Genomic DNA, 72,089 nt, shown 5'->3' with positions numbered 1-72,089 from the left:
TACATACATCCATACCACCAACCAAGAGGGGATACATCAGAAATTTACATATAACAACCAATTACATTACATCATTCATCCCAGGCATAGTGGGGAAATCAACATAGGCCGTTACATGACCTTAAAACCATAGAAGATACATGACATAGAGACGAAAGAACTAGACCAAGACTTATGAAAGTCACCAGCAGCATCTGATAATCATCTTTTTAGATCAGCAACCAAGATTTCCTTCTGTGCTCCTTCTTCAACAATAGTTGTGAACTAGGACCAAAAGCATCTAAATGCCAACAATGCTTTATTAGACTTTAAGCTGCTCCCCCTGAAACTGTGCCTGCTGCTCCCCCTGAAACTATGCCTGAAGGACTCTGTCATACCCATCTCAGACCTTCTCCAATCAGAATCTGCCCTTGCTGTTCAGAACTCCATATACGCGACTTCACCTGCATAAATCAGCGTATGTACGCGGATATCCCTTATACAACACACGTATACCAACTTTTCTTTAGAACAGACAAGCTTCAACAGCAGGATGAAGCATCAACTACTCCCAGCTTCTGTCTGAGGTATTCAAAAGTCTCCCTGGGCAGTGGTTTTGTGAGAATATCAGCAACTTGTTCTTTAGAAGGAACATACTCCAACTTGACCTTTTGTTCAAGCACTTGTTCCCGGAGGAAGTGATACTTGATTGGTATGTGCTTGGTCTTTGAATGCATGACTGGATTCTTTGAAATGCTGATTGCACTTGTATTATCACATAAGATAGAGACAGGTGGAGTGCAAGTGATTTGAAAATCCTGCAAGGTCTGCATCATCCAAAGAAGTTGTGTGCAACAAGATGCCGCAGCCACATATTCTACTTCAGCTGTAGATAAAGCAATCGAACTTTGTTTCTTGCTGAACCAAGATACTAATCTGGAACCCATGAAGAATGCACCACCACTTGTGCTTTTCCTGTCATCCACACTTCCGACCCAATCTGCATCTGTGTAAGCATGAAGAGTGAGATCTGTATCTCTAGGATACCATAGGCCATAGTTTTGAGTCCCTTGAAGATACTTGAAGATTCTTTTGACTGCCTGAAGATGAGTTTCCTTTGGGTTGGCTTGAAATCTTCCAACAATTCCTACTGCATGCATAATGTCTGGTCGGGTACCTGTCAAATAAAGCAAACTCCCAATCATGGATCTATAAGTTGGTTGATGAACTGTTGCTGATTCATCATTTGTACTGAGGCTACATCCTGTAACCATGGGAGTACATACTGGCTTTGAATCTTCCATGCCATACTTCTTCAAGATCTGCTTGAGGTACTTGGTTTGAGACAAGAAAATACCTCCTTCATTTTGTTGGATTTGCAATCCAAGAAAGTATGTCAATTCTCCAAGTAATGACATTTCAAATTCTTTCTGCATAACCAAGGCAAAGTTTTGACTCATAGCCTCTTCATTGCTGCCAAAGATAATATCATCTACATACACAACAAGTATTAGCAATTTGTTATTTTCAACTTTCATATAGAGATTGCTATCTGCTGATCCTTTTGAAAAGCATTGTTGGTGAAGATATTTGTCCAACCGATAGTACCAAGCCCTTCGAGCTTGTTTGAGACCATAGAGAGCCTTTTTCAATCTGCATACAAGGTTTGGATCATTCCAAGAATGAAACCATCTGGCTACTCAATGTATACTTCTTCTTCTAAGTCTCCATTCAGAAAGGCTGATTTCACGTCCATTTGAAATACCTTGAAGTTTTGAAAACTTGAGAGAGCAAGGAACATTCGGATGGCCTCAAGTCTTGCAACAGGAGCAAAGGTCTCTTCAAAATCTATTCCTTCTTGCTGTGCATACCCTTTACAAACAAGTCTGGCCTTGTTTCTAATTACTTCTCCATTTTCATTCAATTTATTTTTGAAGACCCATTTTGTCCCTATGACATTCTTATCTTTTGGTCTAGGAACCAATTCCCAAGTGTTGTTCTTTTCGATTTGCTCAAGTTCTTCATCCATTGCTTTGACCCAACATTCATCTTTACATGCCTCTTTCACATTTTTTGGTTCAGTGGAAGAGAGTAATTCCAAATAGCTTGAAGCTTCTGCAATTGTTCTTCTTGTTTGTACTCCTGCTTCTTTCTGTCCCACAATCTGAGATTCTGGATGATTCTTCTGGACATATCTGGATGGAGTCTTCTCTTCTATTCTTGTCTACTACTCTGGTTCTTGTTGAGGTTCTTCTTCTTCTTAGGTTCTTCTTCATCATTCTGTCTTTGAGGATAGCCTTCATCTTCTTCGATGTCTTCATGATGAACTTGCCTAGGAATGTATCCCTTCTCATCAACCACAACATCAATGCTGTCAACAATTCTGCCAAGTCTTTTATTGTAGCACTTGTATGCTTTGCTATGTGGAGAATAACCAAGAAGAATGCCTTCGTCTGCTCTTGGTTCAAGTTTGCCAAGTTGCTCATCAGTATTCTTAATATAACATTTGCTCCCAAAGATTTTGAAGTGCTTCACAGAAGGAGTCTTACACACCAGAGCTCATGAGGAGTTTGAGTGCTGTTTACTCGGACATTTGTTTTGTTGAGAATAATAACCGCAGCATGTGCAGCTTCACCCCAGAAAGTTGCGGGAGTACTGATTCATCAAGCATAGCACGAGCCATTTGTTGGATTGTTCTGTTCATTCTTTCCACAACTCCATTTTGCTGAGGAGTTCTAGCTGTAGAGAATTCTCTTCTTATCCCATGTTCTTCACAGAAATCGAAAAATTCATTTGAGGTAAACTCCCCACCTCTGTCAGATCTGAGGCACTTAATCTTGTGTCCTGATTCATTTTCAGCCAAGGCTTTGAAGGATTTGAATTTTTCGAATGCTTCATCTTTGTGCTTCATAAGTCCTAACCAGACAAACCTGGAGAAATCTTCAATGAATAATATCAAATATTCTTCTCCTAGAGGTGTTCTTTTTCTGAATGGACCACATGTATCTGTATGTACTAGCTCAAGAGGCATGCTAGCTGATCCTTCCTTCTCAGGAAAATTAGTTCTAGTTTGCTTTCCAAACTGACATGATTTGCATATGGTGTTGTCTGGAATTTTGATATCTGGAAGATCACGAACTGCCTGATATTTGCATGCTTTCCTTATTTGTGGAAAGCTTAGATACCCCAACCTCCGATGCCATAGCCAGTGTTCATCATTCTTGCTCAAATAACATTGTTGTTGTCTTTCTTCAAATATGTATAGATTATTTGGAGTCCTTCTTCCTTTGATCACTGTTTCACTGTATCAAGATCACGAACACAACATCCATTTGATCTAAATATTACCTCTGTTCCTTGATCGCACATCTGACTGAGACTCAGAAGATTATGCTTCAATCCATCAACATACAGAACATTTCCAGCTTTGACCTTCTCTTTCAACGGAGCAACGCCTTTTCCTTTTATGGCTGCAGAGATATCGTTTCTGAAAGAAACTTTCTTTCCCTTTTCTGATGCGGTATATGATTCAAGTTTTTCTTTGTCCCCTGTCATATGCTTCGAACATCCGCTGTCAATGTACCATAGACTTTCTTGACCTTCTGCATAAAAGGCTATCCCACATCTTTCTGGTTGCGGTTCCTTTATTCTCCATGTTCTGACATTTGAGGTTTGTTCCTTCTGAGTTGTCTTCCAGAACCTGCTCCTGCATTCAGAGTCTTCATGACCAAAGTTATTACAAATAGAGCATTCAACTTCATTTTCAAGAACCGAAAAGTTGTTATAAGTCCTTTTCATGGTTCCAGTCATACTTCTTTGCTTTTGAGCTTCTCTAGTCATGATTGTCTTGTAGGCAACACATTGAGCTGCTTTGTGACTGAAGTTATGGCAAGAAAAGCATTGGCCATTAAAGAAATTTCTCTGATAATCAGATCTATCATCCAACCAATTGTAGCTTCTATTGACATCCATTCTTGGGGCATACTGGGAAGATTTTACCTGTGGCTGATTGTAGCTTCTGTTTGTCCTTGAGGCCGCTTGTCCCTGAACTTCTTGATAGTCTTTATTTGTTCTTGAGGTAAACTGTCCCTGATTCACCTGATGACTTTTATTTGGTCTTTGTTCGCTCCTCCTTTCTGCATCAAGATAACTTTTAGAGGTAGAAGCTTGAGATGTTTCTCCATTATATCCCAGACCTGTCTTGATCAGAGGAGAACGCTGCACATTGATAATCTCATCCAAGGTTTCAGATCCTTTAGCAAATTTAAGATTAATTGCTTTTTTTTTCTCAATCTCCTTTCTAAGACAAACAATCTCACATTCCAATTTTTCAAGATGTTTTTCCTTTTCTGCCAGTTGACATTGTAGAGAATCAATAATAGCACTTTTCTCTTCTAAGCAAACTTTGAGATTATTCATTTCTTCATAAAATCCTTCTACATCTATAGCATCCATGTAGTCATCATCTTCAAAAGCCATTAAAAGTTTATATCTATAACCCTGTTCATCTTCGTCACTATTTGAAAGACCATCACTATCTTCATGAGTGTAATAGCTTTTCTTCTTTTCATTCTGTTTCTTGTTCCATTTAACAGGTTCCTTTCCCTTGTCATTCTTATCTTTGTGAGGACATTTGGCAGCATAATGACCTACTCTTCCACAAGCAAAGCATTTAAAAGGTAACTTACCTCTGAACCTTCCAGAACCCCTTTGAAGATTTCTGACAAAATTTGATTCTTCTTCTTCATCTTCTGGCACGTGACTTGCTTCATAATAATATTCTTTGCCTGAAGCCTTGAAAGCAGCTTCTCTTCTGTCTGATGGACCTCCTTTTCTCATTTCATAAGCAGTTAGAATTCCGTGAATCTGAGACATAGTAAGAATTCGTAGATTTTCTTTTTCTTCTATTGCAGACACTTTAGATTCAAATTTGGGGGACAATGATCTTAGAACCTTTTCAACCACAATAGCCTCTTTTATTTCTTCACCCAATTTTTTCATGCAATTAACAATCTCATCTACCCTAAGGAAATAGTTAGCCACACTTTCATCATTATACATTCTGAGAGTCTCATACTTAATCCTGAGAGTTTGAAGTTTAGCACGCTTTACCTGTTCGTCTCCTTCATAGCTCGTGACAATTTTGTCCCATATTTCTTTTGCGGATTTATAGTGCATTACCCTCATGAATTTCGATTGGGATATACATCCTAATAGGGTACTGACTGCTTTTGCATTTGTTTCATACTTCTTTTTCTCGGCTGCATCTGTAGGAGTAGCTGAAGGAAAAGCGTAGCCTGTCTCTACGATGTCCCAAACTTATGTACCAAGAGATTGAAGATAGGCAGTAACTCTTACCTTCCAATAATTGAAGTTTGTCCCATCAAAAACTGGTGGCCTGATTGATGCTTCTCTCTCGTAGTTGCTCATGATGAACGATCTACCTTCAAGCGATCAAGCTTCTCTGAAGGACCTGCTCTGATACCAATTGTTGGAAATAATACTGAGAGGGGGGGGGGGGGGTGAATCAGTATTATCAGATCAATAAACTTTTTCAATACTCAGAAACATATACGCTACTTCAGTTAAGTGAACCAGCGTGTACACGCTACTGTGTCTAAAGCAACCAGAGCATAACCAGAAATCTTATGATTCAGTTAGTTTATCTTCAGTAAATGCATCATGACATTATTAACCATATTAAAGTAAACAGGTGCAGAACAGATCATCACACAAAAGCCACACACATGAACACCATGATATAAGGTGGAAACCCAATGTGGGTGAAAACCACCTGCTGCAAGTCGTCTCTATCTTTCTTTAATAAGAAACTTCATTTTACAGTCTTTTGTACTGGTGCAGCCTTATACCAGTATGCAAGCTACAACCTGCAGAAGGCTACAACCTTCTCTCGTTTTCCAAACTCTCTTGGAAGGGAGCTCCAACCCCCTTTGCTCTTGTACTAGCTAAGATACTAGTACGTAGGTGCTGGCCTACAATCTTCTTTCCTTCAGGTACCACTTTTCATCAATTTTCAGACTGGATACTCCTGAAGCACAACATTTCAATCTGAAGACCACGATTCATTCACTTTTCATAGCAAATCATAGAAGCACAAAACAACCAATACTAGCATCATCAAACTTTGAATCACTGAACCACTGAAACCCTGTCAACACCCAGTCACCAGAACACAGAGCAGAGTACAAAACCCTGCAATAACAGACAGACCCAACTGCAACCCAAAAATTAAGCTTCAAAATATATACGCTACTTCAATGAAACAAACCCGCGTATACACGCGCTTTTACCGAAGCCAACCTGCGTACAGATCTAAAAATAATTTCTCATAACTTGCAGCTGTACCAGTCATCAGTCATACTCAAAACATAACATTGCGTCAGTATGCAGATCTAAAAATATGCGTAATCAACCATATACCGATAGTTCATTTCAACCAATTTGATCCCGATCTATCCTTCCATCAACCGATGTGATCTCTCCTTAGCTCAGATCAAGCAATGTATCATCAACCCAGAACCTGCATACTAGATCTCTTTCTTCATTAGATATTCAAGACTTTTTCAATACACAAGCCTAATGATATTCTTCTCCTTATATAGCATTAGGCCCTCCTCAATACCACGGGCCAAAACCATAGAAATACAATACCATCAACTTCAAAACTCGGGATCAACACGACTGTCGAGATACCTTAGTCCAAAAACATAGGCTCAAGTACCGAGGACTAACTACCACGGACCAAAAGGGAAGCTTCTCAACATGTACGCTCTTTTCTGTTCATGAAACTGCGTGTATACGCGACTTCGTATATAGCAAGCCTGCGTATCCGCGACTTAGTATATAGTTTACCAGCGTGTATACGCATCTTGGGCTTAATGAACCTGCGTATATGAAATTTCTCTTCATTCTTGTAGTCTGGACTGAGATCTGTCATCAAAGAGAGTTTCCATCAAGGACAACACCTGTACCGTAGCGCCACACCTGTGCCAAAATGCCAACATGATTCTCAAGGAAGAGATTTTGTGAAAATATTAACTATCTGCTCCTTAGTGTTGATATATTCCAAGATGATGTTTTGTTCAACTACTTGTTCATGAAGTAAATGACACTTGATTGGTATATGTTTGGCCTTTGAGTGCATCACTGGATTTTTGTTGAGACTGATAGCACTTTTTTAATCACAATAGATGGTAATTGGTTGATCTGTACCTATGTTGACATCTTTTAGAGCTTCCTTCATCCATAGTATTTGAGTACAACAGCCTACTGCATCTATATACTCGGCTTCAGCTGTGGATAATGATATGGATGTATGTTTTTTACTGAGCCAAGATACTAAACAACCTCCCAGGAAGAATGAATTTCCACTAGTAATTCTTTGATCCTCTACACTTTAAGCCCAATCAACATCGGTGTATGCAGTTACAGTCAGAGTTGAGCTCTTAGGGTAATAAAGACCGAAATCGAGTTCCTTTCAAGTATCTGAGAATTCTTTTTACAGCTAACAAATGGGATTTTTTAGGAGCTGATTGAAATCTTCCCACCATTCCTAGTAGTAGTTAAGTAAAGAAGGGCTCCAATTATTGACCTGTAATGAGTTGCATCTACTGGAGGGGAGTCATCATTTTTGCTCAATTTGCAATTTGTGGTCATAGATGTGCTCATGGGTGCATAGTCTTCCATTCCATATCTTTTAAGCATGTCTTTAAGATATTTGTCTTGAGATATAAACAATCTGCTCTGATTTGAGATACTTGTAGTCCGAGGAAGTGAGATAACTCTCTTATCATCGACATCTCGAACTATTTTGACATGTTTTGAGAAAATTCATGGCTCATCTCATCATTATTGCTAACAAAAATCAGATCATCAACATAAACAAGTGTGACTAGTAACTTACCTTCATCCGTCTTTATGTAGAGATTACTTCCTGCCACTCCCTTCTTGAAGCCTTGTTGTTGTAGATAGTGATCTAATCTTGCAAACCAAGCTCTAGGAGCTTGTTGCAACCCATATAATGCATTTTTCAACTTATAGACCAAGTCTTTTCCTTTTGTTAGGTCAAACCCTTCTGGTTGCTCCATGTAGACTTCTTCCTTGAGTTTCCCATTTAGAAATGCTAATTTTACACCCATTTGATAGATTTTGAATCCTTTTTAGCAAGAAAATGCCAAGAAAATCCTGATAGCTTCCACAAGAGCTACTAGTGCAAATGTTTCTTCAAAGTCAATTCCTTCAATTTGTGAATAGCCTTTACAAACAAACCTTGCCTTGTTTATGATGATTTGTCCATCTTCATTCATTTTGTTTTTGAATACCCACTTGGTTCGTATTATGTTTTTGTTCTTTGGACGAGGTACCAGCTCCCATGTCTCATTCTTCTCAATTTGGGACATTTCTTCTTCCATGGCTTTTACCTAATGAGAATCCTTACTTGCTTGAGTATATGTTTCTGGTTCTATCATGGATAGAAGAGAACTATTGTTTTTCTTGGGTGTACTTATCATCCTTCTTCGGGTTTGCATCCCTTCATCTCCATTGCCAATAATCTTCTCTTCTGGATGATATTTTTGGAGAGAAACTTCATATTTGAAGGGGTTTGAGGTGGTTCCTTTTCCTTGGCTTCTTCTTGATCTATTTATTCTTTTTTGGGTTCTTCTTCTTCAATGAGAGGATTAGCTTCGTGTTCTTCAATTTATTTTTCTGGAAGGTCTTCATCAATATTTACATCAATGCTTTCAACTATTTTCCTTAGTCGATTATTGTAGCACTTGTAGGCTTTGCTCCGTGTAGAGTATCCAAGGAAGATCCCTTCATCGACCCGGGAATCAAACTTTCTTGGTGAGCCATCATTGATTTTGATGAAGCACTTGCTTCCAAAAATCTTGAATTACTTTACTGAAGCAAGTCTTCCTTTCCATAATTCATAAGGAGGTTTTTCATAATTTGGTCTTAATTGAGTTCGATTCAAGGTATAGACAATTTTCCTGATTGCTTCTCCCCTGAATTTTGGCAACAAATCTACTGCCAATAACATTGTTCTTACCATTTCTTGAACTATTCGTTTTCTTCTTTCAACTACCCCATTTTTCTGGGATGTTATGGCAGCAGAGAATTCTCTTTTAATTCCATGTATTTTACAGAATTCATTAAATTCTTTTGATGTGAATTCTCCCCCTCTATCTATTCTGAGGTAGTTAATATTTGAGTCCTTTTCATTTTCTACAAGAGATTTAAGATTCTTAAGGCACTCAAATGCTTCAGATTTATATTTTATAAAATATATCCACATCATTCTTATATAGTCATCAACAAATAAAACAAAATACCTTTCTCCTTGGACTGCCAGATTTCTATTTGGTCCACATAAATCAACACGGATGATGTCCAAAGGCTTTGATGTAGAGAACTCCTTGGTCTTGTGGCTGGTTCTGGTTTGCTTTCCATGTTGACATGGACACATATTCCTTGATTTGATTTGAATAGCTTTCGGATGTCTCGTACAACTTTAGTCTTGCTGATATTGATCAAGTTCTCAAAGCTTGTATGTCCAAGTCACTTGTACCACAACCAACTTTAATTTGTTTGACTTAAGTAGCATTTATCTTCTTGAATCTTGTTCAAAATGTAAATGTTTTCTGGTGTTCTAACCCCTTTCGCCACAAGTTCCCCTGAGGAAGAGTTCCTTATTTCACAGTCTTTGGTGCTAAAGACAACATTATGTCCTTGATCACAAATTTGGCTAACCTTCAGGAGGTTGTGTTTGAGCCCGTTTACTAGTATAGCATTTTGAGCTTCTCCTTTTCCATTGATAAGATTAACAATTCCCTTTCCAACAATTATGGCAGATCCACTTCCAAAAGATACATTTCATTCCTTTTTACTCAATGAGACAAACTTCCTTTTGTCCCCTGTCATGTGTCTGGAGCACCCACTATCCACAAACCAATGATTTTCATTATTTTGAGCATATAGAGCCAGGCCACATTTATCCGTGTTGGGATTCTCACTTCTTGCTTTTCCTCTTTTGAGTGGGCAATTTTGTTCATAGTGTCCATTATTGTAGCATAATGAGCAAATCAGATCAAATTTGGTCAAGGGATCAAACGAATTGTAGGTCTTGATTTGTCCCTGCCTTTTGGGGCCATATGGTTTGTTTATTTGATCCTTTAGTTTTGGTGTTTCATTCTTGCGAGCCATGCAATGTCTGGCTTGATGACCAAAATTTTTACAATAGAAACAATGTCCAAGAAAGATAGTTTTGTACCTGTTGTAATAGCCATGATTTGAATCAACATTCTCCCTTGGAATTACTCCCACTTCATTCTTTGGATTTGAGATGGGCCTTTGATGGAATACTGATTTGTATTTGTTGTAATATCCATGATTCGAATCCACATTCTTGTTTGTAGTTATTCTCTCTTCATTCTTTGGATCTGGGATGCGCCTTTGATGAAATACTCTTTCTTCTTTTGGGTTGCTGGAAAGTGCATCAGCATAGCTTTTCACACTATTCTTAGTGCTCAATGATTCTCCTTTAAAACCTATTCCAGATTTGTCATGTTGAGGTTTTTTACTTTTTAGGATAGTCTCAAGTATTTGAGAGCTTTTCCAACCCTTTTTAACTTGCTCCAATTCCTTCCTCAGAGATACCATTTCGGCTTCACGTTCTTCGCAAATTTCTTCTTTTTCTTTTAGTTTTGTTTCCATGTGATCTTCCCTTCTTTTTGTTTCCTTGTTTTATACCTTGAGAGAAATGATTTTATTCCGTAATTTCTCATTTTCTTCAATGGCACTTATTAACAATTCATCTACATTTCCTTCTAGCCCTGAGTCATCATTATTTGTGAATGCCATGAATAATGTTTCTTGGCTTTTAGCATGGTCACTTTCTTCATCTGATTTCTTTTTGATGACTACAAATTCATCTTCATCAGACTCATCTTGCTTAGAGAAGAGGTTCTTACTGATCCCTTTCTTTTTGTATACCATTCTTTTAGAATTTTCTTCATCATCACTATCATGCTTATGAGGACATTTTGTAGCATAATGACCTATTTTTCCACATTTGAAATAGATAAGAGGGTACTTACCTTTTAGCTTAGATCCTTTCTTCAAATTTCGTACAAATCGTGCCAATTCGGATTCCACATCGAAGTCATCACTATTGTCATTCCTTTCTTTCCCCTTCTTTGATTTTGAATCCTTGACTGCTACATCTTTGGAGCTTGGGCCACCTTTTCTCATATCATATGTAGTGAGAACTCCATGGATTTCATCCATCTTGAGAGTATCTAGATCCTTTATTTCTTCTATGGCACTTACTTTGGAGTCAAATCTGTCTAGAAGAGATCTTAAGACCTTTTGAACAATGGTACTTTATTCAATGTTTTCGTCGAGTCCTTTAAGAGAGTTGACCACTTCAGCTACTCGGAGAAAGTATGATGCAAGATCTTCTTCATCATCCATTTTCATACTTTCAAATTGCCTTCTATGAGTTTGAAGCTTTGCCTTCTTCACTTTTGAGTCCCCATCGTATAAGCCAATTAGCTTATCCCACATTTCTTTGGTAGAGTTACAATTCATGACTTTTGTAAACTCGGAATCAGTGATTCCACTAGTGATGGAGTTCAAGGCTTTTGAATTTGCAATGTAGGCTTTCCTCTCATCTTGATCTATTGGAAGAGTGGAAGGAATTGGGTACTCATTTAGAATCGAATGCCAGACTTCAGGTCCAAGGGACATTAAGTAGTAGGTCATTCTCTTTTTCCAGAAACCAAAATTGGTGCCATCGAATAGAGGAGGTCTTCTTGACGCTTCGTGATTTCATGACTACGAATCCTTATTCAAGTTGCTAGGCTAATATGAAGAAGCCCACTCTGATACAAATTGTTGGAAATACTAGGGGGGTGTGAATTAGTATTTCGTTTCAATTGTTCTTTTTATCACCAAAAACATTTATATATGGAACATATAAATAGATAGCTGGAATAAATGCTTTTATTAATATAATATGTGCAATGAAATAGATACAATATATAAATTGTTGCTATCAATTACCAAGCACCAACTTGGATGTTTGTGAGGCTCCAACCTCTAGAGCACCAACTCTGTTTTGCCAAGGCAATAGTCTTGGACTTAGAAGCACCAACACCGAAGGACTCCAATCCTTTCATTTCTAAGGCTCCAACCCTTTATTATGAATTGTTAGAATTTGTATTGCTATAGTTCTCTGTTCTCAAGCCTGCTGAGCTTATGCTTCACTTCTGTTCTCCTACTTCTCCAACCTCTACCTGAACTTCGGCTTCCTCTTACTCTGATTATTCACACGCACACCACACTTTCCTTGTTTTTCCTATTTTATGTATTCTTGATACCTCTGACTGTTGGTTTCTGCTTTCCGCTGGCTCTTCGGCTTCCTCAATGCTCGCTTCAGCTTCCTTTGCGCTTGCTTACCTCTTCATCTTCCTGATTCTTCATGTCACTTTGGCTTCCTCTGCGCTAGCTTGTCCTTCGACTTCTTGGCTTCCGGCTTCCTCTGTCTCTTCAAGTTCACCAACACTCTAGGGACACGTAAATTCATAAGAGAGGACCGAAATACACAGAGAAAACATGTTGCATATTAAAAACTGTAACAGAGCTCCTTGTTCAATAATAATAGGCATACACATGACTTTATTGTTTTACGGAGAGACTATACCAATCAGGAGGCCCCACCTGCCACGTCACCATTGTAATTGCAATCGCTATCGTTCAGGTCCAGTGAACTATCGGAACCGTTATTATAAACTTTTGGCCTAAGAAACCCCTGGCAATACAAATATTGAAATACACAGGAATATATGAAAAAACATGACCGAAATGCTTAAGCATGGACTTCAAAATCATTACACCTGCATCGGATCTGCTGTGTAATTGCAATTGGCAGTCGCAGCTTCTGGAAGTCATGTATAAGTCTGATGGTCGATGGCCCATTCTCCTGCAAATGCGATATAACATTAATTCAAACTGTAATGTTGCATCGGGTCCGCAACATATATCACAATCGACACTTTCAGGAGTGACAACCCTTTGTATATTGCGATATGCGAGCACTAATAGGCTCATAGTAGAACCCGCCGATTATATATATACTCTGCCTCTCTCTCTCTCTCTATATATATCTCTATATTCTCTATATATATATATATATTATATATATATTTTTATATATATATATATATATATTTCCGCCTCCGATAGTGTATTCCGATATATACACTATTTTCCGCCTCCGATAGTGTATATTGCATATATATATATATATATTATATTGTCACTCTGCCTCTGCACTTGTAGACTTTAGGGCAAGCCACCGTTTTAAAGTTTAATTTAGAATCCCTCTTTTAGGCTTGAAAACTCTGACTAATGTCATATCAAGGTTTAATAAGGGTAAATCTTCTTGAAAAATGGTTTGGGCACTTGAAAAGTAGTTTGGAAACTCATATTTTTAAACTTGCTATGGGTCTTAAGAAATATTTTTGTAGTGTCACTTGTAGACTTTCGGTAAGTTTATTTTGTTGAAAAAAATCAAGTAACAATTAGGATTAGGTGAAATAATTTTTTATAAATGTTCCTAAGATTATGTTACATTTCCACACAAAAAAATCATAGGCCATTACATAATCCCTTGCACAATGAATTGATAATCATAACCTTTGGACTTTTAGGAAAGGTACAAACTTTGGTGCTAACACATCCCCCCTATCCCCCTCTTGGATCCTATGCACACCCCCATCGAGGAATATACAGATTCAATTAATAATATTAGTGAATTAAGATTCTTATATGCATACCTTCTACAATCTCAACCATAATATTACTATATTTCTCTTCACTAGGTACATTTGGTGATTTTTCTTGAGGAGAGACCAAGTGTCCATTTCCCTCCATTTTCGTGCATAGAAACTTCTATTTATTATCAACCTTGGCTTCCATTAAGCTAACCAATTCTTCTCTTTCCATGTACTTCACTTCCTAAGACCACATATGAATTTTCATCCCCTTACGTATTTTTCTCAAATACCAAATTTGGACCACCATCTCTACCTTATGTCTTGTCTATTCTTGTTCTTCCAATTGTAGGTTGTTTTCCCGCATTTAGTGCTAGTTACCCAATGTAGGTTCACTATGGTCACCTCTCATTAGCGTTCTACAAGACTCTTCCCATACTATAACCTACATATGTTATATAATCTCTACCATCTTGTAAACTACACAATGTTGATTTCTACATCTATCCATGGAAAACTCATAATACAAGTTCACCCTTGCATTCTTGATCGTATTCAAGCCACTATTTGATGTCTAGGTTCACCCAAACTGGAACCAATGTGAAGGTGTGAAAACTTGAATGAGAAAGGAAAGGGACAATAAATACCAAAGAATATCATGATAAATTTGGATTTCTCATATCCAATTCCTAAATAAGTCTTCCATCATCATCTTGACATATGAAAATTAGAATGAATAGCCAAAACAGTTTAAGGGTGTATTCTAATAGATGTTTTGGCCCTTTTATAGGAAACTTTCATGGTTTATTTTTTCGTTAATGGAGTAGGTATTTTTTAGAATTGTAATTTTGAGTTGTGTAATCTATAGAATTTGAGTGCCCCATCGATTATTTAGGGGTATTAAATTCATTTATGCATTTAAAATTGCATTTTAAACAAAAAGAAATCACAATCATGCCCAAAAGTTCAATATCAAATTCTGGTGAAATAGGCCAAAATGCTTATGCTCTAGTAGGTTTAAGTCCTCATCCTTTCTCCCATGGGCGTAAATCCACTTGTCAATTATTATAAGGGTACACTAATTACTAATTAATTTGAAGGGAGGGGCATTGGGATAGGTGCCTCCCCCATTTTATATTTATCAAATTTTCCTTGATATGTCCTCCTAGGTTGGCCAAACAATCCACCAACAACTTATGTGTCCTTAAGACATGAAGCAAGGGAGGTGCATTCAATTTGGGTTACCAAATCCATGAATTTTTGAAATAGTATTTTTGGATTTCAATTTGGGTGGAGTGTAAAAAGAGATATCAAATAATGATGAACATTCTCTTACAACTAGTTTTTTTATGTACTAGTACAAAAGCTCTAGAGATATTACCTTTTTTGGCTATTCGAAATAATAGAAAGGGAAAAGAAATTTTTGTTTGAAATGTAGGAAGAATCATTTGCAATTCATGGAGTTGCATACATTCAACGTTGCAATAGAAAAATTGGTTGTAGTAGGAGTGTTCTTAGAAGCTAGATTTATTTTTACAATAAGCTTCACCAAGTCAAATTTAGATTCTTAGTGGAAATCATTTGGCCAATGAAAACTAAAAATAGTCAATTCCTTATAATGTTTAACCATGTTTTTATATGTTTGATCTTTATTTCTACTTGATCTTTATATGTTTTTATCGTATAACTACAATTATAAATTTTACATAACGTAAATTATTTTCAAAATATTAGCTAATCTAAACTATAATTATTTTAATAATATAATTAAATATTATAACCATATAAAATTATTTTAAAAATAATTATTATAAGATCATAAGTGAATCATTTTTTAGTTTTGTTGGAGCTTTTTGGACTTTTTGGAGAAAAGAACTACCTTTAAAGATGAGACTATTAGGTTCCTTTGCTAAATCTGACCGTTACAGCTCTTTTGTTATTTCTTTACGGAGGATGGGTTTGTTTACTCGATATTTCATGAGAGTCAGGGGTGAATTATGTGAGAAACCCAACTGTGCTGATGTTTTATTGAAAAACAAAAAACAATTATTGCTTTCTTAATTTCTTGGAGCTTTTTCAACCAAAGCACTGCTTTTCAAGATCTGACCGTTAAGCTACTTTTCTAAATCGGACTGTTCCGTTATTTTAGTAAAATTTAGTTGTCAAGGGTGGATGGGTTTGCTTGCGAAGAATTCGATATCTGATAAGGCTTCAAAACACTGTCAGCCCTCGGTGAATTATGTGAGAAACCCGCAGATGTTTTGGTTTTGATTTTATTTTTTCTTCGAGGTTTCCCAAAGTTCGAAACCAGAATCAGCTGATTCCGTTAAGGGTTGATGAAATTTAGATAAGGATTGATGATTGTTCAGGATTTGCTTGCACAGGGAGGACTTGATCCAAGTCTCAGTTAGGGCGCTTTGATGGATCTTCTGATTAAAGGTATGAAAACTCTTTCTAATTTAGAATTATTGCTCTGCAACTGTGCTCTTTTGAGATTTTTCTGTTAAGATATCTTGTTAGCTCGCAGCACATCGCTTACCGTATTTAATTTTAAAGAATTACATGTAATTCAGATAGATGCTGCTAGAGTAACACAAAGCTTTTGACTCTTTACATCAAGGTTCAGTTGGGGAATTATTTTGGCAAGTCATTTGAGAAATTAGCATTTGGGGAAACATTTTGGTTTAATTAGTTTAAGATTCTTTGCTACCATACAAATGTAAGCATGTTGGGAGAAACGCAGCCACATTGAAGAAATATTTTGATTTAATTAGTTTAGGATTTTTTACTTTCATGCAAATTAAGCCAAGTTGTTGAATGATATCCCGTTGGTGATTTTTTTTGGTTGCTTTTCAATCTGCATTTGAACCCATATCACACATATCTATTCAGTGCCAAAATATTACAAAACTTCTATTTTGTCTTTTAATCTACACAAGGCCCACTGTTTTTAAAAACTGAGGGTTCTTTTAGACTTACTTTGATTACCGCAATACCGCGTGTTCCATGACGCTTATATTGTTTGTTGCGGTTCGAAAAAGAAAAAACCCTCTTTATCAATGACAATCCTTATTACTTGAAATCCTTTTACCTTCACTTCAATCAAGATTTTTATTAGAATTTATATATAAACTATATTTAAATTTATATGCGAAAATTAAATTCTAATGTAAATGTTTTTTATATTGATTTTGCATATGTGTTTTATCAAATCTTTCAACTACAACATGTATATATGTAAATTCTTATAAATCTACATTGTGTTAGAGTAGGGTAGGCTAAGGTAAAGTGGGTTAGGATAGACTAAAATAGACTAAGCTACTCAAGGATATAATCGAAAAAGCTTGACTAGGCTATTCTAGGGTAAGCTAGAGTAGCCGAGGGTACTCTAGAGTAGGGTAAAGTAAGCTAGAGTAGGCTAGGCTAGGCTAGGTTAAGCTAGAGCGGGTTAGAGTAGGCTAGGCTAGGGTAGGCTAGAGTAGGCTGGAGTAGGCTAAATATGCTAGACTATAGTAGCCCACGCTAGGCTAGGATATCTAGAGTAAGATAGGGTATGTTAGGCTAGAGTAGGGTAGGGTAGGCTAGGTTAGGTTATAGAAGGTTAGGCAAGGCAAGAGTAGAATATGCTAGGTTAGAGTAACTTGGAGTTGGATAGGATAGGCTAGAGTAAGCTAGGCTAGGGTAAATTAGGCTAGAGTAGGATAGGCTAGGCTAGAGTAGGATAGACTAAGCTAGGCTAGGCTAGAGTATGCTATGGTAGGCAAGAATAGGATAGGCTAGGATAGCGTAGGCTAGGCTAGGCTAGATTAGGATATAGATGGCTACGCTAGGATTAGCTTGTCTAGAGTAAGCTAGGCTAGGCTATGCTAGGATATAGTAGGCTAGGCTAGACTAGGATAGGCTAGGCTAGGCTAGGCTAGGTAAGGTGAGAGTAGACTAGTCTAGACTAGAGTAGGCTAGGGAAGAGTAGGGTAGTGCAAGGCTAGGTTAGGCTAGACATTAATAAGTGAGGCTACGTTAGAGTACGCTAGGAAACAATAGTGTAGGGCTAGGTTAGGGTAGGGTAGACTAGGGTGGGCTAGGGAATGCTCACATAGAATAGACTAGACTAGAGTAGTCTAGGTTAGGATAGGTTAGGCTAAGGGAGTCTAAGCTATGCTATAGTAGGCTAGGATAGGCTAGGCTACATTAGGCTAGAGTAGTCTAGGCTAAAGTAGGCTAGTATATAATAAGATAGGTTAGAGTAGGCTAGGCTAGGCTAGGATAGGTTAGATTAGCCTCTTTTAGAGTATCTTTAAGATAAGCTAGTGTAGGTTAAGCTAGGATTGGTAAGGCTCTAGGAGGCTATGCTAGAGTAGTCTATGTTAGGCTAAAGTAGGGTAGGCTAGGCCAGAGTAAGCTAGGATAAAGTATGATATGCTAGAGTATTCTAGGCTAGAATAAGCTAGGATAGAGTAGTTTAGGCTAGGCTAGAGTAGGTTAGGATAGGCTAGAGTAGAGTAGGCTACGCTAAAGTAGGATAGGCTAGGCTAGAGTAGGTTAGAATAGGCTAGAGTAGAGTAGGCTAGGCTAAAGTAGGATAGGCTAGGCTAGAGTAGTCTATGCTAGGCTAAAGTAGGATAGGCTAGGCTAGAGTATGATACACTAGATTATTCTAGGCTAGAATAAGCTAGCATAGAGTAGGCTAGGCTAAGGCTAGAGTAGGTTACGCTATGCTAAGATAAAGAAGGTTAGGATAGGCTAGGTTAGAGTAGGTTAGGCTAGAGTAGTCTATGTTGGGCTAAATTAGGCTAGGCTAGGCTACAATATGATACACTAGATTATTCTAGGCTAGAATAAGCTAAGATAGAGTAGGCTAGGCTAAGGCTAGAGTAGGTTAGGCTATGCTAGGATAAAGTCCGTTATGATAGGCTAGGGTAGGCTAAAGTAAGATAGGCTAGGCTAGAGTAGGTTAGGCAAGGGTACACTAGAGTAGGCTAGGATATGCTAGGGTAGGCTAGATTAACCTAGGCTATAGTATGCTAGGCTAGGCTAGAATAGGCTAAGCTAGGGTAGGTTAGAGTAGGCTAAACTAGATTAGGCTAGGCTATGCTAGACTATGGTAGAGTAGGCTAGGCTATTGTAAGCTGCATTAAGCTATCGTAGGCTACAATAGATTAGGCTAGGGAAGAGTAGGCTACACTAGGCTAGGTTAGCCTATGCTATATTAGGTAGGTTATGCTAAAATAGGCTAGGTTTTCCTTAAGTAGGCTATGATAGGCTAGAGCAGAGTAGGCTAGGTTAGTATAGACTAGAGAGTAAGGTAGAGTGGGATAGGCTAGGTTAGGGTGGGCTCGAACTGAGTAGGCTAGGCTAGGCTAGAGTAGGCTCAAATTGAGTAGGCTAGGCAAGGCTAGAGTAGCATAAAGTAGGCTAGAGTAGTTTAAACCAGGATAGGCTATGACATAGTAGGTTTTCCTCACATAGGCTAACCTAGAGTAGGGTTGACTATGTTAGAGTATCCTAGGCTAGACTGGGTTCCAGGCTAGAATATCTTAAGCTAGGCTAGGTTAGGATATGTTAGTATAGGCTAGCTTTGTGTAGGCTATGCAAAAATAGGCTAGGCTAGGATAGGATAAGCTAAGTTATTGTATGTTAAGCTAAGGTAGAGTAGCCTTGCTAGGCTAGAGTGGGCTAAGCTAAGCCAAAGTAGGCTAGTCTTGGCTATAGTATGTTAGGCTAGGGTTGGCCAGGTAAGATTGAAGTAATATGGGCTAGAGTAGGCTTGGTTATGATAAGTAATGTAAGGCTATGCTATGCCAAGCTAAGCTAAAGTATGCTAGTCTAGAGTAGTCTAGGATAGGGTATGCTAGGCTAGAAGTGGTTAGAGTAGGCTAGGCTAGGTTAGGCTAGATTTGGCCAGGGTAGAGCAAGCTAGGTTACATTAGGCTAGGGGGTTCTTCAAGCATCTTTAATTTATAGAGGTACATGTAAATAGCTGGTTTGTATGGTATTCTATAGTAGGTTGGGATAGGTTAGAGTAGGTTAGGCTAGGCTACAATATGCTAGGCTAGGCTAGGCTACAATAGGTAGGCTAGAGTCGGCTAGTCAAGGGTAGGTTAAGCTAGAGTAGGTTAAGCAAAACAATGTTAGGATAGAATGGGTTATGTTTGAGTAGGCTAGGCTAGAGTGGGTTGTGCTTGAGTAGACTAGGCTAGAATAGAGTAGGCTATTCTAAACTAGTTTAGGCTAGCCTAGAGTGGGCTAGGCTCTACTAAAGTAGTCTAGGCTAGAGTAGGCTAGGCTAGGGAGGGATTAATGCTCTGCTTGGTGCTCTTGCAAGGTTGCATTGATACAAGGAATATTCTTTGCCACATCGTTGACAGTGGAGGATTCTTGAATGTTCTATAAGTGTTCTATCGATCTCGTATTTTAGGGATAATTTCATAGCAATTGGGGTTCTTTTCATCCCCGACACTTTAAAGGTTCTTTGCCTTTTCCATTAAATCCTTTATTATTAAATTTTACTTATTTAGACCTGGTATGATTATACATTTGATTCCTTTAGGTTTTATTCTTATTTTTATTAAAACTTCGATTTTGACTCCCCTTACTAGATTTCTTAAATTACCCAAGTTTTCCTCCTTTTACACCTTCGAAAAATATTTCTTTCTTCTTATTAGGCCACAATTTCAAATTCTCATCTCTTTTCTTGGCATGCTGGTAACAAAGTTTTTCTTTTATAATAACCTCATCCATGTTGTTGGGATTATCATACTCGATTTGTTCCTTAAAAGAGAGTGGGAGGCAATTTATAAAGCATTGTACTTTATCTCTTTCTTCCCTTATGTGTGGTATATATCACAAAAAATGTGTGAATTTTGTTATTAACTCATCCACTAACATCTAGCCAAGCTTTAAATCATGAGATTATTTGGCTTTATCATTAAAATAATGTTTTGTTAAATATTTTTTTCAATGATTCACTGAAATTATTTCTAATTAGCATCTTTATTTTCTAAATTATGCATTGCTCTCACTTCTTCCCACCAGAGGGAAGCTTTTCCCTCTAGTTGGTAGGTAGCAAATTTACCTTTCAGTTTAGTAGATAGTCATAAACTTGATAATATCTTTTGATATTAAGTATACATGCTTCTGTTGCTTCTTCGAATTCCCCATCATATGTTGGGAGCTTGATCTTTCTATATTCTCCTTGTAACTCCATTTTGGACTTCTTTCCGAGCTTATAATTAATTTTTAATGAAATGCACTCTTCCCCTTTAGATTTTCCTTTCTTACTTTCAACCATATCTTCAAAGGTATTCTTCTTTGATTTCTCTCCTCAATTTTCTTCCTCCCTCATTATTTCTATGATCTTGGGATTAGACTTGTATGCCAGATTTTTAATCAGTTTTTCTTGTTCTACACTAGATTTTAGTAGGTTTTCATGTCTAGCATGAACATTCACTTACTCTATTTACAAATCCTTCATCATATTCAATAATTCTATAGCGGGTACTTGCGCCTATTGACCCAAATGCAAATAGGTTTTTTCTTCACCTATCTGGGTATCTCCTTGTGCTTCTACCAATATTTTTCCTTCTATTTACACTTCCTTATATTATATGAAAAATACAACATTCATTTTGTTACACAGAGTCATGGTCAGCACAAAGGCTACAAAATTAAAATTCTTTTTCTCTCATACCACATGTAACACCCCTATAAAATTACTTAGAAGTAGCTACAAATTATCATTCATTTTTGTTTTAGATATAAATACCCTTATATAACATATGCATAAATTGATATATTTACTAAAATGCTCTTGGAACTCTTCTTCCAAAGGAGGCATTTAATTCCCAAATTCCTCCTTACTTTTTCCAACCACGAGTTCTCTATATAATATCTTTCTAGATTGCTATATGACATGGAACTCCACTTGAGTAATTTTTTATAGCTCAATGTTTCTAGTGTATTACTTTGGGTATTAGTATTTGGGATGTTGGTCTATCCAACTCTTTCTAATAGTTAAGTATTAATATCATACTATTTAGGATGTTGGCACGAGCTAGCCAACACTAGAAAGTTTCATCTTTCTACATAGGAAATACCACATTGCATCTCATATTCCTCACCTCGTATCAAATTGTGATTAAACCCTTCTAAATACAATACTCTATAAGTTGCAAGACTAATCCTTAATGCCCATTGTCCTCCATGCCACCCCTATGTTGATTACTTGGCATGGTGGGACATGGTGGTGGTCTACACTTCCTCAAAACCAATTCCACTATCACTGTGTTGATCTACCCTGATCAAAGTATAAATAAATATTAATTAAAAACTTATTAAAAATATTATATGATATAAAATATAAATATCAATTTTAAATTGATTTAAAATATGGTTACAATGGCAATTTTTTTTTTTTAAATATAATGATGACAAAAGCATAAACATGTAGTACAAATTTATCTATTTTTGAAATATCATGTTTATAGAGTATTACAAGTTTTATTGAAAAGAAAATTTTAATGTTTATATAATCCTCATTTAATGTCAAAATAAGAAGATAACTTCAGTATATATATAGATATATATATATATCCATGATTAGTAAATATTTAATATTATTATATTATATTTTATAAAACCAATTAACATTATAATACTATATAATACTGATACATTAAAATATTGTATAATATTATTATACTATTTAGTATTAATATTATTTTTTTAGATTTTGATAAAATTTTATATTAATCCTATAAATATAATTAATAAATTAACATAAATTATAATTGTTTTACATTAATTTTTTAAAAAATTTCTATGCATTAATTTATATATAAATATATGTATAACCATATTCATAATAAAATCCATATTAACTTCAGATTTATCAAGCATAGAGAGGAATCAAATGTCTCAAGATGCAAACATTCTTTTCATTTATATATAAATACATGGATAACCATATTCATAAGAAAATCCATATTAACTTCAGATTTACCAAGTATAGAGAGGGATAAAATGTCTCAAGATGAAAACATTTTTTTCAGGCTAAAACTTGAGGAAATTTTTTCACCTCAAGAGATTTGATTCTTATGGACACTTGGTAGATATGGAGTTAATATTTGATTCTTATGGACACTTGGTAGATCTCGAGTTAATATGCACCTACCTTAATTATTAATAATATTATTGATCCCCCTTTCTAATCTTCCTTGTTGTTTTGTCAAATATAACCATTTAGATAACTTCATCTTATATAATTTGTAATATTAATTTTGGTCAAATTTACCCAATCCTAACATATCTCCTCAGTTCATTGTTAACCTAATATTATATTTAAGTGACCCTGCACCTATTACTCATAGAAAGAGATTTGTTTATCTCTAATGTATCCTTAATGATTAGTGAAGTGTCTAGCTGAAATGATTGATGTTTCCAATAATTTAAGGACTTTTTTCTTCAAAAAAATAATCTAAAATATTATTTATATTTATAAAGAAAACATAAATCACAAGGGAATTCTTGAGGTCAATTAGTTTCAAACCATTTAGTGTTATTCATCAATCCATGAATTGATCTAAGCAAGGAAATAAATATTATAGAGATGCAAAGAAAAGATATAACGAAGTATAATAATTGGTAGGAAGTAACGTTATTTTATTCAAAATTAAAGGTTTATACATACATACATACATACATACATACATACATACATACATACATACATACATACATACATACATACATATATAATAAATTAAAAAAATAATAATGAAATATAATATAATATAAAATAAATTAGAATTAGAATATATATATATATATATATATATATATATATATTAATTTTTCTGTAACATTAAATTTTGAATAAAATAATATTTACTTCCTATCCATTATTAGAATTATTTATATTATTTCTTTGCATCTCTACAATATTTATTTTCTTGCTTAGATCAGTTCATCACCACGCAAACTGAAGCACTAGATATTGCAATGAAGTTGGACTTCATCTACATGAGTGCAATAATTGTGTTCACCTTCAAGCACCAGTTGAACCATTCCACTACACTAGTGACATTGCAAGCCTAATACCTCTCCAGACTCATGGCTGCTTATAGGGACTGAATTTTTCCACCATCTAGTGAACCCTTATGCATCCCAATACACAACAGACAAAAAATACAAAAACAATAAGAATTTCCCACCACTCACTCTAACAGGTTGAGTCCAAGCTTAAACTTCCACAATATTCATCCAACTTCCACAATATTCATCCAAAACTTTAGGTCTGAGCTTTCCAAGAGTGGAAAGTTGCCTCTTTCTCTATAGAAAAAATCACATAGCATCCCAAATTCCTCACCTCATTTTGAATTAGGATCAAACTCTCTAGAAAAAGTTGCATCTAATACTTTATAAGTTGCAAACATAAAACTTAAAGTTCATCCTCCATGACACCCATGAATTGATTGCATGGTAAGACATGGGGGTGTGAACACTCTCCCCAAAATCAAATCCACTATCACTTTGTCAATCCACACACATCGAGATACTAGTAATATTAATTTTAAACTTATGAAAAATATTATAAAATATCATATTTTATAAAATGTAAATATTAAATTTAAATTTATTTAAAATATGGGTAGGATGTGAGATTTTATAAAGTATAATGTCCTTAAAAGTATTAAAAGTATTGCAATGTAGTACAACTTAAATTATTTTTTAAATATCATGGCTCTAGTGTATCACCGGTTTTGTTTAGAAAAAGAAATAGATTTCTTTGTTAATATTTAAATATTTAAATTTATTTTATCTTAATAAACGTTAATATCTAAATTGAATACTTTTTAAAAATAAATATTTATTTAAAAAAATTATTTCCAAAACAATTTTTTTCATTACCATGTTTCTACAATTTTTTGATCTGAGGTATAAAAAAAAGGATTAAGAATATTAAAATTTTAATCATATTGAATTATAATAAAATATGATTAGTCTTTGTTATTTATGGAGAATTATAGTTAATTTTTATCAATTTTTTTTCAACGACGAAGAATTATGATAAACTTTTACTCCCCATGGTTAATTTTTGTCAATCATGGCTAACCATTTTCAACCTTAGCTTACCATAAGTAACTATGGTCAACTCTCACAATCCATACTGAACCACAACCACCTTTGGTTAATATATTTTAACTATAGTCAACCATAGTTTACTAGTCTGCAAGGATACTATCCAATAGAACAACCATATTCATAATGTGGTTGATCTATACCATTAATTTTAAAAGTTAGAAAATGAGAGCAAAAAACTTGTACCAATCACTTTATTATGTGATTTTGGTAATAAATTTATAAATAAAACAAATTAATTATTGTTTACAAATGTAACAAATAGGATTATTCATGTTTTTAAATTACTTCTATTTTTTAATAAATATATTTTAAATGAAAAATTAGTTATATTATTATTATTATTGTTATTTGTTAAGCATGGTGGGACCATTCCATTTTCTATTAAACATAAACAAGTTTACACCACAAAGATAAACCGAGTGGCCTCAACTTGCCCCGGAGGGAAACCAAGTATGTTGGCCACTGGTCCACATTTTAAGCCATCCAAAAACAATACAAGCTTAGTCTTTTCAGCCTTGCTAGATATGTCTCTGTTTCATGACCAATCACTACATAACTATATAAACTAAGAATTACAACATGGAAATTAAAAGCTATCCGCATAAGACAAAATTATCCATGGTTAAGAGTCTAATCCTTCTGTTCCTCTAAGACAGATGCAATAGGTGCTAGGTCCTTGGTGGATGCAAGGGATATGGCGGTCAATTCTGTCTAGCCTAATATCCTGTTTATGCAACTGAAAGAGGATTTTCTCCTTATCCTTCTTGTGGTTGGGCATTCCTTGTAGTTCCAGCACCATTCCAACTGAGATATTCTCCATTGCCTTGCCTAGTAAACTCTTCATTAGCCAGTACAAGTATAGAGTTTGCTTGAACTGCGTGATTCTTCCACGGGTGTTTTCTGGATCTGGGAGTAAGGTCCTCTAGTTGTCCATCTCTTCCTCTGTCTCGTTGCCTTGTTTCACTTCCTCTTCCTATCCTTCCAACAATTTCTGGATGCCAACATCTGTCCCCTCTTGGTAAGCTTTCGTCGCCTCTGTTATGAGATTTTCTACTGATTTTTTTCCCTTGCGTGCCTCCGAAGTGCTTGACCCCTTATCTTTCCTAGGTTCCGTGCCTCTCCTACCACGCCCATGGCATTGGATCGCACAAGCCATAACCTATTGTCCTGAGCACTGATGAAATCCACAGTAATTTAGATTAAATCACAGAATTGAAATTATGCACCACCTCACTCATTCATTATTTCTTGTAGTGAGGTACCTCTTGCCTTGCTTCTCCTCTTCATCAATTCTTCCCACAGTCATGTTGGGGTGGGTCGGAGCCTGCAACCCCCGACGGGAAAGGCCATGACCCCAACCCCTTGAAGTGCCCTTTTCCTCCCCTCCATTTCTCTTGTTTGTATGTAGGTCTACCAACCCATGCCCATGCTGAGCTCGCATACCCCTCTTGCATCTTCTTATATGCCTGCTATATTTGAGGGTCCTTTCCCCCTCTACCTTAGACTTAATGCTTTTGTCTCTCGGCCCCCCCTAATTGGGTCTCCACCAACAGTTTCTGGCCTCACCATCACTCCGACATGGTTTCCAGGTAGCCCAACACTTACTTTGAAAGTCCCGGGTATGACTTCATCCCAAGCCCCCTACCAGCCGCTTTCTCCTGCCCCCATCTATGATCAATTGCCCCTCTTGCATTACCTTGTGATGTTCAAGCTTCCCCTTACCCTTGTTTACTGAGCACGATGCTTCCCATCCTAGTTACAAGCAATTTCCCCCCATAAATCATGGGTTTCATGCATTTGACAAAAGGTATAGACATAAAACCAGGCCATGGCGAGCAATTTCTTGCCTCATTACCACCAACAATTTCCTATCCCCCGGTCACAACCCCTTGCATCCCGACTAAACCCCAACAAGACCATAATTACAGCTTTGAGGTAGAGCCCAATAACATACCTGAAGTCCGTAGGTGTTTGTCGATGGCCTCGGTTCTTCGCATTTCAACATTCCCCCTTGCCCTGTGATACCACCCTTCTCCGCAAGCTATTTCGCTAAGATTGCACGTTGAATTGTCTCATCATCCATTATACCGTGCCTTGCCTCTAGTCCCTCCGCCTTGCCCACCTCCCTAACATGCATTCATGCCAAGGATCATTGTACCCCCTGCCTTGAGCATGTGGGGGACGATGGTATTAAGTGCTCAGGTACCCTTCATTACTGCACCCAGGCTGCCCCAACTGTGATACTAGGTCCACTCGTAGATATTTTTCTCCCTATAATTCTATGCATTAAAATTGTTGCCAAGTGAGTTACAATTGTTGTCTAGTATTTATATTATAATATATTATAATTTACTATGTTAATATATTTAATTTGATGTTTAATATTAATCTTGTTATTAAATTATATTAGAATTTAGAATAAGAAATTTGTATTTTTTAATAATAATAAAATTAAAATTTTGATTTTAATTATTGTAAAAAAAATACTTTAAATAATTTAATGAATTATTTGTTTTTTCATTTTAATGGTTTGAATAGAGTTCTACTAAAAAAACAAACAAATAAAAAACTTTAATTTTTATAAATTAAAAATTTGTAGAAAAATTTCTAAATTATAGAAATCTTTTCATTTTTATAAGATTAAAACTAGTAATAATAAAATAATAATAATATCTATTTTTAAGGTCATAGCTAAGCGAGACACCAAATTTCTGCATGAGACCCCCTTTTTTATGGGACAAGGGACCCACCTCCGAGTAGTTTATGTATGAGACCCCCTTGTTTATGGGACAAGGGACCCACCTCCAAGTAGCGATTTGACTGCTAAGTCTACAAAGGCATACATACTCTACCCCCGCTCTGGTTTTGAACTTGTGACCTCTTAGGAGGAAACACATGCTCTTAACCATTAGGCCCACTCAAGCTATATTAAAAATATTAATGTGATTGATATAGCAGAATGCTTCATAAATATAACAACACTAAGAATGCCTTACCAATGCACACATTTCCCTGATTAACCATGTATAAAAAAGATTATGGGTCAACTTTAACTTGAGAAAAAAAATTAAGCATCTTATTATTGTAAAATGGACCATTTTGCTAAACAAAATTTGCTTATTAAAAAAAGAAAGAATTACACATCTTGTTGTAAAATGGACCAGATTTCTAAAAACAAATTGCTTATATATTAATTTCTCCATCTAATTAGAATATGATCAAATTGGAATAATATCAAATGTCAAGAAAATTGGTGGGTAGGGAGTCATGTGACACAAATATAATTTTTTAATTTATTAAAAGTCAATACAACCTAACAAAGTCTCTAACACAGTATAGTAGTTGATAAACATTAAGACTAAGCATACATTGAGCATATTCTCTTGAGAAACAATCTAGGCCATCAATTAAAAATAAAATAAAAAAATGAATAGATCCTTATCCACCTTAAGTTGAAATAAAAAACCTTATACAAACATAAAAATAAAGTGAAAATGTTTAAAAAACACTTAATTTAAACATAAGGCATATTCCTTTTCAATATAAGTTTATTTATTAATTAAATAGTATATATATATATATATATATATATATATGGATTGAATGGAGGTTTATTTTGAATATTTAAAAATATTTTGGATATATAATTTAAGAAATTAACTCTTCTCCAGAGATAAATGATGGACTCACCGAGCTAGTCCGAAACGTTGGTTTCATAAATTGTTCACAAGTTGTTCCACTAACATAAAAAAAAAAAACAAAAAAGAAAAAGGGAAAAAGATAAATGATATTATTTATTAACATGATTATAGATTTTTATAAAAATATATTTAAAATTTATTGACATGATTATATATTTTTATAAAAATACCGAGAATGGCATAAGATGGATGAGAATAACATATGATTTATATCATTACAAATTTTATTAATAAAATAACCAGACATTGACTTTATTAAAATTATGGTTAAGATAACAAAATTTATAAAACAAAATGGTGTATGAAGAGTGAACTTATAATATGGCATATAGAGATGTATTATGATTATATTTATTTTTGAAATATCAATAGTGGAAATTATTACATTTTTTTTTTCAAATAAATGTTGTGTCTATTTGGGGCAACTCAATTAGTTAATGTGAAGATATAAGTTTAAATCCCCTGGATTGAAATTGTAAATTTTAATTATCTTATTTTAATAAAAATGTACATTTAAATTATATATATATATATATATATATATATATATATATATATATATATATATAGATATATATATATCCATTGATTGGGGTGCCATCCAGTGGTTGGGACAACAAGCGAGGATTAATGCAGGGTACCTTTGAGTATTGTACCACTGCCCCCCACACACTTAAGGCGATGGGTGCGGTGGCCCTTGGCATGATTGCATGCAAGGGAGGTGGGAAAGGTGGAAACGAGGGTGGTGGAGGAGAAGGATTTAACAAGAGAGAGGGTAGACACGTGAGTGATGTAGTTGGGTTTATTCGCAGACGGGGAAGTTGGTGCATTGGACGGGTCTGGCGACACCATCCTCAACTCCAAGCTTGTCAACGACCTACAAGTATTCACGGGTATGAATTATGGTATCTCTCTTCCATAGCAATGTTGACCTGTTTGGGTTTTTACTAGAGGGAGCGGGGGAAAAATAGGAATGGAAATTGTGAAGTTGAGAAACGTTGGAGGAACTGGGGGTGGCACCTGGTAGTTTTGGCTCGGTCATGTGTCTATATTTTGCAACTGCCTGGTATAACTTCAATTTCCCTCTATCTCGAACTCTTACTATCTTGCATGTGGACCTTGGGAATTGTGCGTCGAGGGCCAAGTGGGGATGCCTATAGGGGTCTTGCAGGTAGAGGTTGAGAGACAGGTGCAGAGGGGCGCGGGTGTCATTTAATTTGCAACCTAGGAGCTGGTTCCTACGGTATTTGCAAGGGTAGTCGATGGGAGGTATATAGATACCATTGCAGAGAGGGAAATTTTGGGAATCATGAGTGGGAACTCGGGCAAGAAAATACCAATGGCTATCCACTTGCGTATTGGGCAGAGAGGAAAGGGTATGCAAACCATGGCTGGCTTAATGCTAGCATGCGGCAATGCTCACCAATTGGTAATTAGTGAGGGGAAGATAACCTGTCTGCCGCTCTGAGGAGGTGGGTGTGGCAATGGGGTCTCTTTGCTAGTGGAAGTAGGTTGGCCCCTACTAGGGAATGGACCTATGACCACAAAGGCTCTGGCATCGACACCGAAGGGGAAGGGGAGGAGTAAGGTGGGACAGTTATCTGTGATAATCCAACCCATGAGCGTGATTGTTGTTATAACATGTTAAATTGTTTTTGGTTAATGAATTGTTGCAACGAATAGGATCAGGGCATATCCACCATGGATCGTCTTGCGAAAAGTCGTGGCAATGGAAAACGAGAACACGTATCTAAAAAGGAAAAGGAACTGAGCATGTCTGAGCTTCATATGGGTAGAAAATCAGTGAAAAGGCTTATCAGCAAGGCTGCAGAGGCATATAATACGGGCATAGATCTTATTCGGAAAATTTTAGAGGAATGGGAAGAGGAAGTCAAGCAGGACAATGAGACAAATGTGAAAATGGATGACTAGAGGACTCTAGTCCCGGATCTTGGTAACACTAGAGTAAGGATCACTCAATTTAAATAGACCTTATACCTTTATTGGTTGATGAAAAGCCTATTGGGTAAGGCTATTGAGCAAATTTCGGTCTGCATGGTTTTTACTGTCCAAGGCATGGCGAGCTACAAACAAGAATTCTAGAAAGTTCAGTTTAAACTCCATAAGCAAGATATGAGGCTCGAAAGAATTGAGAGGCACATTCCACGTATCTTAGAACTATCAGATATGCGTGGATCGAATGTCAAAGACTCTGTACCAGTGGAATCAACCTCAAAGGAACAAAATGATTAGATACTCTCCCTTATTTAATTTTGTTTTATATGCGGATAGTTTTTACTTTTCCTTATTAAAGAATATGTATAGGTAGAAATCTAAAGTATGGTCATGAAACATAGACTTATATAGCTTGGATAGAAAGATTGAAACTTTTTTTATTTTTGGATGTCATACAACATGGATAGGTGACCAACGAACTTGTTTTCCCAATGGGCAAATTGAGGTCACCTAGCCAATCTATGTGGTGTAAATTTTCTTATAAATGAATGGAAAAAAGATGACCTACCAAAATTAACAATATATATATATATATATATATATATATATATATATTCACTTGAATTAAAATATTTGAAGGATTAAAGTTTCCTCATAACTTTAGTGAGAAAATGTCATAAAACTTTATCTAATTTTAAAATGACATAAAATATGAGAGGATTTAATGAATGAAAAATTCAATCTTTTTGTTTGCTTGGGGTAGCTCAAGTGGTCATGGCCATGGAATGAAGTCTCAGAGAACCAAAGATCTTGGGTTAGAATCTTGTGCTGCCCTAACCCTGTAGCTGTGGTGAATAATGGACATGTAAACTCAAAAATTGAAGAGTCCTACCAAACTTACAAACAAACAAAAAAGTAATTTTTTAAATCATATAATTTTCAAAATTATCTAAATTTTTTTACTAATTCAAAGCCTACAAAATAATAAGCCATTTTTTTTAAAACAAAGCATTTATTTATATTAGGTAAAAGGATAGTTTTGATGGCCAAATCCATTTACATTCAATAGTAACATCAACAAGTCCAAAACTCTAGTAGAGCCACAACTTAACTTTTCTAGTGTCGTAGGTCTTCTGCTCTACAATATTACAATGAAAATGACCATAAATTCTACAGAATTACCCCAAAAAGTTTTCAATTTTACATAGCATACTACATTATTTATTAATTTTCCCTGGAAAGGTGAGGGCTTCACTTTTCCGTAGTTTCTTCCTGCTTGTCGTGTGCTCCTCCTTCATTGCATGCCATACCTGCGTTGATCATATATTGGAAAGTCAAGGTGGATTCTAGGGAGTCCTAATTTCTTTCTTCCTCTTAGTTCCAGATAGTCTCCTTCATCCTCAGTAGCAACGCTATCTCCATGCGGATGAGATAAAGTTCCATCTTTGCATGCATCCATACCCATTTGTAATCAACCAGTTAGGCTAAGGCATCCCTTTTTTGCGACGAAGTAACACGCAGAGGCAGGGAAATAATTCGCATAGCATTTTATGCAGAGAGTTTCGGGTGGAGACGACGCAGAAGCACGAGGACGTGGAATGTGCTGTGTCTGTTTAATATATACAGTAAATAAACAAAAACTCGGCCACTTTTCAATATACGCCGAAAGTGTAGTTGTTTATACTATTCAATAGACGCGAATAATTATGGCTATTTTTTATCTGATCACGCGTCATCCGTTTTGGAAAATAAGATAATAAATTTCACACAAAAATCTGAAACTTGAACGTCATGATCATGAATTTAGTGACAAAGCCAACTCCCCATAACTAAGTAGCGGGTGGGTTGAAACCCCTTTGGCATGCTCCCTTGGGAGGGAGGAATAAAATGTATTCAACTAGACCTAAAATCTTTTAACAAAAATTAAATTTTGTTCCAAAAACTTTAGGTTTTAATTATAAATTTAAACATTTTCACTAGTTTTATGTCTTTGGAAGTTTAGAAATGAAAAGAAAACATTTCTAATGAGTTGGAAATGGTTTTAAAAATTTGGAAGCTTTTGAGTGTCAATTTATGACTATTGATGTTTTCATTCTTTTTTCAAAATAATTTTATAGATTTGAACTCATGAAGCTAGAAAAACAAATTGTTTGTCAAACCACTCAAGCTAAAATCGTTGAACACAAATTAAATTTATAATTTTAACATTATAGAACTTCTAGAAAGCTATGACCTAATTTTTTGTGAACACTTCACCCATTTTCAAGAGCAGAAAGTTTTATGACCCTGAAGATATGTGAAATGCTCACCCAAAAAAAAAAATACAAGTTTTACCAAAAGTTCTTATCAACATTTGAAAATTTCCTTACTAAAATATTATAATTGTTTAAAAATAATAAAATTTAATTTAATTTAAAATTAGCATTCACGAATATTTAAAATAGATTTTATTACGTTATTATAGTTATACAAAACTATATACACATGCATTCTACATCTCCATATTCCCTACATCCTTTATTAAAAACACAGATACAACACAAATTTAATATGAAAATTAAGTATATATATATATATATATATATATATATATATATATATATATATATATATAATTATAATTTTTAATTAAAAAATAATTGATTTTATAAATTTAATTATTCACATAATAACATTTTTTATTTTATAATTTGGATAATAATTTCATAATTGTATTTCGTATTTGAAAAAATATGTATGTATTCTTATGAAGTTATTTGCTACGGATCACTTTTTTCAGAAATTTGAGATGGATCACAGAAGCCTCAATTCAACAAGTTATTTATTATTAAATAAGCTTAGTGGTAATTACATAATTGTATTTTATAAATATAAAAAAATAAATATAATTTTAGAAATGATTAAAATATGCTCACATAATTCATATATGACCATAAATTAAAGATGTAGATTAAAAAAGAGATTAACCAATCAACATTTAATAAAAAAGATACCTATCAACATAATTATAAAGTTTTTAATATATACCATTCCATTTTAACTCCAAACTCATTAATAAACTTATTTATTACCAAAAGTTTACATATAACATCATGATAGTTTTGGTTTTCATATTTTGTAAATGAAACTCTCACATAAAAGATTCCACATATGTACTCAAAAATAATAGTAAGAAAATGAGTACCTTATATATATATATATATATATATATATATATATATATATATATATAATGATTTAATCAATTTTATTTAAAATTTGGTAGAATTTGTATGTTTAAGATGGATAATTTAAATTGTTAGAATATTGAATTCATTTATATATTTAAAAATAAAATATAATTCAAAACACAAAATTTCATCGAAAAAATTGGGTCCCTAAAGCTTTTATTAAAAAATCAAAACATAAAATATTTAATAAGTATATAATTAATTATATAATAAATTTCATTTAATTTAAAATATATTGATTAAATAAATAAAATTAATTTAAAAACATGAAATAATTTTAGACTTTACATTTGTAAAAATTATAATTAATCTGTATTTTAAATATATATTTATTGTGAAAATTATATCTTAAAGTGGTTGATATATATTGGTCCCATTTTCTACCACTTAAAATTAATGACATTATATTTGACTATGGTTAAATTATTGTTAAAGTTAATTGGTTGAGTATGATTGTGGAGTGTTGACAATAATTAATTATAATAGGCAAAAGTTGGAGACAACTGACATAATTAGTAAAAACTGGCATAATTCTTATTGAATAGTATAAATTGATAAAAAGTTGACATAATTAGTAAAAACTGGCATAATTCTTATTGAATAGTATAAATTGATAAAAAGTTGACATATAGTTATTGCATAGCAAAATTTGATAAAAAATTATCATGAAATTTATATAACTAAACATTTAATATTCCATATCTACAAGGAAAGGCCACCCACGATGTTCCAAACAATTTCTTGTTAACATGTAATTTCCTCACTCTGGTGTCCCCATGGTCTCCACAGTTCCACTCATGGATCACACAAAGATCACCTCCCCGTCAACTTTCAATTACATTTTTTTCTTGAGTTCATCTGCACTACGATGTAAATGTAGGGTAAAGTGAATATGTTAAATTTCATGGTAATTGTTGTGAATTTTTATGTTAGATTAATAGGTTTTTTAAAACTAATATAGATCTATTTTAAGTACAGGAATCTAATTTCTTTATATGTAAATTTTTTCATGAACTAATATTAGTTAAATATTTTATATAGTTATTTAATTTTTTTTTAATCTCTTAAAAAAATTATTTGGACTAACATTAGCAAAATTTGGACTTTGATAAGGGACTAGAATGAGCCTCAAGGCTCAATAAGGAAGGCAAATGAAATTTTTGTCTATCTCCCATTTATTTATTAAAATTCATTATAAAATCTATAAAAAATAGAATATATATATATATATATATATATAATTTGAAAATTATATAATATTAAAAAATATGTATTCAATTTTGATTAAATTAAATTTTTAGAGACATTCTTTTATTATGAACTAATAATTTTAGAAAAAAAATGCTTTTTTATATTAATTTTAATTACAATCAAATAATTAAGATTCTGAAATATTAATGAAAAAATCTACTTTTAAAGATAAGGTAGCTAAAATACATATAAACCTTTTTTCTCAAAAAAGATAATTTCTATCAATAATATTTTTAAAATAAATAAAATTGTGTTACATGTTCATGTTTTTAACCATTACATTTATAAGATTTGATATCTTAACCATATCTTTTTAGAGACATTCTTTTACTATGAACTAATAATTTTAGAAAAAAATGCTTTTCTATATTAATTTTAATTAAAATTAAATAATTAAGATTCTGAAATATTAATGAAAAAATCTAATTTTAAAGATAAGGTAGCTAAAATACATATAAACCTTTCTTCTCAAAAAAGATAATTTCTATCAATAATATTTTAAAAATAAATAAAATTGTGTTACATGTTCATGTTTTTAACCATTACATTTATAAGATTTGATATCTTAAGCATATCTTAATTAAATTTAATGATAATATATATATTTTATAAGATTTAATATTTTAAATAAATTTAAAGATAATATTTATATATTTCTTTTCTTTTAAATGAATATTGTATTTCTTTCTAAACTAGAGCATACATGGGTATGGTAGAAGGTTTGTGTTTCACTATGAAGATGAGGCCATATCCAAAAGTGCACTTTTAAAAAAGAGGCATAGGAAATTATGATAGGTAAAAGGACTAAATAGGTGACAATGTTTAGGGATCAATGTGGTCTATAGTGTTGGCACAAGTGTGGGGAAACAATGCCAAGATGTTTCTCAATATGTCCCAAATGCTAATCCATATCCTCATGTGACAATGTAGGTGCTCCATAGATTTTATGATGTCTACTTGGTGCTTGAAACCGTTCATCAATATTCTAACAAAGAGAAACTTCAAATGCCAATATAAGTTGATGGTGTAGATATACTAGTTAAAATCACCTCATGTGTGTCCAACATATGACATCTAATCATCCAATTTAGTGAGAACCTTGTGTTCAAAAGTTGCTACTCTTGGGAAGCCCCTTTATGTTCCATACAAACTAGTTCCTCCTGGATGGACCCCAGGATGGTATCTCAAACACTAGCATCTAAATTTTGTAGTCAATGGTGTGCATGTGTGTGTATCATAAAGGCTCTCCCCTAATAGTATGCATCCCCTCAATAAACACGTGCTCTATGATGGGGCGTAGATACGTGCTTTGTGATGGGGCATAGTAAAATGTTAGACAAGAATATAGAAGCTAACTCTTGGGAAGGCAAGTGAATTGATCTCAGACTAAAATCATAATCTCATTTCATTTCTTTCCATACCTCTTACCCTTTCCTCCCTATTATAAAATGCATGTGGATTATGGCTAGTAATCGCAGCAAATATTGATCGGTCAGTGAGTGGAAAGATCAATAGCTATTTCCAATTGATAAATCCACGCATGGATAGTTGGTTGATTCTTCTTGTCTTTATTTTTTAGGTAATATAGTTAAAGTAGTCTGAGTTATTAATTTAAGATAATTAAAATAATAATCTAAGTGTTTAGGATGAGATATTAGTTTTTTTAGTTCATTGATTCTACTTTTATCTTAATTTCTTTAGGTAAGACAATTAAAGTACTCTTTGTTATTAACTTAAGATAATTAAAATAATAATCTATCTTTAGGATGAGATATTAGTTTTGCCTTTAAAAAAATTCTTAAATTTCCCTATTATGTGGTAGTGGCACTTATACTAGAAAGCATTTTTTCCATCCAGTGTCATATACAAGTGTTAACTTCCCAACTACTTGGGTTTGCATGATGCCAAATTATCCTTGTTTATAAAATCTACTCAAGTTCCTTATTTCAACATTGTTACTTAGGCATATAAGTTTTGTATTTAAAAAAATTCTTAAATTTCCCTATTATGTAATAGTGGGACTTATACTAGAAAGCATTTTTTCCACTCATATACAAGTGTTAACTTCCCAACTACTTGGTTTGGCATGATGCCAAATTATCCTTGTTTATAAAATCTACTCAGCTTCTTTATTCAATATTGTTACTCACGCATCATATCTTAGATTAGATGGGGTAAGTTATATGTTGACAAGTACAAAATGCATGACCAATGATAAGGGTATCTCCCCGTTATGAAGTCCCATTTAGACCTAAAACCATTTGGAGTAGGAGTCCCATCATTTATGTGGGTTTAGCTACCACCATGTTTGTTTGTTTCCTATTTGGTTTTGGGAGAAAAGATATTAAGGTGAAGGCAAGTGTGAAATACCTGGAGCATGAATATGAATATACTCACGTATGAAAAACTTGAGATACACAATCCAATAGTATAACAACACAACAATTGTAACATCCCTCAATATACCTAGTGCAAAATACACAAAATTAGAATGTTTTACAAGTTTTAATAGAATGTAATATTCCAAAATAACTTATCACGTACTCTTTAACTGATAATCAAATATTATAATCATGATCATTAAGTAAAGCAACCTTGGAAAAAGAATAGCAAATCTCATTATGTAAAATCCATTAATGCAACTTGTTAACATAATGTTTTCTTCTATAACTTTCCATCGTTAACATTGTTCATTAAAGTAGGCTTGTTAATAACATTTTGAATGATGTATTTCCAACATCATGAAAAGCAGAAATATCATCAAGATAATAGAAAATTAAAGCACATAAATGAACACTAATATATCCTCGGAACCATGAAGGCAAAAACCAACAAACATTTATTTTATTTAACATTTTGTGAAGGAGTTCACCCTTTGCTTAATGGAAACAAAAGAGTCATCCCTTGTCCACTATAGAATTTTTACAAAAGAAACATAATATTTGATTCAAGCATAGTTAACCAAAGGCTATTACATTAAACATACTATCATGTTTCTCAATCACATTATCGCGTAGTTTTTTTATCTAAGTGCTTTCATGGCATGGTTGTTTCCCACAACAAGTTACAGTTGTAAACTGCATTGTATGATCTTTGTCTCTACATGGAACAACAAGTATACATAATAGCCTCATCACCTGCAATAGTACTAGTTATAATTCATCTTTTGATTGCAGCAAAATAAGTTAGTTTAAAACAATCACTCCATTCTCTGTGAAAGTTGTGATTCTTTCCTACAAACACTATCATCAGTAAAATCTCACATCATGATAATATAATATATCAATTCATAAAAAACATATTCAATCTCTTCTAGTTATCATTTTTATGTCAGAATCACTAACCTTTTTTTATGAATCATACCTCTTTTGTAATCAACAACAAATGCATATATAGTACAACCATTATTTGTTATGCATACAAATTTCTTTGCAAAATACCAAATTAGCCATATAACAACTTTCATTCACATAATAAAGACATTCACAGTTACTCCTACTTTTAGAAAATTACCCTACACTTATCTGAGTCCTTTCAGGAAGAGGCTATGGCCTTCATGTTCCACCCAACCTTGAACCAAGCATTCATTAGTTCCCCTCAAGCTATCTTCTAACTGTCAGGAAAAAAAGTAACTTTGTAGATTTGTTCTTTAACTTTGCACCTCATGAACCCTAAGCAGTATCCTGCTAAATTATCTATATTCCACCATTCTTTCTCTCCATTGGTATTTACCATGAATTGTCTTCATCTCGCATAGTTCTTTTCATAAAACTCACGCTATGGCCTTTTCTCCAGCCATCAAAAAACATAAATTGTGGTCAATAGTTTGTCTTTTTCTATTTCTCTCCCAAAAGAAAGTAACAAAAGGATGATTTCTTTGTTTTATTCCCCCCTCACTAGAGAAAACCAACTTCAACAATTTTCCCCCTTATAGTTAGGGTTTAATCTGTCATTTAGCCATTCACCTTTTCCTAAGAAAATTATATATTAAAAAAATTCCTAATTTCCTCTTGTCAAATGGTATTTTCATTATAATATTCATCACATGTTTTTTCAATTTCCCTAATTAATAATAAAGAAATAAAAACAAGTCATTTAATCCTTTTCCCAAGGGTGTTACATCAACTTCCTCAAATTTTGGCCTTTCTTATGTACTAGTGGAACAACCCTCATCAGGAGAGCCCACAACTCCATATGCTCCACCAGGAATATTAGCAATAACACCTATCTATATCTTGGCTTTGATAGGATTGGAATTGGTCTCCATTTCATTCCTCCTCCATCAGAGTCATCAACATTTTCAAGCTGGTTGACATCCAACTACTAGTAGTCTATTCAAAGGCACATCCAAAAGCCTCTTCTTATCAAATGAATCTAAATTTGTTGTAATATTATCATCTCAAATGATGTTCCTAATGCTGTAAATATACATCTCCAAGGAGCTCCTCACCTCTAACTTATCCTTGTGTTCTTCATCTTTAGCCTTGTACATATCATAATCACGAACCATCTTCTTTATTTCCTCCTTAATCAACAATTTTAATTTGTAATGGTGATTTTACTTTTTTGACTAGTGGTTTTGTCCACAACAAAGACATTTTGAATACCACTGGCATCAATATCAAAGCACACAATGATTTGGGTAACTCCTTTCGGATCAAGGGGTAAACAAAATTTTAAATTTACCCAACAAGTCATTGTCTTTGGCTCGAGTTCACTCACCCTCATACACTTCAATCAACATACTAGGCTAGTTGTCTAAGTAGAAAATATTTTATCCAAGAAATGTTCCTTGAGATGAGAATTGTCATAATCCCACTTGCAGCTTAAAACCCTAATGAAAGGGGGGTCCTTGGCTCTAGTTCACTCACCCTCATACACTACAATCAACACACTAGGCTAGTTGTCTAAGTAAGTAGAAAATGTTCTATCCTTCTTGGTGGGGATATTAATGTTCCTCGAGATGAGAATTGCCATAATCCTTTATCCTTATTGGTGGGGATATTAATGTTCCTTGAGATGAGAATTGACATAATCCCACTTGCAGTTTGGCATGCTAGTGAAAGGGCAGTAACATCAACAAGAAATAGGCATTTCACTTTCTCATTTCCCTCTCTGTTATAGACATTTTTGTGCCTCGCAGCATGGAGCATGAAATGTCCATAATCAAAGGGATCCAAAGTCCCTAAAAATGTTGTTCTTACCCCTAGAGGAACAAGTTCAGCAAACCACAGCACTTCAAATCAGTTCTCCACCTGAAAACACTCAAAAACAAGCAAATTCTGGATCATGTCAACTGCTACACTGGCTACCTGCACTGAATGTCAACTGCTACACTGGCTACCTGCACTGAATGTCAACTGCTACACTGGCTACCTGCGCTGAATGTCAACTCCAACACTAGCTACCTGCGCTGAACGTGTTTGGACAAGTGGCAGGCTCATTTCTCAAGGTGTCAATGCCCAGGAAGCTTCCAAAATGACACTTGGATCAGGGAATTCGCCCAGTGATGAGTAAGAGGTTCTTAAACTCCAAGTGGAAGCAAGGATCTCCAAGTGGACTCAAGAACTGAAGTATAACTGAAGAGGGAGAGGACACTAGTCAGCTTGAAGCCAGCCTCAAGCTGACTCATCCTTTCTCCAAATCTCCTATATATAGAGCTCTCTCATGAGGTCTAAGGAGGCTGGAATTTTGTGCAAAGCAAGGAAGTGCTGTTGGTTTACAGTTAGAGCTATTGGGTGATTGCTTTTATAGAGGTGAAGAGGAGATTTCTTGCTGCTGGGGAGGTGCTGCTGGATTGGAGCCATTGATGGTTGTAACCTTCTCAGAACCTTTTACTTCTATCAATAAAGCTTTGAATGTTCTCCTATATACTTGTATTGCATTGATGTATTGTATTTACTTGTATATCTGATTCACTCTAATCCATGCATCAGTTATGAGTACATGTTTCTTGTAGTTTCCCTCTCTTGTTTGTGCAGGATCTTTGTGTAGCTGGGCCGGCAAGGGAACAAGGAGCTGGGAGCAAGGGACGAAGAGAGAAGACAAGATCGACAAAAGCGAAAGATACCGGTTGGTTAATCTTTTCTTCCTTCTCTGTACTTTCATAAAGGAAAATATCAAAGCTTTACTTTCAGTTGTTGCTAAGGAACTATCGCCCTTAGAGTAGGGATAGGGTCATTCCGAGTCGGATACTTTTCCCCACAACAAACTGGCGACTCCACTGGGGAACGTATCCGTTTGATTGTATTTGTAGTATCTTTGCTATTCATTTCCTGAAGAAAAGAGTACCAAATCGAAAAGCTTTTGACTATATCAAAAGCGAAGTAGAGGGGCTGCTACTCTTGCTCATTTTCTGAGCAGATTCATGATTTGAAGAGCTGATCTACAAAAGACTCTTGTACTCTTTGTGATAGCTTTTCATCCTCTTGATCATCCCTTAGCTTGTACTTGACCTATAGCTTTTTATTTCAGCAAAAACAGTGAATTTTTGAGCTTTTTATGACCCGGAAATCCTTGTAAACGCAACTCTCATGTCTCAGTGCAGGCTGTCCAAAGGCAGTCTGCATTTCAGCGCAGGTACTCCCTTCGGGAACTGCGCTGAAAGTCAGTTTGACAGACCAGAGCCTGCGCTGGACCAGTTAGCCACTGTCTTGCTGAGGTTTCCTACTGAGTCTTGGCCCTGTTTTCACTGTTATTTTGCTGCTGATTGCTTGTCATTTGTACTTGCTGTAAACCAACTTTCCTTGACATTATTCTGCCTCAGTTGTGTGATGAAACTGTGATTGTTCTTGTTTCAGTTACAGTTTCCCATTGTGAAAAGCAAACCAGTATAGCTGTGGCCTCTTAGATCTTGAACTGTAAAAGTGTCGTCGTGATCTTAAGAGCTAGTTTTATTACTGTTCATGGCTGTTTGAGTTTGTTTGTTTTTCATTTTGTGGTTTGAATCTATACATTTCCAGTGTCTAAACAAGTCGATCTTAAGGTCTCTTTTGATTTTGGACAAGCTTGTTTACTTTCGCTTGAAATTAGATTCAAAGTTATACAACAGTTTCCTTTTTGTCTTACATCAACATTAAGGATAAAGAAAAGAAATACATGCATCTTGCATTTGCATTTTTTGATAAGTTTGCGTGATTGATCTAGGGGAAAGTGCATTAGTTTGTGCTTTGTGCTCTGTGTGGAAAGATAATGTTTTTCTCTCCCCTCAGTAGTTAGGATTTTCAAAGTTGAAAGATTGAAAAGTTTGCTTCTCATCTTAGACTGCATTCAGGAATTTGTTATATACATCTCGTGGTGATCCTTAAAGGCAAACTGATAAGCAAGATCAACATTAAAATAAATCCAATTTACATAACAACGCTTTGTAACATAACGCTCACAATATAGGTCTAGGTAGAGACGTGTTCCGGCGTCGTTAAACGTAGTGACTGTCGATCTCTACGAAGGTGGGTGATTCCTCCTGAGGGACGATAGCACTAATACGGACTTGTGCTCCCGCGTACCGTCGCGTATATTGGGAGACCCCTATAGGCATTTATCCTTTATCCTTAGGAAGCCGCGTCGGCCGCACTACTGATCGCGATGCAGTGAACACAGCATTCACGAAGATCGACCACCCGTACCGTAAAACGTATTCTGTGGTTTCGCGAAAGGTTTGGCACACCCTCTGCCTAGATCTCCAGAGCAGTTTCTTTTGGTCTTTTTCAAACTCTATAACTGAAAAAGTCCAGCCGAGGATTTGTCACTTCGGGCTCGTTAATACATCGAAGGCGACTAGAGTCATCTTTAGCTTTTTCTCGACTCTTAAAACATGAAAAAGCAAAGCTGTGTCTAAAGCGTCGTTATAAAATTTATTTTAAGCGGAATAATCATCACCCTTCCCTCGTTGATCTTCGAAGTTAGTCCACCACAAGTGGAAGTTCCTGTAGAATCGCTAAGAAATCTTTTGGATAGACTAGATATGTCTGAACAACCGTCGACATCTAGGACTGTGTCGTCCGACACAGCTGCAGCAGAGCCTCCTGCTGCTACTCCAACGATGTTCACTGGTATACCATCTGTCCCGGCAAATTGTCAACAACAAGCCGGAGTCCAATCAGGGACAACGACATGGTTAGTTCCTATTTCTTCATCCGGATTATCATCTGGTATTTCTTATGTTGAAACTCGCCAAATTGATCCATTTGGAGGTCAATCTGGGCAATCGATCCCCTTGAGTTCCGGATTGATACCATATGGGGGGCAGTATGCCCTTTCATTACCTCCTCCGGGAGGATGCCCATCCGTGAGTTCACAACAAAGTTCAGGTCAAACTGGAATTACATCCAGCGGTTGGGTACCAATACTGCCTCAACAACCAGGAGTTGTATATTCTATGCAACCAGTCCGCCCTGTGTCGAATGTTGCCACTATACCTGGTATGGTGATTGCGTCGCAAGTACAAGCGCTGCCTACTGTATGTCAACCCCAAGTTTCTCAGGTTGCCATACAACAGCCTCTTGTCTCGACATCTCAATCGCAACCTCAGGTCAGTGCCTCCTTATCTGGAGTGACTCAGGATCAAACAAGTACTGTGACTCCTCATCTTGGTCAATCATCTAATATTGGGCATCAGCAAATGGTCCAACAACCAGAGCTGGTTAGAACTCAACAACTGCAATCCCAGCAATCATATCAAGGACCTGAGCAACAAGTCTTTGTAAGTAATGGGCAACCATACTATAATGGTTATACCCATCAACCTTGTCAAAGTTGCCAACAATATGCTGGTATGCAAAGACCCACTGCTCAGGCGATTCCATCTTATCCTGGATATGCTTCGCCTAACCTGAATCAACAGTTGCCCTTTGTAGCAACTCTAGAATTACCAGATCTAAACCGGCTGACGAATGATCCAATTGCTTATGCCCCTTGGTGGCCAGCGATTCCACACAAACTTCCATCAGACATTCCTAAATTTAATGGAAATCCTGGTGAAGATCCGTTGAATCACGTGATGACATTCCATCTATGGTGTTCATCAAACACCCTGAATGATGATTCGATAAGACTTCGCCATTTTCAGAGGACGTTAACGGGTCCAGCGGCAAAATGGTATATTGAATTGCCTAGAGCTTCGTTCGATAACTTCAGTACCTTAGCTACAACCTTTTTAACCCATTTTCAATTACCGATAAGGTATGAAACGGGAACAGAACTCCTTACCAACTTCAAACAGACAACGACCACTCATATATCTGATCATATACATGAATGGCGACGTCGTCGTAGGATGGTAAAAACATATGTTCCCGATCAGCTATTAGCTGAATGGTTTATAAAGTCATTACTTCCGGCCATAACGGAAGATGTGGCCAAGGGGGGAGTCGTAACAGAAGAGCAAGTTATAGCTCGTGCGCAATATCTAGACTTGGTTTATACTCAGTCTAGCACGCTCTACGACAAAATACCTGACGCCCCTAGACCGGAATTCTCAATTCCTCCTCCTCCTAAATCAAACAATGACTCTCACGCCGGCGATGACGTGATTGGCAAGAACAAAATTTACAGTCAAAATGCAAATGAAAAACTTCTTGCCTCAGAAGTAAATGCCATGTCGACCGACAAGGGCAAAAAACTGAAGCAACTAGGGGGCAAGAAGAAAAAGACAGGAAGAAAAAGGAAACCCCCGGCAGGGTGTCATATATGCGATGAGGATCATTGGACGAAATATTGTCCACATATAGCTGAAGTTAAGAAACTCTTCAAGAGTTCAAAAACCCCAGCAGTATTGACTGATCCGTTTCCTAATCCAAGTCAAAATCTGGTTGCTAATCAAAATGCTTCCGGATCCCAAGTGCTTATGTTGTCTACCTCGAAGCAACAGAATAATGCTTTGACAAAGAGTAAAGATTACGGGAATCCAAAGCTGTCGAACAACAAGGTTAATGAACGACCTAGTAGTTCAACAACAACTTTGACCGAAGTTGTGCCACCCATCGTTCCTGAGCCAATGATAAAGTCGCCAAAGGGAGTAGTACACAAATCGACATTTAATCCTCATGCCAAAGGAGCACAGAATTATAATATAGTAAAGGACCTGGCCCAATCGCCGTCCACTATGTCGACACTTGAAGTACCACAAAATTGCCCCTCCCAAGAGCAAACTTTATTATCAGCAATAGGTGGGATTGGCCCAATGGATTCCAATCTTGTGGCCTTTGATCATAAAGGATATGACCCTCAGTTACCAGCTCAACTAGCTTTCCTTATTCAAGTGAAAGCCCTCAACAAAACTGTTCATCGAACAATTATTGATGAGGGGGCATCTACATGTCTTATGTCGATGAGTTGCTGGAAAGATTTAGGCTCACCACCCTTGTCGAAATCGTCAACGACGTTAAAAGCATTTGATGGACGATCATACACTCCATACGGGATTTTAAGTAACTTGCAAGTTGAACTGGGGGGCAAAACAGTAGGAATTGATGTTGAAGTAATTGATGGAAACCTCGATTACAACATCCTACTAGGAAGGCCCTGGATCTATGCCATGGCCGCGGTTGTGTCGACCTACTTCAGGAAGATTGCATTTCCCTTCCAAGAAGGAATTACAATCGTTGACCAACAAACTTTTCTCCCCAACAGTTCACAAGTTACAGGAAGCATTCCAATGATCCATGGAAGGAATCATTTGCTTCAAAATATCGGAATAGGTCTCCTAAAAGACCCTGCCTTAATGGGTACTTTCACCCTACCACCTCCAAGTAATCTGGCGGGAGTGGCCACATTGGAAACCTACAAAATGAAATCTAATCCAATCTTCTGGTTGGATTCGGAAGATTCCTAAATATTTTGTCGGCTTCGAGGATAGTTCCTAACTCATGTCAACCTCGTTAAAAAATGAAATAAGGAGTCCTGAGGACGGTTCTAATCTTGTGTCAACCTCATTCAAAAATGAAACAAATCCCCGAGGTAAACCTTCATTCCAACCACCAAGATGAATGCAATGAAGCTTGGGGGGCACCCTCCTTTGACATGCGTCATTATGATGCTGGGGGCATGCAAAAGAATCGAGCAGTTTTTGTGCAGAAGTTCATGCTCGTTAAAAAATAAACGTAAATTGTGAGCAATCTTTCCCTAGCAGTTCAAGCTCATCCAGAAAAAATGAACCGGTAAACAACCTCGAGAAATGTAACCTTTGAAAGCCATATTAAAAGCCCTTGGTCGTGTTTATATGCCATCACCTCCATCCGTTCATTTGGCCAATCGTTCACCTCCATATGTTTGTTTACCCATTTTGAGGAACAGCTGCGAAGAGTGATTTGGCTTAGCCATCCTTGTGACGCTGCCGTGATTGGAGAATTCCAACCTGTACCTGGAATCTGCTGCTATCCCTGTTCATCACTCGTTCCTCAAAAGACGAGTCTTCCTTGAGCTCTTTTCACTGACTCGTAAAATATGAAACGTTTGCCGAGTTTTGGCCTTCCAGCTCGTTAAAGCTACCGGAAAGCTATCCCTCCTCTAGATTTTAATCTTTTTGGACCTGAGGGATTATTGCACAAAAAGATCGAGCGCTTGTTTTGTTCGGCTCGTTAAAGCAACCGAAAATTCATCCCTTCTGTATTGTTTTATACTTTTTCGGACTTAAGGGATTAGATGACGAAAAAGGAATTTTGGAGTTAACTTTTCATGCCTTTTCAGACTCTCTAAAAATGAAAAGGACCGAGTTTTCCTTGTCGTTAGACTCGTTAAAATGATTAAATAGCGACAAACTTGTCTTTAGACGAGAACGAGTTTCCCTATCGCTAAGCTCGTTAAATCATAGCGATGGGCTTGCCCGAAGGGCAGGTTATAGAACAAGCATATGTTATCCTCCTCAAGCTTGACAAAAATAAAGAGGTACTGGTCAGAAATGACTGGGGAAAAATTGGGAGAACATCAAAGCTTAATGGTAGCAAGTCGCTCTTGAACATGACACTTTTCTTCCGTACCACATCGGGTTGGGTTGTTTCATTCACCGGACTCATCACCATGGTCTTCGCCAAACCATCCACATTTTGGGGTAATGCTACCGATCCATCGCATCAGTGTCGTTATATGTTCAAGAGAGGTCATTCTGAAAGTGTCAACCGTGTCCCATCCACTGCCATACATTATCCTTCATCCATTCATGATCGCCACCCTGAATCATATGTCACAGTTTGTTTTCACCTCCACTAAAATCATTAGCTCCGTTCCGTGTCATTGATGTGGGATTCATTAAGGCCCTCCTTTGACGGATCGCTTCTTGTCGACTTCAGCTCATTATCCAAGAAGTTGATCTAGGAACAACCCCATCAGTACTTTGAAGCTTGCATGCCTCAATGGCAAGTTTCTCACTTCCGGCGACAGGTATACATCAATGACCTTCGACCAGAAGATTTTGCGTGGCGTTCGACGCCAAGTCCTTTATTCACGCCACGCGAATTGTACTGCAGTACCTTGAGGGTCATTATCATTATCGGTGATTCCTCTCGCGCTTGTTAACGGTTTTTCATCATTGACTGGTAATCAAGCGATGTCTTTCCATGTTCGACTTCAGCGAAATTCTCACATGGATCGACTTGTACTTAGAGTGAAGATCGAATGAGTTCGAAGACCCCGGATCTAGTTTCATCCATCCGGGCTGCGATATGTATTCAGGAAATATAAAAGCATTTGTCATGTACATCATTGCATCAGATGATCATCCTATTCAAAGGATGATAATTTCAGCAGAGAATTATCTGTCTATCATCAGACGATCGTCTGTTCTATGTACCAAAATGTATTTATAAAGCTGAGCATGGGAATGCCCGCCTCAGCTAGATCATGAAAACAGAATGAAAAATAATGTATTGTATTGTATTGTATTACAGGGCACCTCTCAGCACTTGAATGAACTTCGGATCCTCTGGATAAAGCATTTCACCCGATAAATGACCTCATACTTTAGGGGGCAACTGTTATAGACATTTTTGTGCCTCGCAGCATGGAGCATGAAATGTCCATAATCAAAGGGATCCAAAGTCCCTAAACATGTTGTTCTTACCCCTAGAGGAACAAGGTCAGCAAACCACAGCACTTCAAATCAGTTCTCCACCTGAAAACACTAAAAAACAAGCAAATTATGGATCATGTCAACTGCTACACTGGCTACCTGCACTGAATGTCAACTGCTACACTGGCTACCTGCACTGAATGTCAACTGCTACACTGGCTACCTGCGCTGAATGTCAACTCCAACACTAGCTACCTGCGCTGAACGTGTTTGGACAAGTGGCAGGCTCATTTCTCAAGTTGTCAATGCCCAGGAAGCTTCCAAAATGACACTTGGATTAGGGAATTCGCCCAGTGATGAGTAAGAGGTTCTTAAACTCCAAGTGGAAGCAAGGATCTCCAAGTGGACTGAAGAACTGAAGTATAACTGAAGAGGGAGAGGACACTAGTCAGCTTGAAGCCAGCCTCAAGCTGACTCATCCTTTCTCCAAATCTCCTATATATAGAGCTCTCTCATGAGGTCTAAGGAGGCTGGAATTTTGTGCAAAGCAAGGAAGTGTTGTTGGTTTACAGTTAGAGCTATTGGGTGATTGCTTTTATAGAGGTGAAGAGGAGATTTCTTGCTACTGCGGAGGTGCTGCTGGATTGGAGCCATTGATGGTTGTAACCTTCTCAGAACCTTTTACTTCTATCAATAAAGCTTTGAATGTTCTCCTATATACTTGTATTGCATTGATGTATTGTATTTACTTGTATATCTGATTCACTCTAATCCATGCATCAGTTATGAGTACATGTTTCTTGTAGTTTCCCTCTCTTGTTTGTGCAGGATCTTTGTGTAGCTGGGCCGGCAAGGGAACAAGGAGCTGGGAGCAAGGGACGAAGAGAGAAGACAAGATCGACAAAAGCGAAAGATACCGGTTGGTTAATCTTTTCTTCCTTCTCTGTACTTTCATAAAGGAAAATATCAAAGCTTTACTTTCAGTTGTTGCTAAGGAACTATCGCCCTTAGAGTAGGGATAGGGTCATTCCGAGTCGGATACTTTTCCCCACAACACTCTCCACTCAAAATAGTAGAGTGCTTTCACAACAACTTTGAATGCAACACTCTCATTAGGGTTAACGCTTTTGAAAATCTCCTTGCCATTAAAGAATTTCTACAACAAGGAATAAACCTTGGATATAGTAGAACCTTGAAAAAGAACCACATAATGGATTTAGTGTTTATCCACCTTCACATCATGCAAATGTTTCTCAGTAGGCTCCATGCACTTCTTGAACAAATCCATTTTCAACTCTTGAAATCTAGCCCTAGTAATGGTGGTTTTATACGACAAGGACTGAACCTTGGGTATAGTAGAACCTTGAAAGAGAAACGCATAATGGATTGAGTGTTCGTCCACCTTCGCATCATGCAAATTTTTCTCAATAGGTTCCATGCACTTCTTGAACAAATACATTTTCAACTCTTGAAATCTAGCCCTAGTAATGGTGGTATAGAGGTCGATACCTTCATAGAGGGAATCAATTCCAATGGTGGTCTCAGAAGTTTGTAGAATACTTCTTGTAAAAACTTGTAAAATTTTCTTTTTTATTTTTATTTTTCCTAATAAATTTATTTTACAAATTATGCGACCCGGCTTGAAGGTCAGAAATGGAAAATGTGATGTGCATAAATAAATTTTAATAAATAAAATATTTTTCCATATGAGATTGAAATGAAATGATGTTATAGAGGGTTTCACACTTCAGGCAGTTACTGACAATCAGGATGGTTGGTTTCCTACCCGAATCTCTTTCATAGTATATTTCAAGCAACAAAGAAAAAGGCTAGCCAAAAGGTGAGGGTTAAGAGTCTAGGGTTTAGGGTTAAGAGTCTAGGGTTCATAAGACTTTAGTAAATCCTCTTAATCAACACTTAAATAAAAGTTAGAAATTTTTTTAAGATGTTATAAAATGCTTAGGGTTTAGAGTTTAGGGTTTATGGTTTGGGGTTTGGTGTTTAGAGTTTAGGGTTTAGGGTTTATGGTTTATAACACTTTAGTAAATGATTTTAATAAACGCTTAAATAGAAGTTACAATGTGTTTTTTAAAATGTTATAAAATTATTAGGGTTTAGTGTTTAGTGTTTAGGGTTTGTGGTTTACAGTTTAGGGTTGAGGGTTTATAACACTTCAGTAAATTCTTTTAATAAACACTTAAATAAAAATTACAAATTGCTTTCTAAAATGTTAGAAAATGCTTAGGTTTAGAGTTTAATGTTCACGGTTTGGGGTTTAGGGTTTAAGGTTTAGTGTTTATGGCTTAGGGCTTATGATTTAGGGTTTACGATTTGGGCTTTAGAGGTTAGGTTTTAGGGTTTATAAGACTTTAGTAAATGATTTCAATAAACACTTAAATAAAAGTTTCAAAATACTTTTTAAAATGTTATAAAATGATTAGGGCTTAGGGTTTACAGTTTGGGATTTAAGGTTTAGGGTTTAGGGTTTAGGGTTTAAGTTTTGGGGTTTGGGTTTAGTTTTAGGGATTAGTGTTTAGGGTCTACAACATTTTAGTAAATTCTTTTAATAAACACTTAAATAAAATGGTTAGGGACTAGGGTTTACGGTTTAGGGTTTGGGGTTTGGGATTTACGTTTTGGGGTTTAGGGTTTATGTTTTTGTGTTTAGGGTTTATGATTTTGTGTTTATGGTTTAGTATTTATAACACTTTAGTAAATTATTTTATTAAACACTTAAATAAAAGTTACAAAATTCTTCTCAAAGTGTTATAAAATTCTTAAGGTTTAGGGTGTAGGGTTTATGGCTTGGGGTTGAGGGCTTAGGGTTTAGGTTTTAGGGTGTCTCGTTTAAGGCTTGTAGCAATTTAGCAAATCCTTTTAATAAACACTTAAATAAATGTTACAAAAGGCTTTTAAAAACGTTATAAAATGCTTAGGGTTTAGGCTTTGGGGTTTAGGGTTTAGGGTTTAGGTTTTATAACACATTAGTAAATTATTTTGATAAACACTTAAATAAATGTTACAAAATTATTTTTAATAAATGCTTAGGCTTTAGGGTTTACGATGTAGGGTTATAAAATTCTTAGGGTTTAGGGTTTAGGGTTATAACACTTTATTAAATGCTTTTAATAAACACTTAAAAAAAATTACAAAATTCTTAGGTTTGGGATTTGGGGTTTAGGGTTTGTGTTTTATAACACCTTAGTAAATTCTTTTAATAAGCACTTAAATAAAAGTTACAAAATTATTTTTAATAGATCATAAATTGCTTGGGTTTTAGGGTTTAGGGTTTGGGGTTTGGGGTTTAGGGTTTAATGTTTAGGGTTTAGGGTTTATAACATTTTAGTAAATTATTTTAATAAACACTTAAATACAAGTTACAAAATTCTTCTCAAGGTGTTATAAAATTCTTAAGGTTTATGGTTTAGGGTTTAAGGCTTGGGGTTTAGGGTTTAGGTTTTAGGGCATATGGTTGAAGGTTTATAACGATTTAGTAAATTTTTTAATAAACACTTAAATAAAAGTTACAAAATGCTTTTAAAAATGTTATAAAGTGCTTAGGGTTTAGGGTTTATAAATGTTTATTAAGTGCTTTTAATAACACCTAAAAATGTTACAAAACACTATTTAAAATTTTAATAAATCATTAGGGTTTAGGGTTTAGGGTTTGGGGTTTACTGTTTAGGGTTTAGGTTTTATAACACCTTAGTAAATTATTTTAATAAACACTTAAATAAAAGTTACAAAATTATTTTTAATATATCATAAAATGCTTAGGCTTTAGGGTTTTGGGTTTAGGGTTTATAAAACTTTAGTAAATTATTTTAATAAAAACTTAAATAAAAGCTACAAAACTCTTGTTAAAATGCTATAAAATTCTTAGTGTTTAGGGATAGGGTTTATGGTTTAGGATTTGGGATTTAAAACACTTTGATAAATTCTTTTGATAAGAACATAAAAAAAGTTACAAAACGCTTGTTAAAATGTTATAAAATGCTTAGGATTTAGGCTTTAGGATTTAAAATTCTGTAAAATGCTCATGCTTTAGGGTTTAGAGTTTATAACACTTTAGTAAATGCTTTTAATAAACACTTAAAAAAAGAGTAAGAAAACACTTTTTAAAATGTTATAAAATACTTAGGGTTTAGAGTTTAGGCTTTATGGTTTAGGGTTTTAGGTTTAAAATTTTATAAAATGCTTACAGTTTATAACATTTTAGTAAATTCTTTTAATAAAAACTTCAAAAAAAGTTACAAAAATCTTGTTAAAATGTCATTGAATGCTTAGGGTTTAGGTGTAGGGTTTAAAATGTTATAAAGCACTCAAGGTTTAGGGTTTAGGGTTCACAATACCTTAGTAATTTCTTTTTATAAACACTTAAAAAATGTTACAAAACACTTTTTAAAATGTTATAAAATGCTTAGTGTTTAGGGTTTAGGGTTTAGTTCTTATAACGCTTCAATAAATTCTTTTAATAAACACTTAAAAAAAGGTTACAAAACACTTTTGCTCAGGGTTTACGGTTTAAATGTTATAAAATGCTTAGGGTTTGGAGTTTAGGGTTTAAGGTTTATAAAAATCTAGTAAATCCTTTTAATAAACACTTAGGAAAATGTTACAAAACACTTACTAAAAAATATAAAATGTTTAGGGTTTAGGTTTGAGGGACACTTTAGTTAATTATTTTAATAAACACTTTAAAAAAAGTTACAAAACTCTTGTTAAAATTTTATAAAATTCTTAGGGTGTAGGTTTTAGGGTTTAGGGTTTATAACACTTTAGTAAATTATCTTAATAAACACTTAAAAAAGTTACAAAACTCTTATTAAAATGTTATAAAACATTTAGGGTTTAGGGTTTTAAATTGTTACAAAACGCTTGCTAAATTGTAATAAAATTCTTAAGGTTTAGGGTTTATAAAAATTTAGTAAATTCTTTAAATAACACTTAAAAAAAAGTTACAAAGGCTTGTTATAATGTTATAAAATACTTAGGGTTTAGGGTTTGGTGTTTAAAATGTTATAAAGTTCTTATGGTTTAGGGTTTAGGGTTTAGGTTGGGGTGTGGGCATTAAGGTTTAGGGTTTATGGTTTATAATTCTTTAATAAATTATTTTCATAAACACTTATAAAAAAAGTAAAAAAAAAGTTTTTAGGGTTTAGGGTTTTTTGGGGTTTTGAGGGTTTAGGGTTTTTTAGGGTTTAGAGTTTTTTAGGGTTTAGGGTTTATAGTTTTTGATGGTTTATGGTTTTTTTAGGGTTTAGGTTTTTTTAGGGTTTAGGCTTTGGTTTTTAAGGTTAGGGGTGTAGGGTTTATAGCACTTTAGTAATGGTTTTAGTAAACACTTAGATTAAAGTTACAAAACACTTTTTAAAATGTTATAAAACCCTTAGGTTTTAGGGTTTGAGGTTTAGGGCCTAGGGTTTAGGGTTTAGTTTTTGGAGCTTAGGGTTTAGAGTTTATAATACCTTGGTAAATGATTTCAAGCTTTAGGCTTTAGGGTTTAGGTTTTATAAGACCTCAGTAAATTATTATAGGGTTTACCCTTTATGCTTTAAGCATTATGATATAGGGTTTGGGGTGTAGGGTTTAGGTTTTATAACACTTCAGTAAATTATTTCAATAAACACTTAAATAAAAGTTATAGAACGCTTTCTAAAATGTTATAAAAGTATTAGTGTTTAGGATTTACCATTTGGGGTTTACGGTTTGGGCTTTAGGGTTTCGGGTTTACAGTTTAGGTTTTAGGGTTTATGGTTTAGGATTTATAATGCTAAAGTTACAAAACTCTTTTTAAAATATTTATAAAAAAAAGTTTAGGGTTTAGGGTTTAGGGTTTAGGACTTATAACACTTTAGTAAATTCTTTTAATAAACACTCAAATAAAAGTTTAAACTACTTTTTTAAATGTTATAAAATGATTAGGTTTTAGGTTTTATGGTTTGGGAGTTTAGGGTTCAGGGTTTCAGGTTAAGGGTTTAAGGTTTATAACACTTTAGTAAATTCTTTTAATAAACACTTAAATAAACATTACAAAACACTTTTTACAATGTTATAAAATGATTAAGGTTTAGGGTATAGGGTTTAGGGTTTGGGGTTTAGGGTTGAGGGCTTAGGTTTTAGGGTTTATAACAATTTAGTAAATTATTTTGATAAAATGTTAAATAAAAGTTACAAAACACTTTTCAAAATATTATAAAATACTTAGGGTTTAGGGTTTATGGTTTTGGGTTAGGTTTTAGGGTTTGTTTAGGGTTTTGGGTTTAGGTTTTAGCATTTAGGGTTTAGGGTTTATACCACTTTAGAAAATGCTTTTGCTAAACACTTAGATGAAAGATACAAAACACTTTTTAAAATGTTATAAAATGATTAATATTTAGGGTGTGGGGTTTGGGGTTTAGGGTTTAGTGTTCATGTTTTAGGATTTAGTGTTTATAAGGATTTAGTAAATTCTTTTAATAAACACTTAAATAAAAGTTAAAAAAACTCGTTTTAAAATGTTATAAGATGCTTAGGGTTTAGGGTTTATAAGGGTTCAGTAAATGATTCTGATAAACACTTAAATAAAAGTTACAAAAGACTTTTTTAGGGTTTGGGGTTTGGGGTTTAAAGTTTAAGGTTTAGTGTTTAGCATTATAACACTTTAGTAAGTTATTTTAATAAACATTGTAATAAAAGTTACAAAATGATTGTTAAAATGTTATAAAATGATTAGGGTTTAGGGTTTAGCATTTAGGGTTCAGAGTTTAGGGTTTAGGGTGGTTTGGCATTTAGGGTTTAGGGTTTATAACACTTGAGTAAATTATTTTAATAAACACTTATATAAAAGTTACAGACTACTTTTTAAAATGGTATAAAATGCTTAGTAGTTATGGTTTAGAGTTAAGGGTTTGAGGTTTATTGTTTGGGGTTTAGGGTTTTGAATTTAAAATACTTAGGGTTTAGAGTTTAGGCTTTAGGGTTTAGGGTTTTGGGTTTAAAATGTTAAAAAATGCTTATGGTTTAGGATTTTGGGATTATAACATTTTAGTAAATTCTTTTAAATAAACACTTGAAAAAAAGTTACAAAAAGCTTGTTAAAATGTCATTGAATGCTTAGGGTTTAGGTTTAGGTTTTAAATGTTATAAAATGCTTAAGGTTTAGGGTTTAGGGTTCACAAGACTTTAGTAAATTATTTTTATAAACACTTTAAAAAAGTTACAAAACGCTTTTTAAAATGTTATAAAATGCTCAGTGTTTAGGTTTTAGGGCTTAGGGTCTAGGGTTTATGTCTTATAACACCTGAATAAATTATTTTAATAAACACTTAAAACAAGGTAACAAAACACTTTTTAAAATGTTATAAAAAGCTCAGGGTTTAGGGTTTAAAATGTTATAAAATGCTTAAGGTTTGGAGTTTAGAGTTTAGGGTTTATAAAACTTTAGTAAATCCTTTTAATAAAAACTTAGAAAGAAGTTACAAAACAATTACTAAAAAGTTATAAAATTCTTAGGGTTTAGGTTTGAGGGATACTTTAGTAAGTTCTTTTAATAAACTTTTAAAAAAAGTTACAAAACTCTTGTTAAAATTTTATAAAATTATTAGGGTGTAGGTTTTAGGGTTTAGGGTTTATAACAGTTTAGTAAATGCTTTTAATAAACACTTAAAAAAAGTTACAAAACGCTTATTGAATTGTTGTAAATTTTTTAGTGTTTAGGGTTTTAAAATGTTAACTCTTGCTAAATTGTAATAAAATGCTTAGGGTTTACGGTTTATAACAATTTAATAAATTCTTTAAATAAACACTTAAAAAAAAGTTACAAATGCTTGTTAAAATGTTATAAAATACTTAGGCTTTAGGGTTTCGGGTTTAAAATGTTATAAAGTGCTTATGGTTTAGGGTTTAGGGTTTAGGTTGGGGGTGTGGGTATTACGGTTTAGGGTTTTTTTGGGTTTTAGGGTTTATGGTTTTCTAGGGTTTAGGGTTTTCTGTGGTTTATGGTTTTCTAGGGCTTTTAGGGTTTAGGGTTTTTAGTGTTTACGGTTTGGGATTTAAGGTTAAGGGTGTAGGGATTAGGGGTTTAGGGTTTATAGCAATTTAGTAAATTGTTTTAGTAAACACTTAAATAAAAGTTAGAAAACACTTTTTAAAATGTTATAAAATCCTTAGGTTTTAGGTTTTGGGGCTTAGCATTTAGGGTTTAGGGTTTAGAGTTTATAAGACCTTAGTAAATGCCTTCAAGCTTTAGGGTTTAGGGTTTAGGGTTTATAAGACCTTAGTAAATGATTTTAGGGTTTATCCTTTAGGCTTTAAGCATTAGGATATAAGGTTTGGGGTTTGGGGTTTAGGGTTCAAATTTTATACTTAATCTAGTAAATTCTTTTAATAAACACTAAAATAAAAGTTACTAAATGCTTTCTAAAATGTTATAAAATTCTTAGTGTTTAGTGTTTACGGTTTGGGGTTTAGGGTTTTGTTTTTAGTTTTTAGGTTTTGTGGTTTATGGTTTATGGTTCAGGGTTTATGGTTTAGGATTTATAACACTAAAGTTACAAAACATTTTTTAAAATATTAGAAAAAAATTAGCATTTAGTGTTTAGGTTTTAGGGTTTATGGTTTAGGGTTTAGGTTTTAGGATTTATAACACTTTAGTAAATTCTTTTAATAAAGAGTTAAATAAAAGTTTAAAATTCTTTTTAAAATGTTACAAAATGATTAGGGTTTATGTTTTAGGGTTTAGGTTTTCATGTTTATAGTTTAAGGTTTATAACGCTTTAGTAAATGCTTTTTATAAACACTTAAATAAAAGTTACAAAACGATTTTTAAAATGTTATAAAATGATTAAGGTTTAGGGTATAGGGTTTAGGGTTTGGGGTTTATGGTTGAGGGCTTAACTTTTAGGGTTTATAAAAATTTAGTAAATTATTTTAATAAAAAGTTACAAAACACTTTTCAAAATGTTATAAAATACTTACGGTTTAGGGTTTACGGTTTTGGGTTTAGGGTTTAGTGTTATAACACTTTAGAATTTTTTTTTAATAAAAACTTAAATGAAAGTTACAAAACGCTTTTTCAAATATTATAAAATGATTAGTATTAAGGGTTTGGGGTTTGGGGTTTGGGGTTTAGGGTTTAGGGTTCATGTTTTAGGATTTAGGGTTTATAAGGATTTAGTAAATTCTTTTAATAAAAACTTAAAATAAAAGTTAAAAAACTCTTTTTAAAATTTTATAAAATGCTTAGGGTTTAGGGTTTGGGGTTTAGGGTTTAAGGTTTAGGTTTTAGGGTTTAGGGTTTATAAGGGTTCACTAAATGATTTAATAAGCAGTTAAATAAACACTTCAAAAAACTTTTTAAAATGTTATAAAATGCTTAGAGTTTAGGATTTAAGGTTTAGGGTTTAGGGTTTTAGGTTTGGTGTTTAGAGTTTAGGGTTTATAACACTCTAGTAAATTATTTTAATAAACACTGTAATAAAAGTTACAAAATGATTTTTAAAATGTTATAAAATGATTAGGGTTTAGGGTTTAGCATTTACGGTTTGGGGTTTAGGGTTTAGGGTGGTTCAGCATTTGGGGTTTATGGTTTATAACACTTTAGTAAATGGTTTTAATTAAGGCTTAAATAAATATTACACAATTCTTTTTAAAATGATATAAAATGCTTAGGGTTTAGTGTTTAATGTTTGGCCTTTGGGATTTGGGTTTAGGGTTTATAAGACCTTAGTAAATGCTTTTAATAATGACTTAAATAAAAGTTCCAAAATTCTTTTTAAACTGTTATAAAATGCTTAGGGTTTATGGTTTTGGGTTTTGATTTTGGGTTTTAGGTTTAGGGTTTATAACACTTTAGTAAATTCTTTTAATAAACACTTAAATAAAAGTTACATAACGGTTTTAGAATGTTATAAAATGCTTACGATTTAGGGTTTAGGGTTTAGGGTTTGGGATTTCAGGTTTAGAGTTAGGGTTTAGGGTTTATAAAACTTGAGCAAATTATTTTAATAAACACTTAAATAAAAGTTACGAGATGCTTATCAAAATGTTATAAAACGCTTAGTGTTTATGGTTTAGAGTTAAGGGTTTGAGGTTGAGGGTTTGGGGTTTTGGGTTCAGTGTTTAGGGTTTTGAATTTGGGTTTATAACACTTTCATAAAATCTTTTAATAAACACAAATAAAATTTACAAAACGCTTTTTAAAATGATATAAAATGCTTAGCATTTACGGTTTAGTGTTTAGGGTTTAGGGTTTGGTGTTTAGTTTGTAGGGTTTATGGTTTTGGGTTTAGGGTAGAGTGTTTAAGGTTTATAAAATGCTTAGGGTTTAGGTTTTACGGTTTATAACACTTTATTAAATAATTTTAATAAACACTTAAATAAAAGTTAGAAAACATTTTGTAAAATGTTATAAAATGATTAGGGTAAAGGGTTTAGGCTTTAGGCTTTATGGTTTAGGGTTTATGTTTTACAACACCTTAGTGAATTCTTTTAATAAACAGTTAAATAAAAGTTACAAAACCATTTTTAAAATGCTATAAAATGTTGAGGGTTTACGATTTGGGTTCTGGGGTTTAGGGTTTTAAGTTTAGGGTTTAGGGTTTAGGGATTATAACACTTTAGTAAATGCTTTTAATAAAAATTTAAATAAAAGTTACAAAACACATTTTAAAATGTTATAAAATATTTAGGGTTTAGGGTTTATTTTTTGGGGTTTATGGTTAGGGGTTTATGGTTTATAGTTTAGCGTTTAGGAATTATAATTTGGGGTTTAGGGTTTAGGGTTAAGTTTTCGCAGTTTAGGCTTTGGGGATTAGGGTTTATGGTTTAGGGTCTATAACACTTTATAAAATGCTTAGGGTTTAGGTTTTAATATTTTCAGTTTAGGGTTTAGGGTTTGGGGTTTAGGGTTCATGGTTTTGGATTTATAACACCTTAGTAATTTTTTTAATAAACACTTAAATAAAAGTTAGAAAACACTTTTTAAAATGTTATAAAATGCTTAGGGTTTATGTTTAGGATTTGGGGTTTAAGGTTTATGGATTAAGCTTTGGTGTTTAGGGTTAAGGGTTTAAGGTTTAGGGTTTAGGGTGTAGGGATGAACCATACCACCTTAAGTGGGTATCTCATACTACATATTACACATAATGCTTTCATCCCATGGAGCTTCGAGGAGTTATGAATAAAAATAAATAAAAGGAAAAAGTTTTATGAAGAAGGCGAAAAAAAAAGGTCGTGGTATCTCATGTACGACAATTTTCTCCCTCCTACACTCACATACCCAGGTGTGGTCTTCCCTTATTATAGATACACATAAAATTCTTAGGGTTGATGGTCTAGGTATTAGGGTTTATAACATTTTAGTAAATTCTTTTAATAAGCACTTAAATAAAAGTTACAAATAGCTTTTAAAATGTTATAAAACTCTTAGGCTTTAGCATTTAGGGTTTAGGGTTTATAACACTTTAGTAAATGTTTTTAATATACACTTAAATAAAAGGTACCAAAAACTCTTTAAAATGTTATAAATTAATTAGGGTTTAGGGTTTAGGTTTTAGGGATTAGGGTTTAAAGTTTACAACAGTTTAGTAAATTATTTTAATAAACACATAAAAAAAGTTGCAGAACACTTTTTAAATTGTTATGAAATGCTTAAGGTTTAGGTTTTAGGGTATAAGGTATAGGGTTTATGGTTTGGGGTTTAGGGTTAGGGTTTATAATTTATAACACTTTAGTAAACTGTTTTAATAAACACTTAAATAAAATTTACAAAAGATTTTTTTCAAATGTTGTAAAAGGCTTAGGGTTTATCATTTATGGTTTAGGCTTTAAGGTTTAGGGTTTATAAGACTTTAGTAAATTCTTATAATAAACACTTAAATAGAAGTTAAAAAACACTTTTTAAAATGTTATAAATTTCTTAGCGTTTAGGTTTAAGAGTATAGGGTTTATAAGACTTTATTAAATCCTGTTAATAAACACTTAAATAAAAGTTAGAATTTTTTTAAGATATTATAAAATTCTTAGTGTTTAGGGTTTAGGGTTTATGGTTAGGGGTTTGGTGTTTAGAGTTTAGAGTTTAGTGCTTATAACACTTTAGTAAATGATTTTAATAAGCACTTAAATATAAGTTACAATATGTTTTTTAAATGTTATAAAATTATTAGGGTTCAGCATTTAGGGTTTAGGATTTAGGGTCTAGGGTTTAGAGTTTAGGGTTTAGGGTTTAGGGTTTCAAGTTTAGAGTTTAGGGTTTAAGGTTTGTGGTTTACAGTTTAGGGTTGAGGGTTTATAACACTTCAGTAAATTCTTTTAATAAACACTTAAAAAAAATAAAAAATGCTTTTTAAAATGTTATAAAATGTTGAGGGCTTAGGGTTTAATGTTCACGGTTTGGGGTTTAGGGTTTAAGTTTTAGGCTTAGGGTTTAAGGTTTATGATTTAGGGTTTATGGTTTGGGGTTTGGAGGTTAGGGTTTAGGGTTTATAGGACTTTAGTAAATTCTTTTAATAAACACTTAAATAAGAGATTCAAAATACTTTTTAAATGCTATAAAATGATGAGGGTTTACGGTTTAGGGTTTGGGATTTATGGCTTAGGGTTTATGGTTTAAGGTTTGGGGTTTTGGGTTTAGGTTAAGGATTTAGTGTTTAGGGTTTAGGTTTTATAACACCTTAGTAAATTATTTTAATAAACACTTAAATAAAAGTTACAATTTTTTTGATAGATCATAAAGTTCTTAGGTTTTAAGGTTTTGGGTTTGGGTTTATTGTTTAGGGTTTTAAACACCATAGTAAATTATTTTAATAAACACTTAACTAAAAGTTACAAAACTCTTATTAAAATGTTATAATTGCTTAGGGTTTAGGGTTATAACACATTATTAAATGCTTTTAATAAACACTTTAAAGTTACAAAAATGTATTTGAAAATGTTATAAAATTCTTAGTGTTTAGGATACAATTTATGGTTTAGGGTTTGGGTTTTATAACACTTTGATAAATTCTTTTAATAAGAACATAAAAAAAGTTACAAAATGTTTGTTAAAATACTATAAAATGCTTAGGCATTAGGGTTTAGGATTTTAAATTTATATAAAATGCTCATGGTTTAGGGTTTAGGGTTTATAACACTTGAGTAAATGCTTTTAATAAACACATAAAAAAAGTACGAAAAGGCTTGTTAAAATGTTATAATATACATAGGGTTTAGGCTTTAGGGTTTTGGGTTTTGGGGTTTAAAATGTTATAAAATGCTTACTGTTTAGGATTTAGTGTTTATAATATTTTAATATATGCTTTTAATAAACACTTCAAAAAAAGTTACAAAAATCTTGTTAAAATGTTATTGAATTCTTAGGTTTAGGTTTAGGGTTTAAAATGTTATAAAATGCTTAAGGTTTAGGTTTTAGGGTTCACAAGACTTTAGTAAATTCTTTTTATAAACACTTAAACAAAGTTACAAAACGCTTTTTAAAATGTTATAAAATGATTAGTGTTTAGGGTTTAGGGTTTAGGTCTTATAACAGTTCAATAAATTCTTTTCATAAACACTTAAAAATAGGTTACGAAACACTTTTTAAAATGTTATAAAATGCTAAGGGTTTAGGGTTTCAAATGTTATAAAATTCTTAGGCTTTAGAGTTTAGCATTTAGGGTTTATAACAATTTAGTAAATCTTTTTAATAAACACTTAGAAAAAAGTTACAAAACACTTGCTAAAAAGTTATAAAATATTTAGGGTTTAGGTTTGAGGGACACTTTAGTAAATTCTTTTAATAAAAACTTAAAAAGAAGTTACAAAACTCTTGTTAAAATTTTATAAAACTCTTAGGGAGTAGGTTTTAGGGTTTAGGGTTTATAACACTTTATTAAATGTTTTAATAAACACTTAAAAAAAGTTACAAAACATTTTTTAAAATGTTTAAGGTTTAGGGTTTTAAAATGTTACAAAATGCTTACTAAATTGTAATAAAATTCTTAAGATTTAGGGTTTATAACAATTTAGTAAATTCTTTAAATAAACACTTAAAAAAAAGTTACAAACACTTGTTAAAATTTATAAGAGCTTCGGCGTAAATCACATATAGAAATACCTTTGTCGACGCGTTTCGAGCAAGCAAGTGTGGCTCATCGTCAAGACAAGTTGAAGAAACAGATCCAGCTTTGCATGTTAAATAGTCTGAGCAGGGCCTCCAACAACTATCTAGGTTAACGGCTAGCTTTGACTTAGGGACAGTCAAAAAGTTAAATTCATTATTTAAAGGAAGATAGTTAATGACCATACCTATATATAAATATATAATTATATTAAATGAAATAATTTTAGAAGGGGTTTACGTTAATAATTAGTTAAAATGTATAATTTAGTAATTGAAAATTTTTATTAAATGGGAATTAGCTAAATTGAAGACCTAACTTATTTATAAATAAGGTAAATGTAATTAAATAAAATAAATAATAATAATAATACAAATCAGCAAATAAATAAATAATAATAATATATATTCGTTAGATAAATAAATAAATAGATAAAAATATATATAAAATAAAAATAAAAATAATATATAAATTATTTATGAAAGAAATAATAAAGTAAATAATAATAAGAAAATAAAAATGATAATAATACTAATATATATTCGTTAATAAATAAATAAATTACCAATAATAACAATATATAAAAATTAGTTATGAAAAAATAATAAAATAGATAATAATAATAATAATAATAATATATTCATTAATAGATAAATAAATAAATTAATTAAAATATATAATAAAAAATATATAAAAATAATAATAATATATATAAAAATTAGTTACGAAAAACTAATAAAATAAATAAATAATAATAAATAAAAATAAGTAAATAAATATTTGTTATGACTATAAATAACAATAATAGTTAGGGAAAAGGGAGTGACTCACGAATAAAAATAAGCAAATAAATAAATAATAATAATAATAATATGTATTCGTTAATAGATAAATAAATAATTAATATATATATATATATATATATATAAGAATAATAATAATAATATAAGATAAATAAATAAATAAATAATAATAATAATAATAATATAAGATAAATAAATAAATAATAATAATAAAAATAAGTAAATAAATATTAGTTATGATAATAGATACCAATATCAATCAGGGAAAAAGGAGCGACACAAAATAAATAGGAGAAGGACTGGAAAGAGTCCAGAGCCAAAAAGGATAAACCCTAGGAGATAGGAAGGCTCCAAGGGGAACGACGAAAGCAAAAAAGATGAAAGAGGGGGGGGGAGACTATGATGAAAGGGCAGTGATCCAACATCTACTGATATTCCAGCCGTCATCTCTATTGAGATTGTTAGGCCTTCTTTCGATCTCAATAGCTTCCTTGAGTTTCCGATGATGGAACTGGGAAACCTTGGCAACAACCTTAGCCTCCTCAATACAAACGTGATGCTTGGTCTTATCCACATGCTTTGCTAGCGCTGAAGACTTGGTTCTCCCATGTCTTAGGTCAGCTGCATGTTCGCTAATCCTCTGATGGATGGAGCGCCCTGTTTCCCCGATGTAGGGGTCCCACAAGAACAAGGGATCAAGTAGACACCCTTCATGTCCTTGGGGTTAACGGGATCTTTAACTGATAGGAGGGAATTACGAATAGTTTTGAGGGGTCTAAATGTAGAGGGAATATCATACATCTTAAGGATTCGAGCAATCTTGTCTGTGGTTCCTTGGACATATGGAAGGTGGACACCCAGTCGACGCTCCTTAGGTTCTTTCCTAATGACTGCATTTCTAGATGCTTTAAGGAAAGCCTTCTGACCTAGGCGCCTACTATATCCATTTTCCACAAAGACATCAAGGAGATGGGATCTCTCCTTATCAAAGCTCTCATTATCAGAAATCCTGAGGGCACGAGTAGTGAGGGTGTTAAGGACACCCATCTTCTGAGCAGGGAAATGATGGGAATCAACATGAAGATACTGCTCAGTATGCATTTTCTTTCGGAACATAGAGTGGGACAGATAGTCGTCCTTATTCTTAGAAATAAGAATATCTAGGAAAGGAGGCAACCATTGACCGCTTTCTCCATGGTGAACTTAATGGCAGAGGACTGACCATTGAGGTGATTGAAGAAGTGATCCAGCTCCTCTTGGCCATGGGACCAGATGACGTTAGTGTCATCCACATACCTTTTCCAAAGCTTGGGAAGGAGACGAGCCGAGGCTAAAGCTTTGGCTTCGAAATCTTCCATAAAAAGATTCGCAACAATCGGGGAAAGGGGGGAGCCCATGGCAACACCACAAGTCTGTTCAAAGAATTCACCCTCGAAACAAAAGAAAGTGGAAGTGAGACAGATCTCGACCAGATGCGCGGTATCGGGATTTGTTAGGCTATAGATCACTTCCAAGGCCTCCTTTATTGGGATGCAAGTATAAAGAGAGACCACATCAAAGCTGACGAGAATGTCATCAGGGTCAAGCCTAATATCCCTAAGCTCCTTAATGAAGGAAGCAGAGTCTTTAACGAAGGACTCAATGCGGCCAACAAGGGGCTTAAGTTTAAGGGCAACGAACTTAGCAAGAAGGTAGGTTGGACCACCAATGGTGTTGACAATAGGCCTTAGAGGGGCCCCTTCCTTGTGGATCTTAAGTAACCCATAGATCCTAGGAGTAATGGGACTGGTCTCAATGAGTTTGTGGCACAGGGAACTCACTGAGCTACTAGACTTGATGGCGAGAGCCACTGTCCTAGAAATCTTCTTCAGAGGGTTCTTGGGCAGTTTTTTATAACTGCCACTATTGTGAAGATGATCTAACATCTTCTTACGGTAATCATCCTTGTCAAGGATGACCGTAGCCCCTCCTTTATCAGCCTTCAGAACGACAATATCTTCGTTCTGATTTAAGGATTTCAGGGCAGAGAATTCCTCATTGCTGAGGTTCTTCCGAGGGGGCTTAGCCTTTCTAAGGACGACAACACAATCCTGCCTAATAGTGTCCTTGATATTATCCGGAAGATCTCTAATCCCGAATTCTACGTCGCAAATAATGTCATCCACCGGGATGCTTCTAGGGGCAAGGGAAAAGTTTAAACCCTTGCTTAAAAGGCTAAAAACAGAAGGGGAGAAAGAAAAACTAGAAAGGTTAACAACCTTATTATTCCGAGAAGAAGGGGGAGGAATAACCGGGTCCACATTCAAAACCTCATTGCTATCAAAATCATTGATATTGTTAAGAAAATCTTTATCATCATGGAATAAAATATTATTATTAGAATCACTTAAACTGTTATCCGAACCAATATTATTCATACTATTAATAGAACGAATATTATTCATACTATTATTATTATTCTCCTGTATAACATTATAAATATTGTAATTCTTACTATTATTATTATTCTTATTGTTATTATCCTTATATGAATAATTAATAATATTATCATTGTTATTGTTAATAAGATTCATGTTATTATCCTCACGTATGATATTACAGTTACTATTAATAATATTATTATAATCATTAATATTACAATTAAATAATAAACCGTTAATATTATTGTTAGCGTTATAATTATATGACTCATTATTATTAATATCTATACTAATGTTAATATTACGATTCTTATCCGACCTATCATCCATATTATTCATATTTACGCTATCACTATTATGTAAATCGTTATTATTAATAATCTTACTATTATAATTGATACTACTATGCCTATATAACTTATTAAAATTACCGTTATCGTTATTATTGAAATCGTTATAATTGTTATCGTTATTATTGTAATCGTTATAATTATTAAACGCAGGATTGTCACAGTCACCGGAAGGATCGACCTTGCGGACATACGACTTCCTGCACCCGGAATGATGCAAATGACCAGGCATGCTCAAAGGCGAACTTTCATTACAGTTGGCAACGTCACCGCACCGGTCATTGGATCCCCTGCAAACAGACGACCACTTGCACACGGACTGATGAAAACGATCAGGTTTAATCGAAGGCGAACCTCCCCTCCGGTTAGCAACGCCACTACACCTGTTACCCGAGCATTGAGGTGGATCATACTCACTCGAAGGCGAGACAGAACCATCCCTCCGGTCAGCCACGCCACCATTTCGGGCAATCGAACAATGAAGCAGATCCAGCGAAGGCAAAACTGAAAATTCACTTCGGACAGCTCGAAGATAAGATAATAGATACCAATATCAATCAGGGAAAAAGGAGCAACACAAAATAAATAGGAGAAATACTGGAAAGAGTCCAGAGCCAAAAAGGATAAACCCTAGGAGATAGGAAGGCTCCAAGGGGAACGACGAAAGCGAAAAAGATGAAAGAGGGGGTGGGGAGACTAAGATGAAAGGGCAGGGATCCAACATCTACTGATCTTCATGACGGCTAGAAGACCAGTAGATGTTGGATCCCTGCCCTTTCATCTTAGTCTCTCCCCCCCCTCTTTCATCTTTTTCGCTTTCGTCGTTCCCCTTGGAGCCTTCCTATCTCCTAGGGTTTATCCTTTTTGGCTCTGGACTCTTTCCAGTCCTTCTCCTGTTTATTTTGTGTCGCTCATTTTTCCCTGATTAATATTGGTATCTATTATCATAACTAATATTTATTTACTTATTTTTATTTTTATTATTTATTTATTTATCTTATATTATTATTAGTATTATTTTTTTATTTTATATATATATATATATATATATATATATATATATATATATATATATATATATATATATATATATATATATATATATATTATATTATTTATTTATCTATTAACGAATACATATTATTATTATTATTTATTTATTTGCTTATTTTTATTGGTGAGTCGCTCCCTTTTCCCTAACTATTATTGTTATTTATAGTCATAACAAATATTTATTTACTTATTTTTATTATTATTATTATTTAGTTATTTATTTTATTAGTTTTTCGTAACTAATTTGTATATATATTATTATTATTTATATATATATTTTTATTATATATTTTAATTAATTAATTAATTAATTTATCTATTAATGAATATATATTATTATTATTATTATCTATTTTATTATTTTTCGTAACTAATTTTTATATATTGTTATTATTGGTAATTTATTTATTTATTAACGAATATATATTAGTATTATTATCATTTTTATTTTCTTATTATTATTTACTTTATTATTTCTTTCATAACTAATTTATATATATTATTTTTATTTTTATTTTATATATATTTTTATCTATTTATTTATTTATCTAACGAATATATATTATTATTATTTATTTCTTTGCTGATTTGTATTATTATTATTTATTTTATTTAATTACATTTACCTTATTTATAAATAAGTTAGGTCTTCAATTTAACTAATTCCCATTTAATAAAAAATTTTAATTATTAAATTATACATTTTAACTAATTATTAACGTAAACCCCTTCTAAACTTATTTCATTTAATATAATTATATATTTATGTATATGTATGGTCATTAACTATCTTCCTTTAAATAATCAATTTGACTTTTTGACTGTCCCTAGGTCAAAGCTAGCCATTAATCTAGATAGCTGTTGGAGGCCCTGCTCAAACTATTTAACACGCAAAGCTCGATCTGTTTCTTCAACTTGTCCTGACGATGAGCCACACTTGCTGGCTCGAAACGCGTCGACAAAGGTCTTTCTATATGTGATTTACGCCGAAGCTCTTCTTATAACTGTTATGGATCACAGAAGTCTCAATTCAACGCTTGTTAAAATGTTATAAAATACTTAGGGTTTAGGGTTTGGGGTTTAAAATGTTATAAAGTGCTTATGGTTTAGGGTTTAGGTTGGGGGTGTGGGTATTATAGTTTATAATGCTTTAATAAAAATTTAATAACCACTTATAAAAAAAGTTAAAAAACAATTTTTAGGGTTTAGGGATTTTTGGGGTTTTTAGGGTTTAGGCTTTTTTTAGGGTCTAGAGTTTTTTAGGGTTTAGGGTATATATTTTTTTAGGGTTTACATTTTTTATGTTTTATGGTTTTTTTAGGGTTTCTTATAGTTTAGGGTTTGGTGTTTAAGGTTAAGGGTTTATGGATTAAGGGTTTAGGGTTTATAACACTTTAGTAAATGGTATTAGTAAACACTTAAATAAAAGTTACAAAAAACTTTTTAAAATGTTATAAAATCCTTAGGTTTTAGGGTTTTGGGTTTAGGGCTTAGGTTTTACGGTTTAGGTTTTGGAGTTTAGGGTTTAGAGTTTACCTTAGTAAATGCGTTAAAGATTTAGGGTTTAAGGTTTAAGGTTTAGAATAGCTTAGTAAATGATTTTACAGTTTATCCTTTAGGATTTAAGAATTAGGATATAGGGTTTTGTGTTTGGATTTAGGGTTTAGGTTTTATAAAACTTTAGCAAATTATTTTAATAAACACTTAAATAAAAGTTACAGAATGCTTTCTAAACTGTTATAAAATTCTTAGTGTTTAGGGTTTACGGTTTGGGATTTAGGGTTTTAGGTTTAGGTTTTAGGTTTATGGTTTACGGTTTAGGATTTATAACACTAAACTTACAAAATGATTTTTAAAATATTAAAAAAAATAGCGTTTAGGGTTTAGGATCTATAACACTTTAGTAAATTAATTTAGTAAACACTTAAATAAAAGTTTAAAATTCTTTTTAAAATGTTATAAAATGATTAGGGTTTAGGTTTTTGGGTTTAGGGTTTCAGGTTTAGGGTTTAGGGTTTATAACACTTTAGTAAATTCTTTTAATAAACACTTAAATAAAAGTTACAAAACACTTTTTAAAATGTTGTAAAATGATTAGGGTTCAGGTTTTAGGGTTTATAGCACTTTAGTAAATGATTTTAATAAACACCTAAATAAAATTTAAAAAACTCTTTTAAAATACATATGGTTTAGGTTTTAGGGTTTCAGGTGTAGTGTTTGGGGCTTAGGGTTTAGGTTTTATAAGATTTTAGTAAATTATTTTAATAAACACTTGAATAAAAGCTACAAAACAATTTTTAAAATGTTATAAAATGATTAAGGTTTACGGTTTGGTGTTTACAGTTCAGGACTTAGGTTTTAGGGTTTATAACAATTTAGTAAATTATTTTAATACAAAGTTAAATAAAAGTTACAAAACACTTTTCAAAATGTTATAAAATACTTATGGTTTAGGGTTTTGGGTTTTGGGTTTAGGTTTTAGGGTTTATGTTGGGTCCCTATAATACTAGTGATTACCCCATTACTATTGTAGTTGTATCCCTAATTAATATTGTTGTGCCCCTATTGTCCCCATATTGTTATTATTGTGCCCCATAGATTCCCTCTATTGTTAATTTTGTGGCTTTACATTATTACTGTTAGGCTGGCTAGGTTATATTGTGACTCCTTAGACTCCTATATATAGAAAGGAGGTTTTGTGATTTGAATCATCCAAGAATTGTTCATTTATGTAATGTAAAGGAGGTTGCTTCCTCAAAGAGGCTGAATTCTAAGGTGTTGATCTATCTTTTCTATCTTTTTCTTGAGTTGGTTTCATAACATTTGGTATCAGAGCTTTGGATTCTAGGGTTTCACTGCTCCAAACAGGTCATCGTGGAATTTTCTCTATAACTTTTTTTATACGACGTTTCAAAAGCTAAAAAAAAAATCCCATTTGAGAAGAAATCACGTTGAATCTTGGGTTCGAATTTCAGAGCTTGTTTCGCTATATTTGCGGAGATATGATCTGAAGAAGTTGTTCTTTTTTAAGACTCCTGAATTAAATTCCAAACAGGTGACTTGGGGAAAATCATCATAAGTTTTTCTCTGAGCATCAGATTGAGATTTTTTAAAAAGGTACAAAAAGAGGACGGACTGTAGTTTCTTATATATATTTTTCAGAGCTAAAGGTCGAAAGAGTAACTTGCGGCATGTCGTACAAGTTTGCTCTACTAAACTAGTCTATATCAGGTCACTGTGGGAGATTTCACATAACTCTTCCTTGGAGAATCCAATTTGGATCACACTCGTGGCATTGGAAGAAAGACATAGAGGGCTACTGCAGGGTAATTTCAGAATTGGGTGATCCAAAAGTACAGAGATACATCAAATGCAATATCGAGCTCCTACAAAGTGAAAAACGGTGTGTACATTTTTTTAAATTTTTGCTTAAGCTTGGTTTGAAAATTTATTTTTAAGGAATTCAAAGGGCATAGTAGAGCATTATTATTAGTAACTGATGCCCTGAGGAAAAAAAATGCAAACACCTAGTAAGCAACCTGAAAGCTCTAGCATGACTCATGAAGAAGATGAAGAAATGCTACATGATATATCAAAATTACAAGACCAAGTGCAACAAATGTCACTCTCACAAAAGCTAGTAGAAGCTAAGATAAAGGGCGTGGAAGCTAAGATGGACGATTTGAAGATAGATTTGAAGAAAAATTTGAAGAGAGACATGGCAGATTTAAAGACAGATTTGACAAATTTTCTACAAGAAATACTTACTAATGGTGAAAAGGTAGTAAAGGAAACTCATGATGTGAACAAAAGAAATGTTAATCATGATTTCGTAGACTCTAATGTGGGATCGAAGACCCACCATATTCCAAAAATTGATATAAGAAAGTTTGATAGCAAGGATCCCGCAACATGGATATTACAGATGGAGCAATTTTTCGATCTCAATAATGCACAAAACACACAAAAGGTACGTATTGAAACTTTATATTTGGAGCCAAATTAGTTTGTATGGTATCAATGGCTTTGCTCTCGTAAACAAATTATCACTTGGGCAATTTTTACGGAAGAATTGATAGCACATTATGAGGATACAAAAAGCAACACTTTTTTTTAGCCAATTGATAAGCCTCAAACAAAAGGGTTCAATAATGGAGCACATTGAGGAGTTCAAAATATTGAACATAACGGTAAAAAATATTCCAGAGGAGCATAGGATTGATGTGTTCATAGGGTCTTTAAAGGATAATATCCAGCATGATGTTCGCCTTTGGGAACCTGATTCATTAGAGAAGGCATTCAGGGTAGCAAGAAAAATGGAAAGCAAAATTATGGAAACCAGGAAGCATACCACTCACAACTATAAAGATGGAAGTGTTGTTGCCCCTAGTCTTCCACAACCTATAAGGTTGACACCACAAAAATTGGAACAAAAAAGAGCAAAAGGGCTTTGTTATAGTTGTGATAGCAAATACACTAAAGGTCATAAGTGTGCTGAGAATAAATTATTCTACATAGATTGTGAAGAGGAAGAAGAAAAGGAGCAAGAAAGGTCAAAAGAAGAGGATATACTCCAAGAACAAAGCCTAGATAAAGAAGAAATGAATCCGACCATATCTTGTAATGCATTGGTGGGAATTACCACTCCTCAAACCATCAAGATAGAAGGACAAATCAGGAAGAAAAATGTAATAGTGCTAATTGATTCAGGAAGTACCCACAATTTTATTCATTGTAAGGTAGCAAAAGAATTGAATTGCTTCTTATATCTAGCACCAGAGTGTCAAGTGATGGTTGCAAATGGAGGAACAATAAATTGCTCAGGAAAGTGCCATAATATCAAGCTATCCATGGGAGAATATGTATTGACTAGCCCAATGCTTTCCATTCCAATGGGAGGTGCTGATGTTGTACTAGGAGTCTAATGGCTACAATCCTTGGGTACAATAGCTTTTAATTTTCAAGAACTTTTCATGAAATTTTCTGTGGAAGGAAATGAAGTTGAATTAAGGGGCATTGTAGGGAGACCGGGAAAGATAATCAGCTCTGACGGTATGACAAAGCTTGTAGAAAAGGAACAAAGAGGTGTAATTGCACAATTATGTTCGCTAGATGTTTCCACATTGGAATCATCTATTTCTCGAGATCTCCAAAAGGTCTTGGACAATCATTCTAAGGTATTTGAGACTTTAAAATGTCTCCCACCTATTCGTGATCATGATCATGCTATTCATCTAATTCTAGGAAGTGTTCCTCCAAACATCAGGCCGTACAGATATCCCTATGCCAAAAAGAGTGAAATTGAACGTATGGTTGTAGAAATGCTAGAT

At 33.8% G+C, this 72,089-nt stretch overlaps 1 pseudogene; it reads right to left on the bottom strand.

The window, feature by feature from the left end:
* Positions 1–39,352: 39,352 nt before the first annotated feature.
* LOC149264623 (heat shock 70 kDa protein pseudogene) lies at positions 39,353–40,029 on the bottom strand (annotated as a pseudogene).
* Positions 40,030–72,089: the final 32,060 nt, after the last annotated feature.

Source organism: Pinus tabuliformis, chromosome 6, assembly GCF_031772625.1.
Source record: "Pinus tabuliformis cultivar Carrire ecotype Pingquan chromosome 6, CPIR1, whole genome shotgun sequence".
In the NCBI taxonomy this organism is placed as follows: Eukaryota; Viridiplantae; Streptophyta; class Pinopsida; order Pinales; family Pinaceae; genus Pinus; species Pinus tabuliformis.
The sequence above is the reverse complement of the archived record's forward strand: the minus strand, read 5'-3'. Positions and strand labels throughout refer to the sequence as shown.